This window comes from Papaver somniferum, chromosome 7, assembly GCF_003573695.1.
Source record: "Papaver somniferum cultivar HN1 chromosome 7, ASM357369v1, whole genome shotgun sequence".
Taxonomy (NCBI): Eukaryota; Viridiplantae; Streptophyta; class Magnoliopsida; order Ranunculales; family Papaveraceae; genus Papaver; species Papaver somniferum.
In genome coordinates this window covers 93716028-93788116 of record NC_039364.1, presented here as the reverse complement: position 1 = coordinate 93788116, position 72089 = coordinate 93716028, and the positions used below count along the sequence as shown (strand labels likewise).

At 37.0% G+C, this 72089-nt stretch overlaps 2 protein-coding genes and 1 pseudogene across 2 annotated transcripts; 1 reads left to right on the top strand and 2 right to left on the bottom strand.

Moving 5' to 3' along the window:
• The first annotated feature begins 9858 nt into the window (after positions 1 to 9858).
• Positions 9859 to 12703, top strand: LOC113294923 (annotated as a pseudogene).
• Positions 12704 to 17579: 4876 nt separating this feature from the next.
• LOC113297887 lies at positions 17580 to 19667 on the bottom strand. The gene is made up of 2 exons (XM_026546458.1): positions 19018 to 19667; positions 17580 to 18695 (listed from the first exon to the last, which is right to left on the bottom strand). Exons 1-2 carry the CDS (start codon positions 19209 to 19211, stop codon positions 18344 to 18346), a joined length of 546 nt encoding a protein of 181 aa, XP_026402243.1. The 5' UTR covers positions 19212 to 19667; the 3' UTR covers positions 17580 to 18343.
• A 29526-nt stretch (positions 19668 to 49193) lies between these two features.
• On the bottom strand, positions 49194 to 62425 carry LOC113294922. Its single transcript, XM_026543294.1, has 9 exons — positions 62147 to 62425; positions 61410 to 62081; positions 60353 to 61265; positions 59078 to 60074; positions 58897 to 59012; positions 58778 to 58790; positions 58121 to 58628; positions 49505 to 49723; positions 49194 to 49352 (listed from the first exon to the last, which is right to left on the bottom strand). Exons 1-9 carry the CDS (start codon positions 62423 to 62425, stop codon positions 49194 to 49196), a joined length of 3876 nt encoding a protein of 1291 aa, XP_026399079.1.
• Positions 62426 to 72089: the final 9664 nt, after the last annotated feature.

Here is a 72089-nt window from a genome sequence, read left to right as displayed (position 1 = left end):
TTAGGGTTTGTGTAGGAATAGAAGGTGGATATAACCACTCGAGTGAAGTGGATAAGGGGCCAACCACGGATGTATTTTCCTTGCTTCTCTAGACTAAGCTGCAATGGTTCGCTTGCCTTGGCTCCGTTCCCATAGCAGTTGCATATGATAATGGCGCTTTTGCGCTCCAAATGGACGATTTCTCCTTCTTTTGCTCCCAACGACTCCATTTCACCTAATAACTCAAAATTAAACATAAGAGATGTAATTCACAAGGATAATAGCAAAGAAAGCATAAATACTAGATATAAAATTAGGTGTTTTACAACACCTATCAAATTCCCCCACACTTAGACTTTGCTAGTCCTCGAGCAAATCAAACAAAACTTATTCTAAAGTATACATACAACTCCGTCTCGTGAGGGTTTACTAGAGATATACCCACAAAACTTACTTTTCCAACTTACTACTTCTCCGAAATGATAACATCCAACGTGCTAAGAAGACATAGAGATTCTGTACACTAGTCATAAGAAGTTAGACACATAAATGAACACAATCTCATCTTTAAAAGTTGAGAGAGAAATAACCATCCCTTATCGAAAGAAATTCGGGTTCGGAGTGATCGAAAGTCTCGACTCTGCTTCACAAGAAAGGGTTTTATGAAGTTGCTCTCAATAATAAACAACTTTTTATGGGTCACACATGTGTCCAGGTAGGAGTGGAGAGAGAATCCTGCGACACGTTGAATGATAGGAAGGAAAAAACCCTCCGAATTGTTTTGAAAACCCACATCTTTTATTCATTTTGAAAACCCTTTTTCTGACGATCTCTAAGAAAGGAAATCAACCACTTAACAAAGGTGGGAATATGCTTACTTACCTCGTTATCCGTTCGACGTGCAGTTAGCACCACTCTCACAGCATCCATAGAAACGTCTTTGGTCTTCAATCCTTGTCTTCATCTTCGTCTTCGGTCTTCAACTCTTGATGATGAAGTCTTGAACTCGTAGAATCTTGACAATGTGATTCTTTCCTCTAATTCCTTGTTGCTTGAAACTTCATTATGGATATTTCTTTTTCCATTGGCTTTATTGAATGAATACAAAACCAAAAGCGAACTAAACAAACCCAAATATGATGCAATATTTTTTTTTCATAAGATGCAAAATAAATAAAGTAAATACAAAATGAAAACAAACAAAATATTAAAACTAATGATGGACCTATTAAAATTGTCTCTTGTCTCTCCTCTTTTTTTTTGACAAGGGATCTAGCATAATGATGACCATATCCCAAGATTTTTTTTTATGACAAGAGAAAATAAAATACAAGCAAAAAAAAAAAAAAATGCAAGTGCAAAGATCATGGTGTAGGTACCTTACCGCTTGATTCTTCACAACTTGTATGTTTTAATATCATAAACTTCTTAAACTCTCATCTTGATAATCTTCACTCTTGTACATAAGTCTTCAACTTGTAAAAATTCTGCTCCTCGTCTTGTTGCTTTACTTGAATCTGAAATCTGCTCATTTATGTATTGTTGATTGTAAACCTTTAACGTCTTCAACTTTCCTTCAATTTGTGATGCTCCTCTTGTTGATGATGATAGTGTTTCTATGGACCTGTTGGTGTAGAGAGAGATAAAGTGGATGGTGCTAACTGCGAAGAAGATTACAAGTGGTATGTAAGTTAGCAATTCGATGTCACCATCATGATTGATAAAATAGCACTCAAGAGATCAAAATAGTGATTCTATTGGTGGGAGGTTGGGTAGCTCACCATTCTACCCGGAGCTAACGTACGGTGACACACACTCTAAAAGCACATATTTAGACAGGTACAAAGAAGTGAAGGTCGGTGCCTCTCATGATGTAACATGAGTAGTCTCCACTATAGGAGATCACTATTCTAATACCGAATTCAGTCTGCACCTCATTTTCCACTGGGATGGTTAAATCCAACTTTAACTCTCATAAAATTAACAAACCCGATCACGTTCTCTGTCATCTCTAAGTTCAGTCACTCTTATGAGAATCTCGATGTAATCTTAGCGACATGTATACTATGTAACTCTAAACTAACTACAAGTTGGAGTTATCCATGTACTAATTTACAAAAAAGTTGAAAAATTTACAATGCAAGCTTAACCACTCCCCACACTTAAACTTTACATTGTCCTCAATGTAAATTGAGTCATCCAAAGTAAGTCAATGTGGGAAATTCTAACATGACAAGTGACAAGAAATCAAAAAAAAAATAAAAACAAAACAAGACAAGACAAGAAATAAATAAAGTAAGACAAGAAATACTCATCCGATGGGTTTCCTCCCATTTAGCGCTTGGTTTAAAGTCGTCAGCCCGACTATCTCCTTGCTTTCTGCGCCTTAGCCAGCTTCCAACACATTATGGAAACCTGATTGAATGGTACATGGGTGTTTTATCACCCCAAAGATGTTGAAGTGTATGACTTCTTCATCAAACTCCATAGTCAAGGTGTCATTGTGGACATCAATCTTCGTTCTAGCGGTACTCAAAAATGATCTACCCAACAGTAAAGGTGTAGACGAGGATGAATTCACATCACTCATGTCTAAAACGTAGAAATCCACTGGAAATATTAGTCATTTTACTTGCACCAAAACATCCTCAACAATCCCTTTCGGGTAAATATTAGATCTATCGGCAAGTTGAATAACTATGCCGGTTTTCTTAAGAGGACCAAGGTTTAAAGCGTCATAAATAGAAGTAGGCATAACATTAACAGAAGCTCCTAAATCTAACATAGCTTTTGTAAACCTTGTTTTACCAATAGTGCATGGAATAGTGAAACTACCGGGATCTTTCAATTTAGGTGGGAGTTTCTTTTTAAGATACGCCGAAGCGTTTTCCCTCACACTCATTACCTCATTACCGGTTAGCTTGTGCTTGTGCTTGTTAGTGCACAATTCCTTTATGCACTTTGCATAGAGAGGAGATTTCCGAATTACTTCAATGAGTAGAATATTGACTTGGACCTTCTTAAAAACATCCCAAAAATCTCTATCTTGTTCCACCTTCTTATTAGCTTTAGCAAACCTGTCAGGAAAAGGTAGAGGGGGAACATAAGTAGAAACAAGAGGTTTAGGCTTATATTTATGTACCTCGGAAGTTTGGGGGAAATCAACATCCTTTTCCTCCATAACTGATTCCTTTGGGGTTTCTTCTTCACCTTAATCAGTAATTTCAGGTTGCACAAATTGTGTACCACTTCTCAACGTAATAGCATTGGCACCCTCTATTAGGTTATGAGGTTGGGAAGGGAGTTTCTCACCATTTTGTGCATGCAACTGATTAATCTCCTCGGCCATTGAGACAACTTTTGTTTGCAAGTCCTTGACCGCACTCTCCATTCTTTGCATAAAAGATTTCAGCAACTCTTCCATATTGGACCCTTGATTTTGAGGTTGTTGTTTTTTCTGTGGTTGACCAACTTGTGCTTGCAACTCTCTAATTACGTTATCCGTTTTCTGTTGATTTAAGTTCGCTAGTTGTTGATTTTGCTGTACCACGGACATTAGAGCCTCCACCAAAGTAACCATCTTTTCCAATTCTGGATTATGCCCTTGTTGTGGTTGTTGCACTTGTTGTTCGAACTCACTCGGATGGTTGTAAACATAACTTGTACTTGAAACTTTCTCGTGAGTGTTGGAGTAAATACCATATGGCTGAGTTGAAAATATAGCATTGACATGCTCTACGTTCTCATAAGCTGGGCGTGATGGTTTTACAACCACTTCTGCAATTTGTTGCATAATTGCCATCATATTGCTCATTTGTTGACGTAATTCAATAATCTCGTCAACTTGATTAACTCCCTTGGTAGGTGGTTCTGATCCACGACTTGAAAATTGTTGAGAATTTGCTGCCATACTCTCAATCAACTCTCTAGCTTGGATCACCGTCTTGTTCATAAGTGCACCACCACTTGCAGCGTCAATAAGATTCCTATCACTTGCTTGGAGACCTTCATAGAAGTATTGGATAATCATTGCGTCACTAAATTGGTGGTGAGGGCAGCTTGCTACCAATCTCTTGTACCGTTCCCAACATTCATACAACGATTCCCCCATACTTTGTTTCATCCCACAAATCTCCTTGCGAATTTGAGTCGCTTTCGACGCAGGAAAATATCTCTCCAAGAAAAGTCTCTTCAACCCGTTCCATGTTGTAATACTACCAGGCGGTAAGTAATATAACCAATCTTTAGCTGCATCGAGTAAAGAGAAAGGAAAAGCACGCAACATTCCTTCATCTGCATTAGCTCCATTAGGTATCATGTTTGTCATCAACCACTGAAACTCCATAAGATGCTTGTTCGGATCTTCCCATACACATCCATGGAACTTTGGTACTTGACTGATCAAACCTGACTTGATATCAAAAGTGGAAGTTGCTTCAATACACCATTGTTGTTGATCCAACTTCTGAGAAGTTAGCTCCTTGAGTGTGCGATTTGCATCACCCATTGTTTCTCCCAATTTGTATTTCAGTAAGGTACCTGAAACACAATTCTCAAAAAAAAAAAGTGAGAAACAAGACAAGAAACAAAAAGCAAATATGAAAGCAGATATGATGATAAGAAACTAAAAACTTAATAACAAGCCGTATGCCTCCCCGGCAGCGGCGCAAAAATTTAATCGATGTCGTATGCCTCAAATATAATTTCACTTTCTCACTGAACTAAATTTAAATGAAGTATGTGGTAAGAAAGAGTTCGTTCCCACAGAGAGGCTTTTGTTGTTATAAAAATTTCAGTTTCTTAATAACCAATGGGGGGAGATTTTTGTTTTACCAAAACAATAAAAATAATTGAAAGCAATAAAATATGAAAATAATCAATAAGAGGAAGATATTGGTTACGGGATAGTATCATTCACGAACATGTATTTTCATCAATGACTAGAATTGGTATTTTAATCTCTCAATTACTAAAAGTACTAAGTTCAATGGAATAAGACTAATCAAGGCAATCAAATGTGTAAAAGCACTAATTCGATTTAACCAAGGTTATGATTCATTTGTGACTAGTGGGATATATCACTACAAGCACTACCCACAATTATGCTACTAAGAATCAGGGATAAACAACTTTTTCGTATTAAAAACCCTAATATAGCTTTAGAAATGAATGCAAATTGGATTGATTCCGGACTCAACCAAACAAACAATCAAATCATAAGACAATATAAACCATGAATCATACACAATAAAGTTGAGACAAAACTAATTCATTGAATCAAATATCATTTGTGAAATCCATTTTATCCCATAACCAATAATATGAGTTTAGTTACTCATAGCTTTTGAGTTCATCATAATCATAATCAATAATGAAATGAAAAAGACGAAAAATAAATGAAAGCAAACCCTAGTCGCCGCTCTCCACCAAAACTCCAAGTGAAAAAATACGAGATATCTTTAAGTTGTAGAAAACTTTCTCCTTTATAGCTCCTCTTGTTCCAAAATGAGGTCCAAGTCTTCAAAGTCCATTAGATAAAAATCCACCAAGCCCATATGTGAGAAAAATCCATGTAGAAATTATCCCAAAAATATGTTTCCGAAAAACTGGGCCCACCGCCGGAATTTGGCCGGAAAAGTATCTCAGGTGACCGGCAAAGTCCACCCGGTCACCGGTCAAACGGGTCAGGTCGTCGAATCAACTTAGTCAAAGTGACTGAATCAATTCACTAACTCAGTCATATCGTGAGTTAGACCCGAGTCAGCTATTCAAGTGAGCTAACTGGGCTGACTTGGTTTAGCCATGGCATAAGCCATGACTACTACTGCGCCATCGTTGTGTCTTGGCTGGCATAATTTGCAGCCATTCCTGTAGCTTCACAACTACAAACTCAGTTCAAATTATCTCATTGTCTGCAACATCAACAACCACAATCAATTGGTGCTCATCTCTTCCATCTTAGCCAGACAAACACACGAAAGAATCAACATCAGGGCAGCAAAAAACTCAGCCACTAACCCAGCAAACTGTACCATCATCTTAGACATAAAGGGACCAATGCAGAACCTGAGTACATCCTTGACATTGGCCACCAGACTGCAGCTGCAACTACAATTTCAATCCATTCTCTGTAATGCAGACTCATCACCTCCACAATCTGTACCCATTTGAATTCCACATTCAACTTCTCCACTGGCAACAACAACCAACATCAGTTCTCGATCAGTCAGCAGCATAAACCCTCTTCATAATCATCTCGGCAATTCTGTAACTAACCCATCTCTCCAATTTCGTGTTTGAATCTGATTTTCAATTCACAGCAGCAGCTCTATCTCTTAATCCTTCCCCATGAATCGATCCCATTAATTCAATCTCAGAACCGAAAGCAAAACCCCCAATTTCTTCTCTGCTTCCTCATCTCAACAGTTCCATTACAAACCCCATCAAAGAATCATTTAATCTCCCATATACGATACCAACCACAGATTCGACTTTTCTCATCTCCGTGACATCAACATTATCTCCAGTTCCTTCACTGTTTCTCGATCTAACCCTTCAAGCACATACCACACCCTCAAATCTCTGAGACTTAAGTCATCTCCATCATCAATTTCAGCTAACCCTTGATCGTCACCTCTCTCAGACAGCAGCCATCTCTGAATTTCAGGGAGATTGTAATGATTACAACCACCAATTCTCGATCTTAGGGTTTGTGTAGGAATAGAAGGTGGATATAACCACTCAAGTGAAGTGGATAAGGGGACAACCACGGATGTCTTTTCCTTGCATCTCTAGACTAAGCTGCAATGGTTGGCTGGGCTTGGCTCGGCTCCGCTCCCATAGAAGTTGCATATGAGAATGGCGTTTTTGCACTGCAAATGGACGATTTCTCCTTTTTTTGCTCCCAACGACTCCATTGTAATTGTACCTAATAACTCAAAAGTAAACATAAGATATGCAATTCACAAGGATAATAGCAAAGAAAGCATAAATACTAGATATAAAATTAGGTATTTTACAAAATCTATCAATAGGCAAATTGTGATTCGCTCCGATTCGTCTAGTGTTATTAGAGCTTTGGAGGAGGATTCAGTACCTTGGTTTGCGCTACAAAGATGGACTGATGTGAAGAGTTTGTATGATTCTATTAGATTTGTGCACACTTTTCGTGAAGCAAATTTTGCAGCGGATAGCATGGCGAAGCGTGGTTGTTTATTAGACAATGGAGTGGGGATGCACTATGTTGGACGCTCTATTTTCTTGAATTTAATTGAATCTCCAAATGTAATTTATTATCGTTTTAAATATTTTTGTGAGTTTTTGGGGTTGTTGTGACCTCTTTTCTCACATACTATCTTGTATATATTTTTTTTGTTCAATACAATTTTTTGACTTATCAAAAAAAAAATTGGTTCAAACTTTTCCAAACAATTTGGAATTTCAAAAAACGATCGTCAGTCGGTCCCATGACCAACCAGGGCCGATTTCATGACCCCCATGGACGGTCCTTCATCTCTTCATAATTTATTAGGTTTTATCACCTAAGGTTCAGACGGACATTTTTTTTTTTTTGAATGATTAAACCAACATTTAATCATCTTTTCACCAACTAGTCTTCAAGAGACTTTGGTATTTTCCTCACTTGAGCATCTGGGCGTTACATGGTAGACTCATCATCCCATGTAGCCGGTCGCTCCTTTACTCCGTGGTTGATTTTCAATAAATCATCAATTGATCAAAATTAGGGTTTCAAATCCAAAGCTCTGCAAAACATAATTCAGAGCAGATTCAAACACTAATAATTTTACGTTGATCCCATGATCAACATTCTAGTTAATTATACCCGGTTCAGTTACCAGTATTTTAAATTAATATTTTTATTTTGGTCCTGCTACCAATAATTCATCAAAGGAGCAACATTTGCTCAGGTGAGCAATATTTGCTCAGACTAAGGAATATTGGTTCAACTATCAATATTCAACAATCCATCGAATGAGCAATATTTGCTCACCTTAACTATCAACATTTACTCGAGAATTATACGACAGACACGTGCAATTCATGAGTCTTAGAAAATTTGCAAATCACGTTCGACTCAGCAATACAAGGACTCATCGTCCCATAAAGTCATCAACTGACTAACTAAATATATGTCTGCCTTGCAGACTCCACAATTACGAGACATCAATCATGTTACGTGGGGGATATTAACTAGGGTTTTGGTCCGGCGATCTATAGCACGTGTGTTCATACACACGATGAGAATGTGAGCAAGTCGTGCAATCAGTTGGAGGAGTTAGCAAAGTAGTGTATGGAAAATCAACCAGGTCTCCGCACGATGAGCAACTGGTTTTAACACGATTTCCACTTCCCCACTCTTTGACTCCAGCAACTGTCACACTTCATGGGATCAAGGTGTTTTTACAATTCTAGCAATATAAATAAGTCTCTGAAGCATGATTGAAAAATAAGACAATCTTTCGTCAAACAGACAACAAGAGATTAAGAACTCAACGTTTGAGCAATTACTCTCAACAGAGAAAATTCAATCAATCAGAACTTATCTTATTTCTTCACGCAGAATACACAACACACCTACAATCTTCGATCACCATTGATCTCATACATTTCTCAGCTTCCCTCCTACAGATCGACCCATCCTCTCTTGTGACCGAATTGACTCTGGAACAACCATTGTCTTGGTTTAGGCCAGAGTCCTACATATTGATCTCTCGAACTTAAAGAACTCCATTCTTGCAGTGCATCTGTGTGAGGTTAAACATTTCGCTCGGTTCAAGGAGTCTCATCCGCACGGTCGTCTCCTCAATTCCGTAAAAACCAGCAAATCGTTTTTCCCCATCTACAAAGGTTAAATCAGGTGAGAAGCTGTTTGGAAAACAAATTTTGAAGCATACAAACCTTCCCGATTATTTGAATTCTGATGTACCGAGTCTGAAACAATTCAATTTTGGAAGAGTAATAGCATCACATAGTTCATATTTCTTTCACTATATTGCTCAGTTTAGCAAACATGGCCAGTACTGTTTAGTACTTTATTCTCTAACGGTTGTGTTCATGAGCTGTTACACTATTTGCTTGCATGGAAGTCAGATCGAGAGTAATGATTCACCTTGCATCGTGGATAATGATAAGCAACAAAACTTGTTGTTGTCCATCAAGGTCCTTACACAAGAACATTTTAAAAGTCTGAGGCTTGCTAGTAAAAATGATGTGATGAAATGTGAGAAAAGGTTCTAGAATTTGTGAACCCGGAGGACGTGTACACATTTTTGCACCTAACTGCACTACTTGGAGTTGGTAAATTTTTAAATGCGCTGGTCGAGAAAAAATCCAGGTTGACACGAATACTGAGGTCTGGTGATGTTAAGCAATATGTGCCACTCGTCCAACTATAACAGTAAACAAGAAAACAATGAAGAATCGGTTTGATGTTCAGTTAAATCATCATATTACTGAAAGCAAATGTTTATTCAACCAAATTCAAAGTGAAGTTAAGAAATTTATGGTCGCTACTGACGGGGTTAACACTACTACCACCACTATTGAGAATGACCTTGCACAATTGCGAGCAAATGGCATTGATGCACAAATTGCATCTGGTGGGGGTCGTGTGTATGTCACAATGGACCGTTACGAGAATGACTGGGATGTTGTGAAAATAGGATGGGATGCTCAAGTTCTTGGTGAAGCACCATACAAATTTGAGAGTGCTTTGGAAGCAGTTAAGACTCTGGGGGTAGAATCAAAGGCCAATGACCAGTACTTGCCTCCATTTTTATAGTTGATGCTAGTGCCAAGGCTGTTGGCCCAGTTTTGGAAGGTGATGCTGTTGTGACTTTCAATTTTCGCGCAGATCGTATGACTATGCTTGTTAAGGCCCTTGAATATGATGACTTCAAGGATTTTGACCGCGTTAGATTCCCAAAGATCCGTTATGCCGGTATGCCCCAGTATGATGCAGTTCCCAAGTTTACTACTAGAGATTTAGGCACTATTGTCAGCTGGTTCCATGATACCATTCATGTTACAAACCCAAGTAATTCAGAGATGTCATTTCAATTGAATCTGGCTGCGTCTGTTGGGAACCGTAAAGGAACTGCGGAAGAGATTTCTGCATTATTAAGGGCGTTCATAGTTGCCTACTACAAATTTCCAGGTAAGAATTATTATTACGCTTGTCTCGGTTACACCCGTAGGATATTTGATCTTGGAACAGGATCCAAACTAATTCAGGAGTTTTCCTATTATGTTGGTTATTATGAATTATGTTTTTACACAACGACTTGTTCGCTGGTACTCTATGCATCTTCGGTTTTAATGTCCGAGTACAAGAATTCTGTGCGTAAGCCAGTTCTTACACATGGGTATGGATTAAAGCTGTTGCTTATGAATTTAAGTGTGATTGTGTTGGCTAAACATGGTGATGTATTTATTAGGAATATAGTCAGTTCAAGTCTGTGTTGACTGGACTAAGTTTGTGTGTCACATGTTATGGGTATAAATACCCTTGTCCTGTATTTGTGTAAGGTATCTGAGACATATTATTATTCATTAATAGTTTTACCATTCATACTTTCACATGGTATCACTCGGGAAAAACAATATCAAGAATTATTTTTCGATCCTACTTTTTCATTAATTTTTCATCTCCATCTTCATAACCTCTAAAATCTCATCTTGATGAAGAATCAATTTTCAGTTTTCGCTGCATCATCATCAATAGGTTATAAGAAGAAGAAAAAAAGAAGAAGAAGAAGAAGAAATCAACTTCTGATATTGAAGAAGCTTCTACTTCCGCTGTTCTGATCAGAAATTTGGGGTTTCATGGCTACAATGATGATGAATTCCTATTTGACAGAGGTAATTTTTCGTTACAATTACAAATATTCTCAGTTCTTGATTTTAAATTAGGGTTTTCAACTTTGGGTTCTTGAAATTGTTGTTTTTTCATCTTTTGAACCCTAACCTTCTCTGAAGTTTTTTTATTCTTCTAATCCTTCAAAACCCACCACTAGATCACCGATCATCACTACCAACCTAATTTTCGACTCATAAATTCATTACCATCAACTCCATTTCTTTTCAAACCCTTAAGATTAAATATTACACATGAACAAAATCATCATTAGAATCAAATCTCAGAAAACCACAAGTAAAGTTTCCTCTTAGACATAGATCAGTAGAAGAAACCCATATAAGGATTCTGTTATTCATTCCACAATTAGATACCTTTCCAGAATCCAAACTCTACATACACGAATTTCTGAAAAGAAGAATCAGAATAGAATTCAAGATTAGAAAAGAAAGAGCAACACCATCACCACCACCACCAAATTCAACAGCAGCAGAAGCACCAAATTATCAACAACCAACTGCAACTCTTGAATCAGGAGTAAGTTTGGGTTCAGGTGAATATTTCATGGATGTTTATATATGAACTCCACCAAAACACTATTCATTGATTCTTGATACTGGTAGTGATCTCAATTGGATTCAATGCACACCTTGTCATGATTGTTTCGAACAGAATGGTCCTCATTATAATCCATAGGAATTAGAGTCTTACAGAAATATCAGTTGTCATGATCCAAGATGTCAACTCGTTTCATCACCAGATCCTCCACAAATTTGTGATTCCGGCAGCAGCAACCAGACATGTCCTTATTACTACTGGTATGACGACAATTCCAATACCACAGGAGATTTCTCGCTGGAAACCTTCACAGTGAATGTGACAACACCAACTGGAACTTAAGAATTCAAAGCAGCTGAGAATGTTACGTTTGGTTGTGGGCATTGGAATAGAAATTTATTCCATGGAGCTTCTGTATTATTAGGACTAGGCCGATGAACTTTATCCTTCTCTTCGCAGCTTTAATCGGTCTATGGACACACACTTTCTTATTGTCTTGTTGATAGAAACAGTTATTTGAGTGTTAGTAGTAAACTCATTTTTTGGTGAAGATCCAAGTCTTTTGAGCCATCCAAATTTGAATTATACTACATTGGTAGCAGCAGCAGGAAATGACAAAGAAACTTCTTATGTCGATACATTTTACTATGTCGAAATCAAATGCATCAGGGTTGGAGATGAAGTGCTTGAAATTCCAGCAGGAACATGGGAATTGTTAGAACAAGGCGCCGGGGGAACGATAATCGATTCGGGCACTACTCTTAGTTACTTTGCTGATCCTGCATATGAGATGATAAGGAATGCATTTGTTAAGCAGATTAAGGAGTATCCATCGGCTCCTTGTTAAAATGTTTCTGGTGTGGACAGGATTGAATTGCCTGAATTTTCTATTCGTTTGAAATATGGAGTAGTATGGGATTTCCCTGTGGAAAATTACTTCATTCGACTTGATCATGAGGAGATTGTTTGTCTTGCCATCTTGGGTACTCCTAGATCGTCGAAATATTGGGTAACTATCACCAACAAAACTTTCATATTTTGTATGACGCCAAGAAATCTAGGTTAGTCTTTGCACAAATGAAATGTGATGATGAAAGAGAATCCATAAATGGATTATTGATGCTTGTTAATGGGAATTGCAATAACCAGACAACAATGCGTAATACTAATTCAGGGTTTTCGCACTGTTATCAAACTTTGGAGTGTCATGGATCAAATCATATGGGTAAACAACAATCAACAACAACTTATTATCAGCAACATCAACTTCTTATCAACAGGATCAACTAATTAACAACAGCAGCAACAACTTCGACATCAATCCAACAACAGTAGCAGCTTCCGGGTAATATCAACATTCATATGGGTAATAAATTTTTTAATAACAATTTTCCCATTTGTTCATTATTACTTCTTTTTGTGCGATTTTAGCATATGAAGTAATAATTTTCAATATATACCTAACTGGTCCTAAAATTTTCTTTCAATAACTAGTTATATGACTTGTTACTTCAAAATAAGTCGTATCAATACCTTTACAGATCTGGTCTTACAAATACCAGTTTCTAAATAACAATTTGAGTCTCTTAACCAACAGAGAACACAAAAAACAATTTGAGTCTCTTAACCAACAGAGAACAATAAAAAAAATACTATAAGCTACGATTTCTGTTGTGAATCAACTTGTGTTGCTGTTGGTTCTAGTGTTTGATAAGAAGGTTCACAACTATTGAAGATGTTTGTACTACAACAAGGCTTGATTCATGCTCCTACTGATACTTCTGCAGCTTAGTTGTGTGATATGTTTTCAGTAACTACTTCAATTACTATTTTTCAAGGTTTGACAAGACCGCTTCCTTCAGTTGTTTGATGTTTACATGCTTCTATTACTACTTTTCAAGGGCTTGCTGGGTTAGCAATTGGATTAGCTAGGGTGCAATATTGGTTTCTCAGTTCAAGTCTGTGCTTAGCAAGTGTTCTTATGCAATTTCATTTTGAGGTGTAATATGTTTCAGTTAAAGTCTGTGTTGACTTTTGTTTCTCTCTTCAAACTGTTCCAGACTTTTCCAGTGTCTGTCGGTAACGTTTGAGGGGGTGTACTAGGAATATAGTCAGTTCAAGCTGTGTTGACTTGACTAAGTTTGTGTGTCACATGTTATGGGTATAAATACCCTTGTCCTGTATTTGTGTAAGGTATCCGAGACATATTATTATTCATCAATAGTTTTACCATTCATACTTTCACAATATTTATGGTTATATGTGGAGATACTTTTGTCTTAAAGACATCAGTAAAAAAATCCTGCAGTTTCTATGATACTTGCAAAACTGACTATGGACTATTGTTTGCCTGGTGTTGTCGTTAACATTTTTTATGGATCCAACGGCACTGTTAACAATAATTGTAATGGTGACATCAAGATCTTTTATATTGAATTGAGCACTCATGGAAGACAACTAGCTAGTGAATCCAGTGATAAGTCTATGCAACTATTTGATTCTACACATGCTGGTAAGCATTTTGTTAGTGGTAATGAGGGATGTTCTTATGCTTACCTTGGTTATGCTCGAACACGCTGGTTATTTGATCGTGGAAAGGATAGGCTTTCACATGCTGGGTGTACAGGGACAGAAACTTGTTCTTTAGCTCTACATAGTAAGTGTCCGATTAAAAAGCATGATTTTTTGGCCATGAAGGAAGAAATTGAAGATATGATTTTTCGTCCGATTTATGTTGGCAAATGTCATATTTTACTGGCTAATGAACTTCCTAAAACAAGCTTCAATGAGCCGAATCAAGACACCACTCAAGCATCCACAACCCATACAAAAGAAAGCAGTATTGGTATTGTACACGTGAAAGACAAGGAAATGGATAAATTATTACGTGGTGGGATTGTTAATAAAGCTTATTGTGAACTTAGTGTACAACGAAGGGGGCAGACCATTACAAACTTGGACTCATCCGTATATGGCAAACCACTATTGGATACTCTTGTTGCCTTTGGTACCGTTCTGTCTTGGAAGTTGGTGACTAATATTAAGAATATTATTCAGAATATTAATATTCAGAATGTTAATGTTGGTCAGTTAAAAGGGTACGAATATGTACCAGTATCAAGTTCGGACCTCGAGTACAAAGTCCTTTTTAAGGGGGGCGGAATACTAAGACAACGACAAGAAGAAGTGCAGAACGATTACTCGTGGATGGATCTGGTCTTGAATTTTTTTATTGGTTATGCTAATGTTAGCTACAAGAATCATCAACATGTTGTGAATGCAACGGAGATGTTTACGCCAATGAACGAGTCAATCCTAAGAAGACTATGGAAGCCACCTTGGCTAGGCGGACATGATGATGTTCTTGAGGCCGTGATGAATTATAATGATCCACCTTGAGGACAAGTTGTGTCTTAAAGGATTGGGAATGTTGGGACACTAACACCAATTAGGAGAGTCTAGTTATTTTAGGAATCATCATATGTTTCCTTATTTAGTATTTACTTAGTATTCAGGTTATGTTCATTATATATTCATAGTTTGTTATAGGGTTTAATCAATCAATTAATATAAAACCCAGTTCTTTATTTGTTCTTTTATTTGTTCTTCTATTTTAGGGTTCTTGTACCGTTGTTTTGGTATAGAACCCTAACAAATCATTTCATGAACATTATAGCCACGGTTTGTAAAAGATTGCATTCCTTATTATATAAATGTATTAGTTCATGAAAAAACCGAACATAACCTACTTAAGTATGCAAACGGGTATGCATACCTAAGTAGCCCGACTGAGTTTGGTTACGCCCGTACGCGTACGGGTACGCATACCATACTACACTTCCAAACTCCGACAGAAATTCACTGAACTTGAACTTCCGCCAGTATGCATACGGGTACGCATACTTAGTTCCCGTACTTCCAACAACCAACCAGTACACATACGGGTACGGATACCATGGTTCCCGGTTTTGGACTTTACACAAATGTGAATACACACTATGTTTATATCCAATCATGGTTACATGTTCTAAACCCTCATTTCAATCATTGGAACATTCTTGGAAGACGACAATAGCTGTCTCACACAAACTATTAGCTTCAAAGCAATTTTCAAGTGATCGAATGATCAATATGAAACATTCCGAGTCTACATCAAATGACTGTCTCATAGAAATCATGTAATATGTTACAAGGCGATTTCACATGTTCATCTTTTGACTTTCATCAAGAATAAAATATGAAATTGGTTAAAGCGAAAGCTTACCAACACATATTTCGATAAATAGATAAGCGAGATAATCTCGTCTCGAAATATCAAATGTGTATAATTGAAGTTTATATAGCAATACGACTTTTGTCTCAAATAGGAGATAGAGTATATAGACTTTTGAGTGATACATGAGTTCAAGTTTCCACATACCTTTTGTTGATGAAGTTCCACAAGTTCCCTTGAGTAGTTTTTCGTCTTCATTATGAACGCCGTGAAGTCTAAAGTTCAACTACATTTACTATCCTAATCCGAGACTTAGCTATAATTAGACTAAAAATCAAGACTTATAGTTTTGGCAAATAAACTTGACAAACAAGCTTGAGATAGCAACGCTTGCGAGTCTGACCGAGCAGTGCTCTAACAGTTGGAACCATATGTTCGGTCATGAACCTGGTGCACGAATAGTTCCTGGTCATGAAAAATCAGAACAAAGGAAACAATGGATCCTATATTGAAAACTTGTTTTGATAGATCATCAAAACAAGTTTTTAACTTTTGACAGAATATCTTAGCTTAAATCAATTTAGAGCATAATATGTTTTAATTTTTTTTTTATTTTTTTTAATTTTTTTTTGTTGAAAAACAACAAATCAACTGTCTTAAAGAAAAGACCAAAAAGAAGCTTCTCAGAGCAAGCAACAAGGAGTATTACTTCAAGAGTTATTGATCATTTGCTTTATCAAGTGTAATAATTAACCAGAGCAAAGCTCAACAGTAAGATTATCATTATTTTTAAAAGAAAACAAATACAACAAAGACCACTTTGTCAAGAAGAAGGTATCTTCTTGAGAATCGTGTTCATCCTCACCCGGTCTCAAAGAGGACGCAAAACTGTAAGCAGTCAAATTGTAATATGATGAGCATTTTTCTCATCAAGGGTGTTGACACTCTCTCCTTTTCTTTCATGAAAAACATCAGAGAAGTCAATAGAGTTAGTCTCAACAGAATCAATAAAAGGAGGACAAGAGATACCTGATGCTGCTGCCTTCCTTGCCTTCTTAATGCTACGCTTGAGTCTATTTATACTGGTCTTGAGTTCCGAAACACGATTATTGATAATGTATTCAGGAACGGTTTACACTTTTGATCCAAAACTTTCTTCAGCTATGGAGGCAGAGTTTAAAGTATTTTTTTCGTAGAAATACCTTTCTACCCATTGGACCATCAAAAAAGTCATTTGTCCTTATAACGTTATTTCTTTTACAATTGGAAATAGGTTTCGTTTTATCCTTACAAGCAAGAATTGTCTCATCACATCACTTTCCTTGTCTAAAACTTGGACTTTTAAAACCAGTAATATGAGAAACAGGTTTGATTACTTCCTTATACATCCAGATAAGAATGTTATGAAGTTTTTCATTCCGCAAACGAAAACGATATCTCCTTTTAAGGTGACCCTTGTTTCCGCAATTTGTCACAACTGAATGGAATGCTATTAACTGTTCTCATATGAGTTGTCTTTGGAGGTTGACTACCCTTGTTCTTTGAAACATCTGTTGCTGAAGGTAATTTTTCACTTTTGCCATCAGTGAGATTTTTCTGCTGGAGATTGCTATTAGAACCAACAATACCAATCATACTACTACTTGAAGCGTTTATTCCTTCATAACCCAAACCTCGTGTATCACGATGTTTTTTGCAAGCTCCCAGCATAGTGGACAATTTTTTTGAGCTAAAGTTAAACTTTTTCATGTTTTTTTCCATCAATTTGACCTTATTGTGAGCAGCAGTTAGGTCATCCTCCAATTGTTTTTCTCGAGAGAGAAAAACAGTTTCTCTTTCATTAAAACAACTTTGTTGAGAGCTACATCTTTCTTCATATTTTGCAAGTTCTACTTTCAACACAAAAAGATTTTGACGAAGATTTTCACATTCAGAATTCTTTGATATTTTTTTTGCTAAGTCCAAATGGTTTATTGCAGCAAAAAAAAAACGTAACTACAAGAACTACAAATGGGGGCACGCCCCCCACCCCCATAAACCAAAGGGGTGAAAAATGAAAACTCAAAAACACATAAGAGTTGAAGAACCCTTAAATCACAACAAAATAATAAATAAAAAAAAAGACAAAATTGTTTATTTTCGTTTTTTTCTTCTTAGGAGTGATCTTCATAACTGTATCTTGAGAATAGGACTCCACCTCTTGAGAATAGAAGACCTATAATTGGTCTTAGGTGATCTCTGTTGGGCCTTGGTACCCAAATTTTTCAGCGCATGAGAGGTCTCCAAATCCCGGCAATTTTCTTGTTGATTCTTACGCCCCAGCCAAAACCTGTTTAGCTTCATGTGCTCTCATTCTGGCCTGGATATCTTCACCTATATCCTGATTTATATCTGACTCCACGTTATAAAATTCTGAATCATCAGAATATTCACCTTGTTCCAAATCTGTTTTGTCTTCCTCAGGCATACTGTCGGCTAGGGCTTTCTTATTTTTTTTCCAATTCATCCAAGGCCAAATTATATTTTGCTTCAGCTTCAGCCAGTTCCAACGCCAACTGTTTATCAACCCCTACAGAGTGAACTATACCTGTATCTCTACTATCAGTTTTAGCATCCAAAATGGAACCCCAATCTTTTGAATTTTTGACTTCAGTTGCCATAGAAACAACCTCTAATTCAGGGTTGCCAACATACTGAACATCAGATTCCTCATCAGTTTACACATTAATATTAACTTTCCCATCCTCCTCTCTAATACCAAGTTCAGCAGTAAGCACTTGAAAAAAATTTGTAAAGCAAATTGGTTCAGACCTGAACAAATCATTCACCAAAGGTGTTGAAACATCACCCACCACACCTGCAACATGCTTTTCCTTGTTAAACTGATCCATAGAAGCTACACTTGCAGCGGCATTCACTGAATTAACAGCACCCTGCCCATTTTTCTTTCTACCTCGCACTTCTTTCCAATCATATTTAGCATGCTTATTTTCACTCCTAAGTGCATCAACAGTACTACGCTCATTTATTTGGGTAGCTTGAACATTCCCAGTCTCCTCAGAATAGTCCCTGCCAATTTACTACCCAAAATCTTACGAGCTGCAAGACAATTTTCAAATTTGTGTCCCATATGCTTGGAGTGGCTACAAAATTTAATGGTTTCCAAATCTTGTATTTTAACATACTGCCAGAATTCTTTTCCATTAGCTTTGATCCTAATTCGTTTTGGAATCAATTTGGAAAAATCAATATCAATAAGAACAGTTGCATAATTACCTACATCATGATCTAAAGTTTTCTGATCAATGGAAATTGGCATACCAAGAACTCTTACAATAGATAATAGAATTTTTTTAGTCCACAGTTCAATGTATAAGCCGGGAAAACTCACCCAAACAGAAGCATGAGATGTACTTTGACGTTCTGGATCAAAACTGTGGAAAAATTGAGAACCCTAAGAGTTTGTTTCTGAACTACCCATGAATCTCCATGCCATACTCTTTCCTTATCTTCAGCATTAGCTAGCTTGATGATGAAAAACCCCTTGTCATTGGAACCAACTTGCACCCATTTCCAAGTTTCCATTGCTCCTCTAAAATTCTCTGAACTTCATTAAGTTATAATCCTCTGAAATTTAGTCTCCCAATAAGACTAAATTGAAACATATCCCGCCCCTCTTGTGTTAAATCAAGAGGTAAATCCAATGTCAGTTCATCACAAAAAATAGTAGCATCAGGAAGAGATGTGAAATCCGAATCTGTTAACATATATGGTTTTTTGCCCTTAACCAAATCAACAAAAGACCCTGCTTTAGCCTCATTAGTTGTAGCATTTGAATCTTAATTCTTCCCATTAGCACTAACAAGAAATAAAGGTTGATTTTTCTGCATCGTGAAAAAAATTGAAAAACCCTAAAAAAATCGCATAGAAATCGCCTAGAGAGAGAGTCGTTCTTTCTCTTTCCTCATGTTTTTCTTTTTCCATTCAGAATTCTTTGAGCGCACATCTTCTCCTCGATCTTTAAGAAGGGATTGTAGGAGATTATATCCAAAATCGTAACCCTTAAAGAGTTTTCTCATTTTCTTGTTTTCTTGACAGAGAGGAGTCGGAAACTCAGTCAAACAAGATGTTGACTTCTTTTTCTTTATGAGATGGTCAAAAAGCTTGATGTATTGCGAGACTTCCTCATCAACATTTTTTCCATCATCTGAAACATCATTTAACTGTTCTTCTAGGAGTGTTTTCTAGTGATAGACAGTTTCAGTCAATGGAGAAGAAGTGAGAGATTCCTCAGGAGAAACACGTCTTTGAACCAAGTCAGAACGTTTCTGAACTGGTGATCCGTTGTTTGAGATAAGACTTCTGCCTATAGAGTCAGATTGCTACAAACACAGACTTACGAGGTCTTAGCGTGTTTGACTGCTCTGATACCAATTGAAAAAGCGAGGGTATAACAACCACACCCACTAATTCGTTCAACAATTTATATGGACTAAATCCAATATAATTCCGAGAGCACTAACTTAAAAGCCATCTAAATCAAGAGATATATCAAAGAGCTTAATCTCAATTTCTCAATACAATCTGCAATCGAACAGATAGAAATCTTTGAGCCCGATCAAAATGAGAAATAGCTTGGACGGTACCAAAGACCAAAGCTCAAGTGTCGATCAATTCGTATCCAACAATCAAGGTCGGATTTACCAATTGATTGAACTATGAACAACCTGTGATATCTCAATTATATAAACAAATATAATGCGGAAAAGAAATAACACAGACACTAGATATTTTGTTAACGAGGAAACCGCAAATGCAGAAAAACCACGGGACCTGTCCAGATTTGAACACCACACTGTATTAATCCGCTACAAACACTAGCCTACTACAAGTTAACTTCAGACTCGAATGTAGTTTATCCCTAACCAAGTCTCACACTGATTAAGGTACAGTCGAGTTCCTTACGCCTATAGAACCATGTCGGATTCTGCGCACTTGATTCCCTTAGCTTATTTCACCCACAACTAAGAGTTGCTACGACCCAAAGTCGAAGACTTATAAACAAATCTGTCTCCCACAGATAAGTCTATTCTAATAGATAAATCTGTCTCCCACAGAAGTACCTACAAAGTTTTTGTTTCGTCTTTTGATAAATCAAGGTGAACAGGAACCAATTGATGATCCTGTCTTATACTCCGGAAGAGAAGCCTAGAATATTAACCACCTCACAACAAATTAACTATATGGTAGTAGAAGAAGTTATTGCAGAATCACAAAGAATGAGAAGAAGAGATGTGTGATTACTTTTTATATCTTACCTATCAGAGATAAATCTCGAGAAAATCTAATAGAAGATAGTACTCAATACGATAGATCAAGATCAAAATACGCAACTACAGAGAAAAATAGTTGGATCTGGCTTCACGAATCCCAAATGAAGTCTTCAAGTCGTTAACCTATAATGGTTATGGAAAAACCTAGGTTAAAGGAGAATCACTCTAGTCGCAACTAGGACACATGAAAGTGTCGGGATTAGGTTTTCTAGTTGCTAGAGTTCTCCCTTATATAGTCTTTCAAATCAAGGTTTGCTTTAATTCCTCTCCATGAAAAGCAATGGAGCCGCCACACTTTCTCTCAATTTCAGGCAAAGAAGGAAATGATGAAAAAAATTACATCTTCTCTGAATTTTAGGTTTGTGTAGGAATTGGAATTGGTATTGGTACCCTGTACATTAGGATAAGGGCCACCGAAGTGATATTTGGCCTATCAGTTCCAGACAACTGACATCCTATTCTTTCTTGCTTAACTATCAGTTTTAGGAAACTAACAGTTCTTTCATCACCTCTTTCTTGCGCAACCTAGCCGACTCCAAGTATAGATCACCTGTGAATTGACCTTTTTGGCCTTTACGCTCCAAATGGACGTTTTCTCATTCTTTTACTCATAATGACTCCATTGCACCTAATATACTCAAAAGAAAAAATAAGATACATAATTTACAAGAAAAGTAGAAAAGAAAGCATAAACAATAGATAAATATCAAGGTGTTTACAACACCTATCATAAAGCTCTTTGATATATTTCTTGATTGAACCTCACTTAGAAGTTGGTGCTCTTTGAATTATATTGGAGGTTAGTGCATGATTGTCGAATGAAATATTGGGTGTGGTTGTTATACCCCCGCGTTTTCAGTGTGCTCTCTAGAAAATTCTCTAGAAAGCACAAATCCTCACGTATCTCAGCATATCTTAAAAACGGGTTCAAGTACCTTTAAAAATAAATCCAGTACACAAAGGAAAAGTAAATATGATCCCTTAGATCTCAGAAAAAATATTTCTAATGTGAACATGAAGGATATGAAACCATGCATGAATAAATCTAAAAGAAAACCGTCTAGTAAGGAACCTTGTTTTCATGAAAAAAGTTTCTCAAAAGATTGTTATCAGTAATCGAGGGAGATAGGATTTTCGTTTTACAAAAGTCCATGCACCAAATTATTAATTGTGTTGCAACTCTCAATTTGTGTGGGAAAAAGAAAGATAACTTCAATTCGAAGAAAGCTTTCTCAGATACTCATAACTACACAGTTACGAACCTTCAGGTAATAATTGATCATAAGATTTCTGATCTCAGAACGCAGATTAACCGAATGAGACGAGACATTAGAAGGACAAGAAAAAGGTTGTATACAGTTAAAAATTCTACTTTTATATCCTTCAGTAATTCATTTGAGAAAAACTGCATTAAAGATACAACATGTACTAATAAGAGATTATACAAAAAAATATTGTTGTTCATGATGCAAATTTGTTGGATGCTTATCATAACATACTTGATTAAGGCATATAGTGTTTCCTTCTGTAACAATCCAAAGGAGGATGCACAACTTGTTCAATAAAGAAAATCGTTTTCATCTTGACACTTAATGTATCTTGTTTCGTGTAAATTTAATCTTGTGCAAAAACATGGTTCTCAATAGTATCATAGAGTTTGTCCTTGATGTAATCACATCAAAAGTCTACCTCTTGTGCTCTAAATCCCCATTTATTGAGCTAAGAGTCTACACGGCTTGTCTTGAAAATAAATTGGGTCGCAAACTCCATGAACTCACGAACCTGTAACTGTGTGGGTCCCATGATCGATCTAAACCCGTGTAAGTAATGAGTTAATCTACTTTGGAAGATTATAGAAAATGATCTCTCTTCCTCCAGTTTTTGTGACCCGAAAACTGTGTAAGATATATATACTTGAGGTACGCCTACCTCTGATTATATACATATGATGGTATAAATCGTGAATTATCATAAGTTATGAATACTTCTGGGATGTCAAACAACACAAAGGAGGATAACAAGAAAATGGAAGAGGGCGCCACCAAAGGAATTATTGAGTTTTACAATAATCCTGTTACTTTTCTCAAGAACATGCAGGGAAAAAATTGGTTCAGATGTCCAGCGATTTGGCTGGAAATCTTATGAGAGACTTTGGAGTTGTTTTCGATCAAATTATCTACATCTAAAAAGGATCTCGAGCTTCTTAAAACAGAGTTGGAAAAGCGACTGATGATCTTGGCTCTCTCAAATCTCATGTCGTTGAGTACATGTGAGTTTTGATTTTTTTTTTTGATTTTTTTTTTGATTTTTTTTTGTCTATGTACTAGGAAACTTCTTGTGAGAATTTATTCTTGTGTTCGAGAAGGATAACTAGGGTTTGGTATAACATATATTGTGAGTACACATGGTATTTCCAATGATTTTCATCATACATGTTGTAGATGGGAAAACGATTTGTTGGATATTAGGGAATGGAGAGACAACCGTGTGGACGGAGGCTCCTCCACCGAGCAAACTGCATATCCTCAAACATATGCACTTCATGGGAGTGCTTTGAGTTAGAGAGATCAATATGTAGGACTCCGGCCTAAACCAAGACAATGGTCGTTCCAGAGTTAATTCGGTCACAAAGAGGGAAGAGGGTTGATCTATAGGAGGGAAGCTGAAAAGTGTGTGAGATCAATGATGATCAAGGATTGTGAATGTGTTTAAGGTTTCTGCAAGTTTTCTGTGAAATATTGAGTTCGAATAAGTTCTGGTTGATTGATTGAATTCTTGAGAGTGATTGCTCGGGTCATAATTCTTCTATTGTTCAAACGTGGATTCAGAGACTTATTTGTATTGCCAGAATAGTAGACACATTGATCTCCAGTAAGTGTAATAGTTGCTCGAGTGAAAAAGTGGGAAAGTGGGAAATCATGGTTTAACCAGTTCCAGGTCGTGCGGAAACTTGGTTGATTGTCCACCCACTACTTTGATAACTCCCTCAACTGCTTGCACAACTTACTCACATTTCTCATTGTGGATGAACACACATGTCGTATGCCGCCAGACCAAAACCCTAATTAATATACCCCATGTGATGTGATTGATGTCTCACGAACGTGGAGTCTGCAAAGCAGACGTGTATTTGATCAGTCAGTCGTTGACTTGATTAGACGATGAGTCTAAGTATTTTTTAGTCGACATTATTGCTAAATGCTCTAGGATTCATGAATTGAACATGTATGATAGGATGTATAGTTCTCGAATGAATTATGTTGATAGTTGAATCAACATAATGAATATTGATATTCTGGGTAAATATTGCTCGTATGATGAATTGTTGAATATTGATAGTTGGATCAATATTCGAGCATCGGAGCAAGTATTGCTCATTCGATAAATTAGTGAATATTGATAGTTGAATCAATATTCGAGCATCTGAGCATGTATTGCTCATTCGATAAATTACTAATATTGATAGTTCAATCAATATTCGAGTATGAGCAAATATCGCTCGTTCGGTGAATTACTGAATATTGATAGTTGAATCAATATTCGAGCATCTGAGAAAGTATTTGCTCATTTGGTGAATTCTTGGTAACATGACCAAATAAAATATTAATTAAAATATTGGTAGCTGGATTGAATATTGTATAATTAATATAGATATTGATTGCTGCATCAACATAAAATTATTAGTGTTTGAACTTGCTCAGAATTATGATTTGAAGAATATTTGTTCGAAACCCAAATTTTGATCAATTGCTGATCAATTAATGATTTACTGAAAGTAAGTCACTGAGTGAAGGAGGGACCGGCTACACGGGATGATAGTCGACCATGTAGCGCCCAAATGCTCGAGTGAGCATGCACCAAAGTCCTTTGTTGACCAGTTGGTGAAAGGATGATCAAATGTTGATCTAATCATTTATTAAAATAGTGCTCGTGTGAGCGTTAGGTGGTAAAACCTAGTTATGGAGAGATGAGGGACCGTCCAAGGGGTCATGGGACCGGCCTTCGCAGGTCGTGGGACCAATTAACGGTCGATTGAAGGAGTACCAAGTTGGTTTGGGAGAGTTTGGAACCAATATGAACAGTTGAGAGATAATTAGGTCAAAATTATGAAAGAGTGTGGGACCGGCTCCTTGCAAGCCTAAGGGCCGACCTTAGTCGGTCAAAGTGGCATGACCGTGTCACCATACTTCCCGTGTTTCACTCCTGAGAGTTTTGGTAATTTTCGGTGCACGTTTGAGCAATATTTTGGATTTTCAGAAGAGTTTGATCTTGACTGAAACTCTCAATTTTGATCGAATGAGCAAGTAAAACTTTGCTCATGCGACCGATATTTTAAGAATATTAAAATAATAATATTTTAATTTTTGACGTGAGAAGCCTAGACGGTCATGTGACCATGTGACTTTTTGGTTTTTTCATGGTTTGAGCAATAGTTGAGAAAATATTGAAAAACTAGGGTTTTCGCTCAAACGATGGAGTTCCATGAGATGAAGGAAATAATAATATGAGAAAATAAGGGATTGTAAGGTGTGGGACCGGCCACGGATAGGGAATGGCCGTCCGGCTAGGTGGCTCGGTCCCGTGAAACCTTTCCTTATTTTTGTTTGATGAAAGTATGGAGAAACTAAGAGTTTCGCTCAAACGAGGGAGTTTGCTCAAATGAAGGAGTCTTCATAAGATGAGGGAAATAATAAATTAAAATAAAATAACGGAAGAGGGAGACCGTGCACGGCGGCACGACCGGCTGGCCGGTGGGCCCGGTCCCACGCCTCTTGTTTATTTTATTTAATATTATTTTCCTTCATAAGTTCCTCGTTCGTCCGTATTTTTTGAATGCACGTTCGTGCGTTCGGGTGCTCGTTCGTGCATTATTTTCTCGGGGTTTACTCGGTGATAGCTCAGACGCCCGATTGTTGAATATTTATTACTAATCCAAGAAATTCAGCTGAGAATCAGTCATAAAATGGAGTAATAAAACTTACTTGGATATTTTTATTAATAATTCATGAAATTCAGCTGAGAATGATTCATGAAACGGAGTAGTAAAATGAGTTAAGTATCTATTACTAATCCACGGGAACCAACTGAGGATCAGCTATGGAACGGAGTAATGAGATATAATAGATTATGTTCTAGGAATTCAGTTGATGAATGACACGCTAGAATTAATCTATTTGCAGAATCGAGATATGAGATAATTGAAGCATCATATTCGTTATGCGGGGTGTATAGTCAGGGAACAACGAGCAGCCTGACGTCCTGAAGGCGTTAAGCTCTCTAACAAACATTATGTCTAGGAACCACCCAATCATTAAGAGATTATATACACGGTCTCTCTACGTAGTCAGGGAACAACGAGCGGCGTGACGTCCTGAAGGCGTTAAGCTCTCTAACTAACATTATGTCTAGGAGCCTCCCAATCATTTTGATTCTATGTAGAGGTGATGATGAAATGTGTGAAGCATCGAACGCTCAGCTGGGAGATCTTTCGAGAAACATATTTGGTAGGCTTGGAAAAATGCCTACAACTATAACTGCAAGTGCACAGTGTCACAATGTAACACAGGGCAAGCACAGGTCGATCCTCAGGGACAAGGTGGGTGTAAGTTGATGCTTCTAATGGTCTTTACTAACTGATTCTATGTGACAAAGTGACAGATAATGATTTTTGTGTTGTGTTGAAACACAACTGAGCTGTTTTGGTATGTGACTGAAATAGTGACAGAAAGTAAAGGTAACAGTGGCAGGGTACTAAGGCTTCAAATCCACCATTTTACCTATGCTAAGGCAATCTCAGTTCAATACTGCTCTTGTCCCTTGTTAGTTATCAGTCAGCTTCTAGGCTTTCTGACTAACTAGATAGCAGTGGAGGTTCTATGCCTGCTGCTCATCAAAGGGTTGGGTTATAAAGGAGGCTAAAGGCACTAAGATAATTCTAAACCTTGTGATAGTTGGGGCTCTCACACTGCAACTACCCGCAGAGAAGCCACTTAGGTGTTTTAACAACCTAAAGGATGTTCTTTGATTAAGACTATCCTAAACATTTCAGCACAACAAGCACAATATCTAGCTTGGATTGAATTAGCAGAAGCATCATGATTTCATCTCCCCCTTAGCAATTAAACTAGAACATGATGAATTGAACAACTGAAATTTAAAATGAACTGATATTGAAAACAAAATTAACAGTTGAGGTCCTGGCTATTCTAGGCCTCTTGGTGGTGCTCTGGCTAGTCCAGGCATAACTTCTACAACAACCCAAGGTCTCAATTTATAGTTGCACACGTCTAACCCTAGAATCCCCAAAATATCAGAATTAGGGTTTCAAAGAAATCAAAATTAAGTCATACCTACTTTCTGAAAACACTCAATAACGTCGACCCATTCTTCTATTGCGTCTTTTGTGTCTTCCCATGCCTTCAATTTGTCCATTGATGCCTACCAACTATTCTCTCCAATTTCACACACAAACGGCTAAGGTTTGGGGCGAGTGAAATTGAAAAGGCTAGTTGAGAGACATAGAGGTGATGATGGACTTAGGGTTGGTGGTAAGTGGAGTTAGTGGTGGTTGTGGTAGTGGCAGAGAGTTGGTGGCGGAGCAGGTGGTGGAAATGGGTTCTGCATCGGGGGTGAGGGAGAAGAGATGGAGAAGAAGGAAACTCGATGGGAATTAGGTTGGGGTGCGTTTGGTTCTATTTTGGGTAGGGTTAGGTATTGTGGTGTTGAGCGGGTGCAGAAAATTTTGATGAACAACGAAGATGAGCGTTGGATTGTCACTTCTGAAATGGATCTAACGACAAGATGGAAGCAGGTCTTGAGCGACCGTTGGATGCCTTATACAACGAAACTGTCGGCTCAAGATGGAGTTAGGTGCTGTAGTGTGAGTCTGACGTATCGAAATCTGATGCACATCGATGAAGCGACCGTTGGATGCATCTGTGAATCCAATCTGACGCTACAGGAGAATGGGCTTTGGGTTTGAGATTTTGCTTGGGAGATAAGTTGGGCTTGGGACAATTCTGAGCCCATTTCTTCTTTAAGAACAATTTCTTCCTTGTTAAGCCCATTGCTAGCCTTTTGGTATTGCGCACAACATTCTTCGCGGCTTCCTTGCGTGATTCCTCTCGGCTTCCACCACTTTTCTGCTCTTTTCGCTCCGCAATTCATCCAAACTTTATTTATTACCTAAAATTGCAAAATTAATTAATAAAAATATTTATTCTTGAAAACAATGAAAATACAGAATATGGGATAAAATGTAGAATTAATGCACAAAAGATGAGTTAAATGCCAAGAAAAATATATAAAAATATGCACTTTTTAGCACTCATCAAATACCCCCAAACCTGAATTTTACTTGTCCTCAAGTAAAACAAAACTAAGGAAATCCTACCTATACCACTGTCGCGGGTCTCTCGAATGCATTTAGCGTATGCACTAAGCCTTTTAAACCACTAAGTGTCCCTAGTGGACGAGTGAAGTCTCGTGAAGGTTTTCTTAGAACGTACCTACAAAGTTCTAGGACAAAATATAAGCTCAGATTCCATCAAATGTGACATGTGCAAGACAGTAGAAGCTCACAGCAAAATGGAGATGTCAATCTAGCTATCTAAGGCACAATCCTAGCACTGATAACAACTAAAGACACGTGACAAGAGTGTAAAGTGTATCTACACATGTTTCTAGAATGACCTGAAGTTATGACTACTAATCACCAAGAGATAGTTTTTAGGCTAAGAACCGAATTCTAAGCCAAGCTAGCTGTCCGGCTTTACGAGAATTGTGAATGTTCACCCAATGAGTTGGTGATATTTCAGTTTACCCGCGTTATACATCGATGGCTGCACCCTCCTTGCTTATTACAAGACTATTTACAACAAAAAGATAACTCTTTACATGACTCTTATTTACATTGATTACTCTCTTTTATTTTTGGAACAAGAGAGAATATTGTCTTTAACATGAAAAAACATGGAATAAATAAATACTAGATTGATTTTTTTATTTATTTATTTTTATTTTTATTTTTATTTTTTTTGATTTTTCTGAATTTTTCTGATTTTTCTGATTTTTTTTATTTTTTTTTTTGAAGAAATAACTTTGATCTTTACAACATAGTGACACTTTTGATACATGAACAAAAAAGAAAAACATAATTACATGACTCTTAGCAAGAGGTGACCCTTATCGAATGCATCCGGTCAAATTCTATGGTTGCTTTTCTTAACGTATCCTCCACTTCTATCCCAGCCAACCAAAGAACAAGCTAGTCAAGTCTCATTCAGTATTCTAAAGTGATTGGCAATCTAACTTCCAATCAAACACCTTGAAGATCGAGGCTATACATGTATTGGTAGATTGTGCGTGTGCAAGTTTCTTATCACATGTGAATTGTGCTAGAATCAGGGTGCCTAAATATCTAGACTAAGAATCCTTATGTTTACATACATGCACAAGAGTCAACATTTCAAGGTAAATGAGCTCCATTTTTATGTTTTTTTTTCAATTTTTCAATTTTTTATTTTGATTTTTTCATTTTTTTTTTTCCAAAAAGAATGAGTTCTATTTTTCGATTATAGCATGTTATCAAAGTATCTACTTTTCACCCCCAAACCTAAACTAAACATTGTCCTCAATGTTTCAAAAGATAAACATGATTATAACACATACCATGAGAACGATGCTAAGTGTAGAAAAAGGAAAGAGATTACCGGATATTGGCGAAAGCAAGTTTTGAACTCCATTATTCAAGGCAAAACCCAACAGTAACTCAACTGAATTCACATTGGGTTAACACAATATATACAAGAAACATATGATTCCACTAAACATTACCTACCGGATTATATACAAACAATTCACTATATACATACAGTCTAAAGAGTTGAGGATCAACCCAAAAGACGAAATGTAGACATTTCAACAGCTTCACACAATAATAATATCATAGGCATGCGAGTGAAGCTGTGAAACAAAATGAGCTACCCCCAAACCTGGATGTTTCAACAGATAAAATTTTGGATACAAAATCTCGCAGTTTTGGGGGTTCATCATGCACAAGGTCTAGCTCGAAATGAACTTTGCTAGGGACGGGCAAACATGCATATCCTAACTGTGGCTCCTCGAAAGTATCGTATTTAGATGCAAAATAGTCCAAGAGGACTTGAGAGGCACACAGTTCCAGGCCTAGATTAGGTATTCTCATGAAAATTGGTTTGAAAATATTGTTACAAACCAAATCTAGGTAGGATGCAAGGCTATCAGATTGTGACTTATGTAGGACGATAGACACATCATTATTAATCACATCAACATCTCCTAAGTCTTCTACAAGTGTCACAACATGCTCACCATGCTCACACAAATCATAATCATCAACATCATCAGAAGAATTATTCTCATGCATCGGCAAATCAGTGGAAACATCACAACGTGACCCAGGTAGAGAATCAGACACAACAATTATATTTTCATGCATATTAGTGTCAACAGAAGATTCTATATTACCTAAGTCATCTTCATAGGACAGATGCACATGCTCAAAATCAGTATCAACATCACATGTATATGGAATACTAGAAGAAACATCATTCATGAAGGTCGAGGCAGAGAAGCCTAATGTATTTGAACCCAAAGGTTCCATAACATTTTCAGTATAGACATGTTCTTCTAACATAACATCATAATCATCATCATCATCATGATAGGGATTTTGCAATCTAGGATAATTTTCAATCCTAAGGTCGGAGCTATCACAAGAATAAGACTCTAACTCATGGGGGTGACTCATACCATGTGGCGTTGTCCCTGTTTCCCTAACAGATTCCCATTGATGGGTTTTCTCTGCAATTTCAGCTAAAAATTTCCATGCATCATCCACAGATTTATCAATAAATTTACCATTACACATAGACTCAACCATGGTTCGAGATTTAAAGTCTAGTCCCTCATAGAGGATGACGACAAGTCTCCACTTCTCAAATCCATGGTGCGGACATTCGCTCAACAAATCATTAAAACGTTCAAAATAGTGAAAAACAGTTTCCTCATCCAATTGGACAAAACAATTGATACTTTGACGAATAGCGATGGTCCTATGATGTGGAAAGAATTTTTTGAAAAATAGATCTGTGAGTTGGTCCCAAGTGTTGATTGATTGTGGTCTCAAACCGTAAAACCATGTTTTGGCCCTTTCCTTTAGAGAAAATGTAAACAAACGCAATTTCAGAGAGTCTTCGGACATATGATCAGGTTGCATAGTCCGACAAATTTGTTCAAACTCTCTTACATGAGTATAGGGATTCTCAGAATCGAACCCTCGAAATATAGGAAGTATTTGTATCATGCTTGCATTTATTTTAAAAGGGTTATTGGTTTGAGGTAAGACAATACATGATAATGGAATTTTTATTGTGGGATACATGTATTCATGGAGAGCACGAGGTTGGCCCATATTGAAAAGACACAAAGCCCACTATTTGGTTTTTTATGGGAAAATTTTGGTTTTAAAGAGGTAGAAAAATTTGGTTTTTAATTGGGAGCAAAAATTTTGGTTTTAGTGGGAGCAAGCCCACATTGGTGGGGAAATTGCTTTGCCAAGGGAAGGTGAACTAAGCCCACAATGTGTATGCAAACTGAAGCCCAATGTAGCTTTTGAAATAGCCCAACTGTTGCTTGTTTGGTCTGAGGCCCAGTTGGGCTTTCAAAAGTTCAGTTTTTCTAATTTAAAACTACAGGCCCAAATCAATCTAACACCACAAGCCCACAAGAAATTAAACAAACAAGCCCACAAGAAATTAATTACAAACCCAACAGAAAAATGGAAAAAATTATTACAAGCCCACAAATTAAAAATGGAAGCCCACAGGTTGGGTTCTCTTAATGGGTTTAGGCTTACTTGCTTAAGCACAGCCCAGCTGCTCAGTTTGGTTGCAAAAGCCCAGTTGGGCTTTGGATCATCCTAAGCTTTTGTCTTTGTTCAGGCCCAGTTGGGCTTGGCTCAACTTGTTAAGCTTGGCAGCAACTTCAGCAGGCCCAGTTGGGCTTGTGATTTTCTCCTCAGCAGCACAGTAGCACCAGCAACAGCAGGGCTACACAGCACTCAGCAGCAGCAACATGCAGCAGCACAGCAGCAGTCTTGGCAGCAGCAGAGGCTGGCAGCAGCAACAGGAGCACAGCAGCAATAGCAGCAGCAACACAGGTACCTGGTGACTCAAAGAAGAGAATGAGTTCTCAAAAATTTGGAATTGAGACAGTTTCAAACAATATTGATACCAGTAAGCAACTAAGAGTAATTTACTGCATGGCAATGAGTTATTTGGACTGACAAAGGGGTTGACACAATATGCAGTTATGGATAAAGTGCAAAAGAGAAGTGACCTAGCAAAACAAGACACACAACAAAATACTTACAACTACTAGAACAGAAAAAGGGAAATGATGGATATGAACTTCAGTTACACTACAATTAAAAAAACAGGACAAGATGTATGAATTGATGCAGCTTAAAAAGTATGTCTAAGATGCAGCTACTATAAGATACAACTACAGGATGGCAGTCAAGACAGTAAGAGAACAATGGCTTCACAACTTTTAACACTACTAAGAAAACAATGTGTTATAGGACATTGGCTTCACTAAAATCTACAGCATGAGATGCAAGATGAAAGAAAACACAAGAAAAATTAACAGATATGCTAAAGATACTCACAGGACTTATGATGCAGGTGACTTAAACTAAATGTGAGATAAAACAATGATGCAATTGACTGAAGAGCTAAAACTACAACTAAAAGTACAGCTAACACATATATACAAGTATTATGCAAATGATGCAGAACTACACAGTTGCAATAGTATGCTACAAAATAAATTAAACTATGAAAACTATGTGATATGGCAGGTGATACTAATATGCAAATGGCAGAAGTTACACTAAGTCACAAAGTGCAGAAACTAAAAATCAAAAATTACAGCTAAAGATACAAAAGTAAGTTACACTAAGTTACACTAGCAATGACTGAAAAGAAAAAACTAAACAAAATATGTACAGGGTAAAGTAAAGAAAAAGAAAACAATAATGGCACCGCTACCGAGTCCCTGGCAACGGCGCCAAAAACTTGGTAGGCTTGGAAAGATGCCTACAACTATAACTGCAAGTGCACAGTGTCACAATGTAACACAGGGCAAGCACAGGTCGATCCTCAGGGACAAGGTGGGTGTAAGTTGATGCTTCTAATGGTCTTTACTAACTGATTCTATGTGACAAAGTGACAGATAATGATTTTTGTGTTGTGTTGAAACACAACTGAGCTGTTTTGGTATGTGACTGAAATAGTGACAGAAAGTAAAGGTAACAGTGGCAGGGTACTAAGGCTTAAAATCCACCATTTTACCTATGCTAAGGCAATCTCAGTTCAATACTGCTCTTGTCCCTTGTTATTTATCAGTCAGCTTCTAGGCTTTCTGACTAACTAGATGGCAGTGGAGGTTCTATGCCTGCTGCTCATCAAAGGGTTGGGTTAGAAAGGAGGCTAAAGGCACTAAGATAATTCTAAACCTTGTGATAGTTGGGGCTCTCTCACTGCAACTACCCGCAGAGAAGCCACTTAGGTGTTTTAACAACCTAAAGGATGTTCTTTGATTAAGACTATCCTAAACATTTCAGCACAACAAGCACAATATCTAGCTTGGATTGAATTAGTAGAAGCATCATGATTTCATCTCCCCCTTAGAAATTAAACTAGAACATGATGAATTGAACAACTGAAATTTAAAATGAACTGATATTGAAAACAAAATTAACAGTTGAGGTCCTGGCTATTCTAGGCCTCTTGGTGGTGCTCTGGCTAGTCCAGGCATAACTTCTACAACAACCCAAGGTCTCAATTTATAGTTGCACACGTCTAACCCTAGAATCCCCAAAATATCAGAATTAGGGTTTCAAAGAAATCAAAATTAAGTCATACCTACTTTCTGAAAACACTCAATAACGTCGACCCATTCTTCTATTGCGTCTTTTGTGTCTTCCCATGCCTTCAATTTGTCCATTGATGCCTACCAACTATTCTCTCCAATTTCACACACAAACGGCTAGGGTTTGGGGCGAGTGAAATTGAAAAGGCTAGTTGAGAGACATAGAGGTGATGATGGACTTAGGGTTGGTGGTAAGTGGAGTTAGTGGTGGTTGTGGTAGTGGCAGAGAGTTGGTGGCGGAGCAGGTGGTGGAAATGGGTTCTGCATCGGGGGTGAGGGAGAAGAGATGGAGAAGAAGGAAACTCGATGGGAATTAGTTTGGGGTGCGTTTGGTTCTGTTTTGGGTAGGGTTAGGTATTGTGGTGTTGAGCGGGTGCAGAAAATTTTGATGAACAACGAAGATGAGCGTTGGATTGTCACTTCTGAAATGGATCTAACGACAAGATGGAAGCAGGTCTTGAGCGACCGTTGGATGCCTGATACAACGAAACTGTCGTCTCAAGATGGAGTTAGGTGCTGTAGTGTGAGTCTGACGTATCGAAATCTGATGCACATCGATGAAGCGACCGTTGGATGCATCTGTGAATCCAATCTGACGGCTACAGGAGAATGGGCTTTGGGTTTGAGATTTTGCTTGGGAGATAAGTTGGGCTTGGGATAATTCTGAGCCCATTTCTTCTTTAAGAACAATTTCTTCCTTGTTAAGCTTATTGCTAGCCTTTTGGTATTGCGCACAACATTCTTCGCGGCTTCCTTGCGTGATTCCTCTCGGCTTCCACCACTTTTCTGCTCTTTTCGCTCCGCAATTCATCCAAACTTTATTTATTACCTAAAAGTGCAAAATTAATTAATAAAAATATTTATTCTTGAAAACAATGAAAATACAGAATATGGGATAAAATGTAGAATTAATGCACAAAAGATGAGTTAAATGCCAAGAAAAATATATAAAAATATGCACTTTTTAGCACTCATCAATATTCATCATATCTCTGAGAGGAATGTTCGCTCAGTCAGAGATCGTGAAATGGTTCACGGATCACAAAATATGAACCGCACATACATTCCTGAAGTCGGGTCAGAAACATGCAGTATCATGATTTTACGATCTTATCCCTTGCCAAAAATCAACCATCAACATTAAGTCCCCTGCTTAGTGAGGGACAGTCATGTTCCGCAGTAAGCACTAAATGGTGATTTTCCAGTAGACGAGATAAGTAGCTGAACTTAGTCGTACAAAGGCATTTCCAGAATCCCCGATTTGCTCCAATGATGTCATGTACGAGCAAATGCCCAGGTAAGGACTCTGGCAGTATGATAGAGTGTCATCCCGTGAGCACGGAGAGATGAAGCACTGCTGATTTGGATGATCAGGCAATTTTGGTCGGTTTAGCGTTTATGGGCCGGGGCCAAAAAAGGAAATCCTTGTTTTAGGAACAGACGCTCGTTCGTCCGTTAGTTTAAGAAACAAACAATGATCCCTAGCATAAGAGAGTTTTTTTTTTTAAGTAGACCTGTGTTTGATGATAAAAATTTATCTATGAGCTTTCACGAAAACCAAAAATTTATCTTTTTAAATATGTGAGATTTCACAAAATGGAATAAATTCTCGTTTCAAAGGTGGATGCTCGTACGAGAGAAAAGTTTTTTTTTTTTGAATAGACGTGCGTCTGTTAGTAATAAAATTTTTGTCTATGAACTTTCATGAAATTTTTTATTTTCGATATATGAGCTTTCACAAATTTTTGAAAATATACTCTTATTTCAAAGACGTATGCTCGCGCGAGGGAGCAAATATATATATATATATATATATATACATATTTTTTTCAAATTTACGTGAGTTTCACGTTAAAATATATTTTTTGTAGAATCAATGTTTTGATATTGAACAACTGTTGAAAGTAGACAATTACACAGTAAAAATTTACGTGGGTTGTTCACGGTTTTATGAAAATCAATTTATGATTTTTGAATAATGGACTTTGCCCGTCTTTGCAGGTTTGAAGAAACGGGCAAGTTCTTAAAACTTTTGTGTCTAAGTTCACTACTGTTAGTGAAATTGTAAACAGGTAAAAGTTGGAGTGTTACCATTTTTGTTGCGTGTTTGTTATTAGTATATCCATGACTCCATGTATTTCTCCTCAGATAATGGTGACTTCCAGTTACAACCACCCTTCTGGCTCTTCCGGGGAACGCTCCAGAAATATCAAGTCAACAATGAAGACTTTTGCAGATGTTCATGCCAAAGTGAATAAACCTTTCACGGATGCTGGAAAGCTGATACATGGTATGTGTCTTGATCATCTGAGAGTGATTCGTGCTAAGATACATGTTTTCTTGGTCTTAGCAGATGCGGAAGAAAAGCAGAGACGTGATGAAATATCATGGAAGAAAAGAGTTGAAGATGAAAAGCTCATATCTCATCAGCAGAAGCACCGCCGACTTGCAAGTGATATTATCGGCTGAAGATGAAGTTCAGCCTTGCATTGATGGTGTAGCTCCTGATTCAGATGTGGATGAATGAAGAATTTCGTCATAATTCGTCATCAGAAAATTCAGAAGTTAGATATTCATTGAAAATGCTGTAAAATCTTCATACGATGTTCGTTTTTGATGATCTACCCCAACTTTTTGATGCCAAGGTAATTTCCTGGATTTAACACAGAAGGTTTTTGAGTTTTGAGCATGTTTAGTGGTCGAAATTAATGAAAATGTAAACTTCTAGGAAGTCTTCAGGAACTTCAGCTATCATGTAGTTTGATGTTTCGACCACATCTTTTTGCTCGTTCATCCAATTTGTGTGAATTTTGGATATGTTGTAGAGGACATCCATGCGAAGAGAATGGTATATGATCCATACCTAGATTATTCACTAATTGCTCCCAGATTGATTATTTGTGAAGGACAGTGTAAAATCGTCCCAGATGAGCTTGTTGTAAAACGCCCATGTTGTGTCTTTAGACCATTTGCTTGTATCTTGAACGCTTGATGAAGGATTTCAATGTTATTGATTATTTTGAAATCTGAACCCCTTGGTTGATACACGAGCCTGGTACTTGTAGTACCATTTTTTGCTTCTGTCAGTCGTAGAAACATCACTTCTGAAATCCTGGTCACGGGACCATAACCGAGGTTGCTCTCAAGAGGGGATGATGTAATGACCATGGTCGCATGTCTCGGTGGTATCATTCCTTTTATGATGAATGATTAGCACAGACGAATTTTTGACGAATTTTTTCTATTAATACAAATTTTTGACTTACCAAAAAAAAATAGCACAGACGAGTCCGGTTCCACGGGTCTTGGACTGTGAAACTGATCGCCATGATCAATGGACCGTCAGTCCCCAGTATTTTATTAAATCTCTCCTTTTCGTTTTCCCTTGTTCTGGCAAGATCTAGATAGAGGACCCAGGTAGAAAAATTGATGTAAAGACCTAGGTGGTCAAAGTTGGAGGTACCTTGATGAAGGACTTAGTGGAGACACCTGGTGGACACCGATCAACTTTGGAGTTTATGAATCTCGTCTAAGACTTGTTGCTTGCATGTTGTATGCTTTCGAAGCTGTAGGAACTTCATACGACGTTGGAATTCGGTGCTTGACCCCAAATTTTGAAGTTAAGAGACTGAGGAATCATATGCAAAAAGAATCCTTCAATTTTAAAGATGTCTAGGGCAGTCAATGACGCACGCACATTCATAACTCGTAATCCCGTGCAAATTTTCAGATTCCATAAACATGAGTGTGGAAGCCATATATTTTTGCTCGCAAGTCCAATTGATGTTACCTTTTGGTATGTTGTAGAAGAGACATATAGGAAAATCTTTCATTGAGGAAGCATCATCCCATTCCTTATGCATTGGTACGTTTTTGTAAACCCATGCCCCGAAGTGTGTTGTATCTCATTTGTAAAGGTGATGAGAATATCTTGTAGAAGACTTTGGCTTGTGCCCACCCGTCGTGCAAGCTTTGGTAAGACTTTCATTTGAACATGTTTTCATGTCTACACAAATTTATATGAATCATTAGTGTTTTGAAAAGTCCTCTTTATGTGTAACACTTCAGAGAATGGTTAGTTGATGAAGCTCTGTCATGACGATTTTTCTCCTGAGACGTTGTTGATGTTGAGACCATGGACGGAGTTCCTCCATATATCATTGTTGATGCCGATACTATGGTCGGAGTTGCTCCAGATACCGAAAAGTCTAGAACCATGATTATCGACATATCCTTTGCTCCTCCATCTAGTGAGCCTTTACATGCACGAACTAGTTGGTGGGTTGAGCATCCCTAAGATGAAGATGCACTGGGAGTTCAACCCAAATTATCCTGAACAGTATGACTTTACAGTGAACCGACTTCGTTACTGAGTCGACGTTGTTGCGGAAAATAGTAGTAGCGGTCTTCATTCTGGATGTGATTGGTGAATAGAGGAAGTTCCTCAGTCATGCAGGAGCTTATGATATAGAGAGGTCCCGTTGATGAAGTTTCATGGAATCACATCATGTTTCAATAACTTTTCATGTGGATAACATTTATTGAAATATATTTGAATCAATCTCTCCATCAAGTCCCCGGTGCATGTTTAATGAGTTTGTGCCATCCATGGATGAATGATGTTGCATCTGCTTGAGAAGTCTTATCATGGAATAGTGAAGACTTATCGATTATAGTTCAGTTACACTTTGATCGTGCTGGTGTTGAATCAGTGTGTCATCGTCGATATATTTGTATTGAAGCTGGAGGCGTCATTATCGAAGGTGTACTCTTTGATTGGGAGTACAGTTTGAAGGATTCCGAAGAATGTAGCACTCAGAGATGAGAGGTTTTTGACTTTCAGTTGGCCTTGGAGAAGTAGATGATTGACAGTTGTAGGGATTTTCTTAGCTACTTGAGCGTTGAAGCCTCACACTCCTTCAGCGTCGAATGTCTTAGGCTTGACCGTCTCGATCTCGAGTATCTTTTGTTGATTCAGCATTCCTTTCGTTGCGGTAATGAAATTCAACACTTGTGCAGACTTTATGATTTTGTAGCACACATGGACACTCCTGCAAGGTTATGGAGAAACGCCCAAAGTGTTCTTTGCCAGGCTTAGACATCATCTCAGTAATGAATGTCTCAGTGAGATGCTCGATTCAGAGAGGTGTCAGATTCAACCACTTGATAAAATATTAATGTGGTGAAGCTACCATTCATAACGTCTTGCAATAGCAGAGTTGCTAGAAGAATTGAGTCCTCGTGCTAAGATAGCATGTGAGGAAATAAATGACATAAACATGGGAGGAATGATACTTGCCTGAGTGGGGAACCTCTTGATGAATGTCTATGCTTCTTTTGCAGGTTCTTGTTTCAACCTCGTCGAAGTTCGAAATTCTTCCAAGTCCTCTGATGAGGGAACGTCCGCCAAATCTTCTGGATCAGAAATTTCTTCGTTGGAGAGATGTGCAACCAAAGACGCTTTGTCAGTAGTCATTTTTTCAGCGTGGATCCACGCTCATTCGAGGATCGTGTCATATCTTGGATCTTCCTGATTATGTGAAACTTGGTTTCTGTCCAGGTTGAACCTATTTTCACTTTGAGAATGATATAGCCATAGGCATCTATGAGCGTTCCTTCGTGGTCTCTGATTGAGATGGGAGCATGAGTAGCTTCTTGTCGAGTGATGCATGTGGATCTGATGGTTTTCAGTGGAATGTTGTTGGTGGCGGTGTCAGCATCGATCAACATTCTTCCAAATTCGTTTCTTCTGAGATTGACTGTGGTAAGCAGTCCCCAGTCATACATCTCTTTGTCTGTGACTGAAGGCTCAGGAAGTATTTCCTGAATGGACTTGTTGACACGGTGTGATTCAGTGTTGTGAACATGTCTCTCCTTTGTGCCTTCAATAGATAGAGTAATTCATATATATGTTCGACCAAGGATTGAACTGCCTTTTTGATAGTTTGTTCAGAGAGAGTGAAGGTCTTCATTTGGAGAGGGTTCGGTGTACTCCTTAAGTCCCCAGTTGTAGCTATTATGGCTCAACCTTCTCTTTGAAGATGCCTTCAAAATATTGCAGTCACTTGTTGGATGATTGATGAACCTATGAAGGCGACGGTACTTGGGATTCTCCATATCTTCTTCAGTTGGCTCTCTCCTGATGAACGACAATTTAATTGCACCATCTTGAACCCAGACTTCCAGTAACTCGATCACTCCTTCATGAGAACATGGAAGTTTGAGTTTGTCTGATTATTTTCCCGTTCGTTGATGTCGGGTCGAGGTTTGTGCATTTCAGGATTGGTTATCTTTTCTTTGCGCCTTCGGAGCCTAGGATGTTGGAGAAGGGTTTCGATGATGTGTCTCGGATTTTCTTTCATTCCTTTCAGCAACAACATTTGTTGAAGGTTGGAGATCATATTGATTGTTGACCAGGAATCGTCTGCTATGAGGTTCCTCGACCTTTGCAGACTTTGCTCTTTCCGGTAAAGCAGGTGCAGTAGTTGTTGATCGTTTGGTTGCTTCATGAAGTTCTGAGAAAGCCTGGAATCAGAGATTTTCTAGTAAAACTCTATAGACCGGGATCATTCCATTGATGCACAAGTCTACGAGTTGTGGTTCAATGACATTTGGATCATGACAAAGCTTGGACTCTGAACCTTTTCACGTAATCATTGGGATGTTCATTGTTCCTATGAAACATTCTTCCCAGGTTTGAGTGGGTGACCTGTTCTGAAACGAAAAAGTACTTTATTCATAAAGCATTAATCAATTCTCCTCAACTAGTGATGCTTCTTGGTGCGATGTTGTTGTACCATGTGTATGCTTTGCCAGTTAAGGATTTTTAAAACTCCTTCAAGCGGACAACATGGTTGTACTCATGCTCGCCTAATGATTCCAAGAACCTAGAGACATGTTCTCAATTATTGCATGTTCCATCAATAAGTGTGAACGTTGGATAAGTATAACCTTTCGGTAGAGGAACTCTCTGTATAGTAGAAGGATATGGAGGTTGGTGACGGTGGCCTGATGATGTCTTGTCTTTTCCTCGAGCCTCCAGAAAGCGTTTCAGGTCTTCACGAGTGATAAAACCTGTAGATTCCTTTGCTGGTGGGTCATCTGCAACTTTGCGGACTTCATCATCATCTACCACGTGGATTGGAGAGATTTCGGGATTAGCAACCGGAGATGTTTCTTTGGCTTTTCCTTTCTCCTGTTTTCTCTGACATCTTGTTTGTGAGAGTTTTGAGATAAGTGCATAACTCCTTCTGAGTGGTAGCTATGTCAATATGATTTTTGGAGAGAGTCTCTTGGACCTTCGCGAGATCATCTATGGTAGTAGGATTTTCTCTGATTTCTTCAGGAGACCGTCCGAAGAGCGGATTGCTTCCGATGTTGGTTTGAGGAGGTGTATTACCACCAGCACCGTCGTTGGAAGCATGAGTAATTTCTGGAGTACCACCACTATTGCTAGTCCTATCATTTGTAGATGGTGGATTTTCAACAAAGGACAAAATCGTAAAATCATGATACTGCATGTTTCGGACACGGCTTTCAGGCATGTGATGATTCATATTTTACGATCCATGGTGATTTTGTTTCCGAAAGGCCTCCACTAGCTGAGCATTTGATACCTCGCATTTCATCATGCCCTCTATGTAGAATAACATAATTGGGCGGTTCTCCGTAAGATTGAGAGCATTAACGCCTTCAGGACGTCGGTGATACTCACTGTTCCCTGACTACATGAGAGAGACCCCCCTCTACATAGAAGAACGATTGGGTGGTTCTCCGTAAGATTGAGAGCAATAACACCTTCAGGACGTCGGTGACACTCACTGACTATGTAGAGAGATCGTGTATAGATCCAGACGGTTCTCCGTAATATTGAGAGCAATAACGCCTTCAGGACTTCGGCAACACTCGCTGTCTCCTGACTATGCACCTTTCAGAACGGGTATGACGCTTTAAATGGCTAATATCCCTTCTGTAATAGATTAATTCTACTGTGACATTCACCACTGAATTCCTAGAAGATAATCTATTTTATCTCATTGCTCCGATTTCATGATCAAATCCACGGCTGAACTCATGAAAACTCCTCCATCTCAGCAACTTTCCTTGTTTGAGAAAAACTCACGGTTTCTCCATATTTTCACGGATTCATGAAAAATAATAACAACATAAAATATGGAAAGGTGTACGGGACCGGGAAACCTAGCCGGTCGGCTATGCCCAAGCCGTGGCCGGTCCCACACCTTACAATCCCTAGCCTTTTATAATTATTATTTCCCAATTTCATGAAAATCCTCCATTTCAACAAAACTCAATGTCACGGTTTCTTAAAAAATAATAATATAAAATAAGGAAAATGTTGTGGGACCGGGAAACATAGCCGGCCGGCCATGCTCTAGCCGTGGCCGGCCCCACACCTTGCAATCCCTAGTCTTTTATAATTATTATTTTCCTCAATTTATGAAACTCCTTGGTTTGAGCAAAAATCATGATTTCGTCGTAATTTCTCAAATTTTGCTCGAATCATGAAAAACCAAAAGCTAACATGGTCACACGACCGGCTAGCCTCTCACGGCGATTTTAAATTTAAAATACTCTTATTTTAATATTTACAAAATATTGATCAATTGAGCATACATGCTCATTCCATCAAAAATCAAGAATTTCAGTCAAGATGAAACTCTTCTGAAAATTCACAATGTTGCTCGAACGCACATCAGAAAACACTGAAACTCTCAGTACGGAAAAATGGACACCATGGTAACACGTGAATGCCTTCTTGACCGACAAGGGTCATCCCTAGGGCTTGCACAAAGCCGGTCCCACACGTTTTCATAATTCTGACTTAATTTGCTCAATTTCTCATATTGGGCCCAAATTCTCTACAACTAACCTGGGGATTGCTCAAACGACCAAAAGTTGGTCCCATGACCACCAAGAGCCAGTCTCATGCTCTCTTGGTCGGTCCCTCATTTTTCATACTCGGGATTTATCACTTAATGCTGAATCGAGCACTATTTCAATAAATGATGAAACCGGCATTTAATCGTCATTCCTTCACCAATCGGTCAACTCAGGACCCTAGTGTACACTCACTTGAGCAATTGGGCATCACATGGACGTCCGTAGTCCAATGTGATTGGTCCCTCCTTGGCTCACGACATATTTTCAGCAATTCGTCAATTAATGAGCAATTGATCAAAAATTAGGGCTTCGAACAAACGCTTAACAAATCATCATTCTGAGCAAGTTCAAACACTAAATAAATTTATGTTGATCCAGCAAACAACAGACGGATTAATTACATAATATTCGGTAATCTACCAATATTTTAATTAATATTTTATTGGGTCACGCCACTAACAAATAAGTAATTCATCGAATTGAGTAATATTTGCTCAATTGCTCGAATATTGATCCAACTATCAATATTCAGTAATTCATCAGTAATTCGTCGAATTGAGCAATACTTGCTCAATTGCTCGAATATTGATCCAACTATCAATATTCAGTAATTTTTCGAATTGAGCAATACTTGCTCAATCGCCCAACCATCAATACTCAGTAATTCACAATACTTGCTCAATTGCTTGAATATTAATCCAACCATCGATATCCATTAATTCGTCGAGCAATACTTGCTCAGTTACTCGAATGTTCTACTGAGCAATTCGTCATTCATGCTCAATTCAACAAAATTTAGACTCATTGTCTAATCATTCAACGTGACTAATCAAATACACGTCTGTCATGCAGACTCCACGATTCGTGAGACATCAATCACGTCACATGGGGGATATTAATTAGGGTTTTGGTCTGGCGGCCTACGACATGTGGATTTATCTACGATGAGAATGTGAGTAAGTCGTGCAACGGTTGAAGGAGTTAGAAAAGTAGTGGGTGGACGGTTAACCAAGTCTCCGCACGACCTGGAACTGGTTTCACCACGATCTTCCACTTTCCCACTCTTTCACTCAAGAAACCGTCACACTTATAGGGATCAGGGTGTTCATCATTCTTGCAATATAAATGAGTCCAAATCGAGGACAACCGATAATCATCATCATTCGTCAACAACTCGATTAGAACTTATTCACAGAACTCAACTTCAGATGTTCATCAATTTACATAAACCTTCAACACATCCACAATCCTTGATCATCATTGATTCCACACAATTCTCAGCTTCCCTCCTACAGATCAACCCATCTCCCTCTTTGTGACCGAATTGACTCCGGAACGGCCATTAGCTTGGTTTAGGCAGGAGTCCTACAGATTGATCTCTCGAATCCAAGCACTCCCTTTGCAGTGCATCTGTGTGAGGTTCAGCAGTTTGCTTGGTCGAGGAGTCTCGACAACACGTCTGTCTCTTCAATTCCCTAAAAAACCAGCAAACCGTTTTTCCCCATCCACAACATTGTTTGGGTTAGGATTTGTAACTGAACCAGACCTAAGATCAACCATTTTGTGAAAGTTTGAGATTACAACCACGAGATTAATCGTCCACTGTGGTCGCCAATCTGTAGATGGGGAAAAACGATTTGCTGGATTTTAGGGAATGAAGAGACGACCGTGTGGACGGAGGAGGCTTCTCAACCGAGCAAACTGCCTATCCTCAAACAGATGCACTGCACGGGAGTGCTTTGAGTTCGAGAGATCAATATGTAGGATCCGTCCTAAACCAATACAATAGCCGTTCCAGAGTCAATTCGGTCACAAAGAGGAAAGAGGGTTGATCTGTAGGAGGGAAGCTGAGAAGTGTACGAGATCAATGATGATCAAGAATTGTGAATGTGTTTAAGGTTTCTGCAAGTTTTCTGTAAATTGTTGAGTTCGAATAAGTGCTGGTTGATTCATTGAATTCTTGAGAGTGATTGCTCGGATCAGAATTCTTCTGTTGTTCAGTCGTGGATTGAGAGAGTTATTTATATTTCCAGAATAGTAGACACATTGATCTCCAGTAAGTGTGACGGTTGCTCGAGTGAAAAAGTGGGAAAGTGGGAAATCGTGGTTTAACCAGTTCCAGGTCGTGCAGAGACTTGGTTGATTGTCCACCCACTACTTTGATAACTCCCTCAACTGCTTGCGCGACTTACTCACATTTCTCATTGTGGATAAACACACGTGCCGTAAGCCGCCATACCAAAACCCTCATTAATATCCCCCATGTGATGTGATTGATTTCTCACAAACGTGGAGTCTGCAAAGCAGACATGTATTTGATCAGTCAGCCGTTAACTTCATTAGACGATGAGTCTAAGTATTGTTTAGTCGAGCATGATTGCTGAATACTCTAGGATTCATGAATTGAACATGTCTACTAGGACGTATAGTTCTCGAATTAATTATGTTGATATTTAAATACTGCTCGTATGATTGCTGAATACTCTGAGCAAATATTGCTCGTATGATGAATTGTTGAATATTGATAGTTGGATCAATATTCGAGCATCTGAGCAAGTATTGCTCATTCGATAAATTACTGAATATTGATAGTTGAATTAATATTCGAGCATCTGAGCAAGTATTGCTCATTCGATAAATTAATAATATTGATAGTTGAATCAATATTCGAGTATCTGAGCAAATATCGTTCGTTCGGTGAATTACTGAATACTGGTAGTTGAACCAATATTCGATCATCTGAGCAAGTATTGCTCATTTGGTGAATATTGGTAGCATGACCAAATAAAATATTAATTAAAATATTGGTAGCTGGACCGAATATTGAATAATTAATCCATATGTTGATTACTGGATCAACATAAAATTATTAGTTATTGAACTTGCTCAGAATTATGATTTGCAGAACATTTGTTTGAAACCCTAATTTTGATCAGTTGTTGATCAATTGATGATTTGCTGAAAGTAAGTCACTGAGTGAAGGAGGGACCGGCTACAATTGGATGATAGTCGACCATGTAGCGCCCAAGTGCTCGAGTGAGCATGCACCAAATTCCATTGTTGACTAGTTGGTGAAAGAATGATCAAATGCTGGTCTAATCACTTATTAAAATAGTGCTCGTGTGAGTGTTAGGTGGTAAAACCTAGTTATGGAGAGATGAGGGACCGACCAAAGAGTTATGGGACCGGCCTTTTCTGGTCGTGGGACCAGCTAACGGTCGATTGAGCGAGTCCCAAGTTGGTTTGGGAGAGTTTGGACCCAAGATGAACAGTTGAGAGACAATTAGGTCAAAATTATGAAAGAGTGTGGGACCGGATCCTTGCAAGCCTAAGGGCCGACCTTGGTCGGTCAAGGTGGCATGCCCGTGTCACCATACTTCCCCTGTCTCATCCCTGAGAGCTTTGGTATTTTTATGGTGCGCGTTTGAGCAATATTTTGGATTTTCAGAAGAGTTTGATCTTGACTGAAACTCTCAATTTTGCTCGAATGAGCAAGTAGAACTTTGCTCATGCGACCGATATTTTAAGAATATTAAAATAATAATATTTTGATTTTTGACCTGAAAAGCCTAGTCGGTCATGTGACCATTTGACTTTTTGGCTTTTTCATGGTTTAAGCAATATTTGAGAAAATATTGAAAAAACTAGAGTTTTTGCTCAAACGATGGAGTTCCATGAGATGAATGAAATAATAAGAAAATAAGGGATTGCAAGGTGTGGGACCGGCCATGGCTAAGGCATGGTCGGCCGCCTAGGTGGCGCAGTCCCGTGATACCTTGCTCTATTTTTGTTTGATGAAAGTATGGAGAAACTAAGAGTTTCGCTCAAATGAAGGATTTTTCTCAACTGAAGGAGTCATCATAAGATGAGGGAAATAATAAATTAAAATAAAATAAAATAACGGAAGAGGGGGACCGGCCACGGCGGCATGACTGGCCAGGCGGTGGGCTTGGTCCCACGCCTCTTATTTATTTTATTTAATATTTTTTTCCTTCATAAGTTCCTCGTTCGTCCATATTTTTTGAATGCTCGTTCGTGCATTCGGGTGCTCGTTCGTGCATTATTTTCAAGTACACTTGCACCATTTTTCTCGGGGTTTACTCGGTGATTACTCAGACGCCCGATTGTTAAATATTTATTACTAATCCATGAAATTCAGCTGAGAATATATCATGAAACAGAGTAATAAAAATTACTTGGGTATTTATTACTAATTCATGAAATTCAGCTGAGAACGATTCATGAAACGGAGTAATAAAATGAGATGAGTATCTATTACTAATCCATGGAATCCAGCTGAGGATCATCCATGGAACGGAGTAATATATTATTTTCTAGGAATTCAGTTGATGAATAACACACTAGAATTAATCTATTTGCAGAATCGAGATATGAGATAATTGAAGCATCATATTCGTTCTGAGGGGTGTATAGTTAGGGAACAACGAGCAGCTTAACGTCCTGAAGGCGTTAAGCTCTCTAACAAACATTATGTCTAGGAACCGCCCAATCATTAAGAGATTTTATACACGGTCTCTCTACGTAGTCAGGGAACAACGAGCAGCGTGACATTCTGAAGGAGTTAAGCTCTCTAACAAACATTATGTCTAGGAGCCGCCCAATCATTTTGATTCTATGTAGAGGTGATGATGAAATGTGTGAAACATCGAACGCTCAGCTGGGAGGCCTTTTGAGAAACATATTCATTGTAGCTCTGAGAGGAATGTTTCTTCAGTCAGAGATAGTGAAATGGTTCACGGATCATAAAATATGAATCGTCACATACATTCCTGAGACCGGGTCAGAAACATGCAGTATCATGATTTTACGACTTTAGCCCTTGATGAAAATCCCCCATCAACACATGTTTTTAGGTTTATTTATTTAAATTCTAGAGTTTTTGGAAGATGAACTTGCAGTATTTAATCATTATTGGTTATATGTATTGCAAAGTCTTATGAGATATATGTGGCCTTTACTTTTTGTGAATTGAACTGATATCTCATATATGCTCCAAGGTCAAATCTATTAAGTTTTATGAACTAAAAATAGAATAAACTTTGTGAGAATTTTTTGCAGTATTGATGTACTCTTGGTCACACTTTTGTGTAATTACTGCATTATCAAACTCCGTAAGATTTTCTTATGTTGAGTCATATCGATTAAATTATCTCCTTGTTCGTAATTGGCATTGAGATTAATTTATGTCGATGGTTAGGATACAAATCCATGTGATTTGTGAATGTCTGAAAAAGTCCAGTTCTTCATTAAAGTAAGGTCACTCATGTTGTTTTCCTGGGATTGACATCAAATGGGGGAAAGTTCTTTTTGAACTTGTGCTTAATTGCTATATCTTTGCGGGGAAAGTGGATGTGGAATATATAGGGGATGCTTGTATCTTAAATCTCCTAGATGAGAAATAAATATTTTATACTCTGTGATATCATCTAAATCAAAGTTCATATGTGTTTCTTTAGTCATGGAGTATCTTTTGATAGAATTCATTACGATCTTATTGTTTTCGTACCTTTTCCAATTTTTATTGACAAAAAGGGAGAGAATTAATTAGTAGTTTCGCACTACATACATATGGTTTACAGATCATTATCTAAGGGGGAGCGAATCAACATCTATAAGTTTCACCTATTATGCAAAATAGGTAAGTATTGACTAGGGGGAGAAACATATCACCGTAGTATTACTTCGAAGTTGTGATACAATTGAACTTTGGAGAAGATAATAATGTTATGTTTCTGTAAAACAATGATTAAGAATGTCTATCTTCAAAGTTTTTATTGCTACGGATCTTCAACAACAACGATGCTGAGTTGAACACGTTCAGAATCATTAGCAACTTGAAGTAACGAAGAATTCAAGGAGTTTGAGAACCAAGGAAATCAAGCATGATGGATTCAGGAGTTCTGAAGCTTTCTTTTTTAATCCATACGTATTAATAGTTTTGTTACTAAAATTGACAAAGGGGGAGATTGTTAGAACATTGCTCGGTCGAACTCACAAGTGTTGCTATCTCAAGCTTGTTGTCAAATTTAGTTGATCAAAACTATATCTTGATTTCTAGTCTACATTTAGTCAAGTATCAGATTAGGATAAAAGTGTGTAGTTGTAAGTGTATACTTGATTTCGAACAGCAGTGACACCTGATTTCTTAGGCACCACTTGTGCCTGACTAACCCATTTGCAGTCAGAAATTGGGTAAATCACCCCCCGCACATATCTTTCTTCACGACCTCCATCATTGGGGGGTTATGCCTACGTTGAGCATCACGTACCGGCTTGCTATCATATTCCATAGGATTTTATGCATGCACATTGATGGGCTAATGATGTCAGCAATTGTCTAACCAATGGTCGTTTTGTGCTCCTTCAAAGCCCGAAATAGACGCTCTTCTTGTACGACAGTGAGATTCTTTGAAACGATCAAGGGAAGCTCTTCTTTATCACCCAAGTATGAGTACTTTAAGTGATATGGAAGAGGCTTCAATTCTAGCTTAGGTGCCTGCAGAATACAAGGTAAAGGAACCTCATTAGTTACGGTAAAGAAATATAAGAGATATTACCCGTTCGAGCATCTTGTAATGCTATTAAAGAACCACACATCTCCACTAGCTTTTTGGATAAGTTGACGTCCAAATTCGGTTGTCCATAAACGTCCAAATACATGTTATTACGTAACACAACTCCAAGTTCATATTCGTTACTCAAATCAAACATTTCTCGTGCCAACGAACCAGTAACATCGATAGAGAAAGCGGAGTGAACATCATTAGGATAGCGCATGACTTCAAATATGTTAAAGCGAATAATCTCCTTATCAAAATCCATAGTGAGTGTACCATTTCCAACATCAATCTTCGTCTTTGCAGTTTTCTAAATGGTTTCCCAAGTAGTAACTAAGTAGATGAACAATTATCTTCATTTTGCATATCCACAATGTAGAAATCAACCGGAAAGATTAACTCATTCACTTGAACTAACACGTCCTCCAAGAGTCCCTTAGGATATATATTGGACTTGTTTGCTAATTGAATAGTAATCTTTGTCTCCTTTAAAGGTCCAAGATTCAAATAATCATAAATATCGGATGACATAACACTTATGGATGCTCCCAAATCAAGCAAAGCACGCTTAAATCGTCGGTTACCAATGGTAATTGGCACTGTGAAGCCCCGGGATCTTCACACTTTGCAGATGCACTTATCACCATTGATAGAGTCTATAAGCCTCAATTCCTATGGAAATTAAGGCCTCCGGCATGAATTATATATTTTTTATACGGGACCAAAGACAAATTTTCCTTGTGGCATAAACCCACCATCAACCAATTCATATTGAGTCATCCCAGCAAGATCTCAAAGATGTATTATTAATATTTGGAAAAACCTACTTGTCCTTTTTATTCCAACAAAACGCTTTTGGAAACGCCATTTGGATTTTCCTAAAGCATTGCTATTTATTGTCACAATATAAGATTGAATATGTAAAAATTGATGAGTTAGGTGTAAGGATTGAGTGTTAGTTATAAGATAATATATACTACCGCCATTTCTAGGAAGAAATGGAGTAGAACTTTGTAGTCGGGGATGCTTTGATTTGAAGAGAAAAAAGGTAGGCAGGAAAAAATATTACATGTGTGAAGAAAATTCTCTGGGTAGTTTTCTCCAAAAGTGTTAAAGAAATTGGTTTACATATGTTTCATGGTACAACAGTTAGTCATTAGATTTCTACTCCCTCGTTCCACTTTATTTAGGCGGGATTAGATAGACATATTTTAATTTCCAAAACAGTGAATTGTCTCTCTCCTTGTTCATGATGGTGCATGAATATCAAAATGTATATATAAACTTGTCAAAGATATTACTTCCGTCCCTAAATAGATGACCTATTTATTTTTAAAATTTATCCCACTAATAGATGACATGTAGCATTAAACAAAGATATATTTCTATAACCACTCTTTTAATCGATTATTGAAATATGCATAACTTGATAGTCATGTTTATATTCGTTATGTAGGTGTTTTAAAATGCTTTTCAATGACATAAAGTTTACGCATACCCGTGATAAGTTTGAGAGATGACTCACTTCTAAAATTTTGCTAATTATTATCCATAAGGATATAACTGTAAAAGAAATACTTAAAATCACTCCCCTCTCCTCCTTGCCTTTAGAAAAACTCAGCCCTTCCTATATAATATATGTGCAGAGTCTTTCGGTTATCTACATTCCAGGCCTTCACCCGCTTTTCCCCATTGCTTGACACTCATATAAACTCATTTGAAAAACGGTGGGTTCCATGTTGAATGCCACGCATCAAAGAGAGCATTGACACGTACGGGGAAAAGTGGCGAGCATTTTGTATTTTGCATTTCGGGTACCGGGTAGTACTGTATATAGTTTACTTATGTGAAAATTATACTAGAGGGATTTACTGTTTAGTCCAGAAAACCCGACCCGGGTTACTGGCTAGTCCAGCGCCAAAAAATATTTACTCCCTAGTCCAAAAAAGTTTTGAAAAGAATAAAATTACTCTACTAACCCTAGTATATAACATTACGTATAATAATACATATGTTACTACATATTACATACTAGTATATAGTATGTAATATACTAGTTACTACTAGTAGTAATTAGTAGTAACTATTATGTAGTATGTAGTAATAACATATGTAGTAACTAGTATACTAGTAGTAATATGTTATGTATTGATACTACATATTGACATGTAGTATGTTATATATTGATATGTAGTATAATAATACATATGTTACTACATATTACATATGTAGTATATTAGTTACTACTAGTATACTAGTATATACTAGTAGTAACTAGTTACTACATATTACATAACATATATATACTAGTAGTAACTAGTATACTAGCAGTATACTAGTAGTAATTAGTAGTAACTAGTATGTAGTATGTAGTAATAACATATGTAGTATGTAATATACTAGTAGCAACTAGTATGTAGTATGTAGTAATAACATATGTAGTATGTAGTATACTAGTAGTAACTAGTATACTAGTAGTAATATGTTATGTATTGATACTACATATTGATATGTAGTATGTTACGTATTGATACTATATATTGACATGTAGTATGTTATATATTGATATGTAGTATGTTTGATATGTAATATGTTATATATTGATACTATATATTGATATGTAGTATGTTATATATTGATATGTAGTATGTTATATATTGATATGTAGTATGTTATATATTGATACTACATATTTGATATGTAGTATGTTATATATTGATATGTAGTATCTTATGTATTGATACTACATATCAAAAAAAATTGTTATGTATTGATACCACATATTTTACTACTAGTACTAGTTACTACTAGTTTACTAATAAACTAGTATACTAGTTTACTGGTATACTATACTATAATAGTATACTAGTTTAGTATAGTAAAGTAGTTACATAAATTACTAGTAATAATAAGATATTTTTGTTACTACTAGAACAGTACATATTGATATGTAGTATCATATTGATATGTAGTATCATCGTATTGATACTACTAGTATGTAGTAACATACTACTAGTAACATTTATATGTGTTGATACTAATTAGACCTGGAAGGGTGTTTTAGGAATTTATAAAATACACTTTATAGTCTCCACGAAGTTTTTGGACTAGAGAGTAAATAATCTAGTCCAAAAACATGTTTTTGGACTAGAGAGTAAATATTTTCCACGGGTGGACTAGCCATTAACTGAGTCTGCTAGAACTGGACTAGCCAGTAATTCCTACATTATACTAAGGCCACATCAATGAGTTACCATAATATCAAGCCCTTAATTAACATATGCTTAAATCTAGACCCCAAATTATTAAAAGATGTTGATACCCTTATGTATATTGTCAAGTCCCTAATTAAATAAAATTTAAATTATTAAAATATAGTAAAATGTTGTCCCACCACCGCTTCCGACCACCATCTACCGCCCACCACCGCCACCCACCACCACCACCACTGACCTCCACCACCACCGCACACCACAACCAACCACCACCGCCGACCACTGCCATCTTCCACCACCAACCACCACCAGCACCGCCCACAACCACTGCCCACCACCAGCTACCTTTCACCACCGCCACCCACCAGCACTAGCACTGCCAACAACCACCAACCACCACCAACAACACCGCCCACCACCACCACCTTCCACCACCGACACCTCCCACCACCAAAATATGGATGTGCTCTAAGAAGTTACACATCCATATGGCATGTGTAAGGAGAAGTTACATATCCATATCACATCTGTACTTAGAATTTACACATACTTTTGGCATGTGTAACCAAAAATTATACATCCATATGGCATGTGTATCTAAAAATTATACATCCATATCGCATGTGTATCCAGAAGTAACAAAAATTATACATGTGTTTTGCATGTGTATCGCATATCGCATGTGTATCCAAAAATTATACATGCATGTGTAATATAAAATAAACATATATTCAGTTGTTATTGAACTCGATAATTTCATTTACTATGATTTCTACGTTGGCTAATTATAGTAATCAGTTGCTATTGAACACAATTAAAACACCAGATGTAAAACGAAATCGATAAGCCACGATATCATATAATAGAAATGTTTCTTTCATTTTTTTGTCTTTATCGATTCCTAAATACTTTCATATCTGCAAGCAAAATAAACATCCATGGGATTAGATCGGATGAACAAAAATAAAACAAACAATATAACAAAGATCACAGAAAAGACACTTGATAATTTATCTTAGCATGTGTAGTTAAGAGTTACACATGCATCTATGTAACTGGGAGTTACACATGCATCTATTTAGTGCAATAAGGACTCACACATGCATATGACTTAGATACCTGACATGTACACTTTGTTAACTATATAATATTTCAATTACTAATCAAAAAAGTTAACCACCTACTCCAACAACATTGCCACTACCAGAATCTTTTGATACACATACAAAATGCATGTGTAATCTGCTGGTACACATACAAAATACATAATCACTTTCACATGCATTTTATTAGGGTAATTAGGAGTTACACACGGATCTGACTAGTTCATTAGGAGTTACACATGCATCTGACTAGTGTAACTGATAGTTTATACACTCACCTGGTCAAAAATTGCAAAGAGGTCATGAATTTAACAAGTGGCCACACACACAATATCTGATTAAAACAAGTCGGTAGAAGGATGAACTTTGAGACCCGCATCTATGAATTCCTTTGCGCTACACAAAACAACACGAAAACCAGTTTAGTCAGCCACCAAGTACAAGATTCAACGAACTACAAAAATAAACGAAAACAATACGAAAACCGGTTTAGATGTATTACCGACCAAGTACATATCAAAAATAAATGTAAACAAATAGAAACTAAAAAAATGTTACACTGAATAATATTCCAACAACCATAAAGAAAGAATTTTGTTCCCAAATGCTGAATCAGATTTGACCAACCATAAAAAAATGTGGCTGAATCAGATTTGGCCAGCTGCTGGATGAGAATCTGCATAAAGAATACAACCAATTATATTAACATTTCATTAAGATAAAATTGGCAAAACTATTCAAGAAACAGTAGTAAGGCAACCTTCTGTAAATACTTATCATAAACAAATATACGATCACTTATCAACTCCCAATCACACGCTAAAAGCAATACAAAATTAATGACAGACGCACAAACCCAATAGACTTCACAATGTAAACTACATAGTGAATATAACCACCACGGCCTGCATGAGTGTAGATTCCACTAATAGTTGCATTCTGGTCAATATACAAATCTTCGTAACTAGAAAATTAGTTTAGAAGTTGGACAAGGGAAAATATTACCAGCGAATTCTTATACCAAGACTTAATATATATATATATATAAAGAAGTGTTGTTTTTCTTAGGTAATAGACGACCATTGATTTCAGCCATCTGGCGGCTAGGATCAATAGTTGGCGAGGTTTCTATCCGTTAGTTCGTTCTTGACATATAATTTTGGGAGATACTTACGTCCGTCTGTCTGTGAGATGATCTTTTTCTGACTATTTGTTTTATACTGCAAAGATTGTGCCGTGGCCCAATCCAAACTTAACCCTAACTTACCGTTAATCCTAAACACGACTCTAACCTTGACTCATGCCCGACAATAACTGGCCACATATACAATCACAGCACAGTTGACGTGCCAAGGGACCAATTGTTTTCTGATTGTTTCCTAATCTAACTAGGTTTCTTAAACTAACCTAACCTAATAGCATCTAACTACCATAAGACTTAGAACCACGAACCCTTCTTGGTGGTTGACGAAACTTTGGTATATAGATTTATTTTTATTATAATTCGTCTAGCAATCTATATTTTTATTTTTACCGACATATAATTACGGAGATTGCTTGGGGACTTCGAAAATAGGAGGAACAAGAAAGAAAACTTAATAAACAAAATATGATCCATTACTTGCGAGTTTTGAGGTTTTGTGTTTTCATACTCCATTTTTTCCTTTTCTCTCTCTGCAATACAAATTTCACCCCAACGGTATGGCTCAAGGGTCTGTATAGATTTCCTCTTCTTTTTGGATTGAGGAATCAATTCTAATTACATGGTAAAAGTCTGACCAAATTGCATGGACTATTGTATGGAAACGGATCCTGGTATGACCTATCATCATAATTATTTGCTTTGGATTGTGTTCCTTTTCTCTACTCATTGAATAAGTCGGTTAGGTTCAAGGCTTAATATTTTCGGCACATGTCCATTAGGTACCACAATTACTTTTTTTAGCGCTCCATGTACTATCAATTTTATAAATATGAAAAATATTAATTTCCAAAAGAATTTAAGAAGCTATGGCCGAGAATATGAGTACCAGCTAATTTAACCCCACAAACAAAATATTGGAACCATAGGATCTGCACGGTCCGGGGCTGTAGGCCCCGACTAATTTGACCCGACTAACAAAACACCATGAACTTCTTATGCATCAACGACTAATTTGACCCGACTAACAAAACACAGGATATTTCTTAAGTGGCCACGGCCAGGCTGTATGTCCTGGCTAATTTGACCCGACTAACAAAACACTAGAAAGTGCTTAAGTGGCCACGGCCGGGGCTGTAGGCCCCGACTAATTTGTCCCGACGAACAAAACACCGGGAACTGCTTAAGTGGTAACGACCGGGATGTAGGCCCCATTTGACCTGACTAACAAAACACCATGAACTTCTAATATAGCAACGGCTAATTTGACCCGATTAACAAAACACAGGGAATTTCTTAGGTGGCCACGGCCGGGCTGCTATTTTGACCCGCCTAACAAAACACTGGGAACTACTTAAGTGCTTACATCCCTATCTAATTTGACCTGACTAACAAAATATTGGGAACTGCTTAAGTGGTCATTGCTGGGGCTTTAGGCCCCGACTAATTTGACCGGGCTAATGAAACACTGGAAATCGCTTAAGTGGTCACGTCCAGAGCTGTATGCCCCATCTAACCCGACTAACAATACACCGGGGCCGCATGCCCCGACTAATCTATATCCCAACTTTTGTTAAAGTAAATTGATTCAACTTTTTGTTATTAATATACCAGTCGTTTTAAATAATATTTACTAAACGACCTTTAATATTAAAAAATAGTTAAAACAAACCCAGTAACAAAAACCGATCAGAGAGGTTGAGCCCTGGCCTACGGCTAGGGTGATACCTAGTGTGTATATATATATATATGATGAAAACGAAACTAGTGCACAAACTTTTCACATAGATACAATTGAATTAAAAAAAAAAAGCACATGCAAGTTATTATTTCAAGGGAATAAGAAAAATACGAATTAGGATGAATAAAAAAAATCTTACACTTAAGTAATGGTTTTCATTTGGACTGGCATAGTTAGTATCTATTCATATGTCGGTATACATATATTATATAAAAGAAACAAAACATTTTTAGTTAACATTATCCTATATTTCTTTTGAAGATTCTTAAAAACATGATCGACTGGTGTTCATCGATCATTTTTCTGTCTTATCAAAACTAATCAAGCACCAAACCTCGAGAGTACGCCACTAATGATAACTTTCAACAACTTAATCAATTGTCGTAAATCTTGTCAAATTAGTTCAACTCGTGTTAAAGAAATATAAGTTCTTGTCATGATAAAGGTTATGTTTGTTACCACTACCACAAGGTATTGAGCAGGAAATATAAAGCATAAAAACGATTGTAATTATATGCCACCGGTTATCCACAAATTGAGACGCCTCATGTACTTTGATTCATAATTGTGCCTTTGATGTTTTGTAGGGAAGCTTTGTTGCGGAGGCTATAACACCTTGCCAATCGCTTGTGGGCTTAGTTGAATAGCTGGCACCTACGTATATGAAGAAAAATATCATAACATCCGATCAACAAACAAATCAACAAACAGAATTAGAGAAATCTTATGTACTACTCATGAATCGAACAATTTACACTGAAATGATGGAGATCTTTATTTTTCTTCTTTGATTTTTATATTTATTTTTCTAGACTCAACAGATTCCATTTTTTTAACCCAATCTCGATCAAATTGGAGAATCCCCAAGATCAAAGATAAGAATAACATCCAGATATAAACTCAAATCACAAAAGAAAACCAGAAAAAAAAATCTAAAATCCTAAAAATCCACTATAAGATCCAGTAAAAAAATCATAAAAATATTATAATTATTAAGATGAGATCATTATAGATTCGAGCTTTAATCATGAATCAAAATGGGAAATCAAATTGAAATCGAGATTTATAGGTTTTCAAAACCGTTTTTTTTTTGGAAATTTCATTTCAGGATCAAAAGATTAACAATCACAATCGAATAAGAAATGATAGCAGAAGGTTAAACATATCTCTCTGATCGTATTGGTCGAATCTTCATATTCAACTATTGACGTTAATTTTATCGACTGCTCCTTGTCGATTCTTAACAACTCCTCAAACATTGATGATAGTTACATCCATCGAATCAAACTTATTCAAATCCATAAAAAATCAATTGAGTCGTAAAAGATAAAATACATAGTTACATCTAACTGAAAGACCATACATTGGTTTGCTTATAAAGAATACTTAACCAGATTTCCTTTCTATATCTCTCCCAACATCTAAAATCAACATGCACATCTGCATGTATATTAATGAATTTTGATAAATTATCCGCCAGACTATTACACGATCTCCGAATATATACGAAAGAAGAACTAGCAAGAAATTTCTTGAGATCTAAAGCTTGTAGCAGAAACGCCTTTGAACTCCAGTTAACAACAAAATTGTTCTTCTTTAGGATACTTATCACATTTTGATTATCATTGAGGAAGATTAGTCTTTCCCTTCTGCTGCCTTGTCCCCATCTTATAGCTTCTCGACAGGCTCTGGATTCTGCCTCCTCAGCACTTGAACACCAACCTGTCCCTCTTGCGAAGTCAACAATTAAACCTTCATTATTTACTTCCATAATACCATAAGCGAATTTTTTAGATTTGCTTTGAAAAGCATCATCGAAATATATATAAGCGACATCCTGCAGGTTGTTGCAATTATCATGAACACAGCCTAGATGAGATATATCACACACAGAGGGAGACTTCAAATTTACAGCACTACCCAAATTTTTCCGCAGATATTGGGGACTGTCTTTCTTAATAAAATCTATCATATCATTAGGATTAGGCGTAACCTTATCAGAAACAACTCTACACCTATATTTCCATATATACCAAAGAACATAAGCAAAGAAATTTCTGTTAGTGCAATCCTTTAACCACATAAGACACCTATTTTTGTAGGATATTTTTTTTGGTAAGTCCAAATTTGTATTGATGAATATCAAATATTTACAAAAGTTTACAAGAAAAGAGGTCCTAGGACCCCAAAAACTTACAAACTAATTAAATCTGAAATAAGAGACATTAGGGAATTCTAAAGCATTTAGAAAATAAGGTCTCTCTTCATAATTCAGGCCTTCACCATTCCTTAGCAAACATCCTCTTTTGGCCATTGCATCAGCAGCAAAATTAGCTTCACGATATGTACGAACAAAACGAATAGAATCGTAGCTGTTTTGAATATTTCTCCACATTTTCCTGGAAAACCAAGGAACATTAGAATTAGTAAAAGCCATTACAGCCCCCACTGAATCTGTACGCACCACACTTTTCTAACAGTCCACTTAAGAGCCCACTCCAAGCCAACAATGATAGCATAAATTTCAGCAAGGAAGTTATTTGTTCTACCAAGTCCAGTGCTCATAGCCCCAATAAAGTTACAATCTACATCTCTAAATACTACTCCAGCTCCTGCAGTACCCGGGTTACCCTTGGCAGCACCGTCACAACATAATAACAATTCATCTCTATTTGGGGGAGACCAAAAGCATTCAACAGGTTGCGTACACTTTACCTGCCTATGTCCCACTCTAAAAAAGTTCAAAATATTCAGGTCCGAAGGAGAGTTGTGCATAAAACTCTTAACACGGACTGAATAGTCATGGATAAGATGAAAAACCCGTTGTTTGAAGAAGTGTAGATTGTCTGACATGTTTTGAAAGTAAGCTTGATTTCTGGCATGCCGTATTTCATCATGAGTAACCATATTTTCCAACAGCCATAAGTCATTTACAATGCGACTCCTCCCCTTGGATGTTTTATAAGAAGTAAGCAGATCATAATGAGCGCGCAAAGAAAAAATACCTGAAATCCACTCCCAAACTTGTTTAGCAAAAGAACAGATCCACAAAATATGTTCAAAGGATTCCTCATCAGCTTTGCAAAGGTAGCACTTATTAGCAAGATTAATTTTAAATATGCTCTTGATTTTGTCAGAATTCGCACACGCTTCCCTTGTTAACTTCCAGTTTTGAGCTGCTAAATTTGGATGTATAACCTTCCTCCACAATAGTCCATACACTTCCAGAATTGCGTACTTTTTCCTAATGAGTTGCTTTGTTGAACTAATAGTGAAGTTACCTCTCATATTCGGCATCCATACCCTAATATCATCCCCTCCTTGTGGCATTGGCAAGTTGTTCAAGTCCACTCCAGTGCGAAGTAAATTCTGAGCATGAATTCCCTGCAACTTCCAAGCATTATTATTAAGAAACGCACTAACCATGACATTACTGTCCGGGTCATTCTCTCCAAGGATCTCTGCAATACTTTCATCACCATACCAATATCAAAAAAAAGAGACGTATTCCTTCCATCTCTAATCAGAACTTTGGTATTTCTGTCCACAATATCATGAACCAACCTTACACCCGGCAAAATAGAAGAGTTCACTCCATAATGCTTAATTCTACCAATTCTTGTAGTATATTTCCCCCATAAGAAACGCGCCCATTTCTTTTTAGAAGAACGAATACTCCACTATAATTTCATGAGAAGCGCTTTGTTTGTGACAGCCATACATGTAATACCCAACCCACCTTTCTGCACAACGCTACAAACTTTGCCATAACCCACCACAGACTTTCTCGCAACCTCAGAGTCTCCATACCAAAGAAAATTGTGAATGGCTCTTTCCTCTTGTTGAATGAACTTCATAGGCCATTTATAAACAACCGTGTTGTGAATGTCATAACTAGCAATCACAGAATTAATAAGAACAACACGATCTTGAAAAGAAAGCATTTTTCCTTTCCAAACAGAAAGTTGTTTTTTAATCTTATCAACCACATTGCTAACGTGATGATATTTCACAGCACCACGCATAATTTGAACATCCAAATACTTTTCAGGAAAAGTAGAGACCTCCATGCCAAGTAAATCTTTGATAGTTCTACAACGACTCAAGGTTCCACCACCGTAATAAACCTTACTCTTTTGATGACAAACTGTTTGACCCGAGGCCGTTTGATATTTACCAAGCAATGCAAGAAGATTATGCAAACTCTTCATGTTACCTTTGCAAAATATCATTATGTCATCAGCAAAAAAGAGATGTGTAGGAGAAATACCTTTTTCCGAAAGCATTGGAGTCGTTTTCTTTTCAATAAAGAGTTTGGTAAGATTTCTACTGAGAACATCTTCAATCAACACGAAAATAAGAGGAGACAAAGGATCACCTTGCCGCAAGCCTCTATTAATCTTGAAGAAACCTTCTGGACTACCATTGAGAAGAATAGAAATACGAGCCGAGCTAAGCACCGAATAAATCCAAGAACACCAGTGTTGTGAAAAACCATACCTTCTAAACACATCTAAGACAAAAGACCAGCTAACCGTGTCAAAAGCTTGAGTAATATCCATCTTTAGACCCACATTGCCATCTTTACACTTAGTTTTCAGATCATTCACCATCTCTGATGCCACACTGATGTTCTCATGGATATTTCTTCCCTTTATAAAAGCAACTTGTTCTTATGAAACCATCTTATCAAGCACACTTCCAAGTCTTGTAGCTAGGATCTTAATACAAAATTTAAAGAAAAAATTACTAAGACCAATAGGCCGAAAATTACGAAGAGTATTAGCACCTCTTACCTTGGCCAATAAAATCAGAAGACTAGAATTTACCCCATTTGGAATCATTTTATGTTGCCAGCAATAAGTAATAGCACTGTGTAGGTCTTGTTGTATCACATCCCAACAATGCCTATAAAAGCAACCAGAGAAACCATCCGGTCCTGGAGCACTATCAACACCGAGATCATAAACAACGGCCTTTATTTCATCACAAGTAGGAATCACATCCATTCTATGACTTTCCTCAGTATAAATAATGTCATTCTCATAATGAAATAATTGTTCATCAATTGGCAGCTCTTCCCCAATAAACTTAGACTCAAAATAAGACACCGTGTAGTCCCTAATTTGGTCACAATCAGAGAGAGCATTCCCATCATCATCTACCAATTCCGAAATCATATTGCTGCTCCTGCGAGTTCGAATATTGGCATGAAAAAAAGAAGTATTACTTGCACCCTCCGTAAGCCATTTATTTCTTGATTTTTTCTTCAACATAATGGATTGACGCATACAAATTTCCTGAAGAGTAACCGAGGCATCCTTGGCAAAATTCAGCTTAGTTATGTCTTTCGGATCTTCATCAGAAATACGAAGAGCAACTTCCATAGTTAATTTAGCATGTTTGAGTCTAGCATTAATATTACCAAAGACACGTAAATTCCACTCCTTCATGTCAGCCTTTAATCTCTTGAGTATGTAGGGGAAAATATAAGCAGGAGAACCAGGAACAGGAGTGTTCCAACTCTGAATACCATGCGCATGAAATCAGAAACTTCACGAGGAAGATCTTTACACCGCCAATTCTCAAACTTCGTAAGCCAAGCCTCATTAATTATAGATAGATACAGCTTGCAAAGAATTCTATGAACACCTGATTGACCATTAGCCCAAGTGTATTTAGAACCCAAAGAATCAGCTTCAAAAAGGTTGTTGTCATCTAACAAATCACTGAATTCATTTATAGCTGAAGTCCTTGGTTCACAACCCCCTTTCTTTTTATCATTCCGTAACACACAATTAAAATCTCCCATGACCAACCAGGGAGTATTATTATCAACTGAAGAAAGTTGCTTCCATATGAAAAGGCGAGGGTACCCAAATATACCTCAAGCTAAAATTTTTCCTACCTATAAGTCCTTTCTCCGAAAGTGATTGTCTATGGACTGAGTCGAGATAATACAACTAATCGGTTCACACTTCGTGTGATCATCTATGGATACAAGATCGAGACAATACAACAATGAAGTATGTTACTCGATAAAAAGGTTCGGACTTAACCAAACACAATATGATTCACTTATCAAGTAAATAGGAATTAACGTTTGGGTAATTTACTTTAATTATAATAAAACAATTATAATGCGGAAATATAAAGTAAATGACACCGCAAGATTTTGTTAACAAGGAAACCGTAAATGAAGAAAAACCCCGCGACCTTGTCCAGAATTGAGTACTCTCAGGATTAATCCGGTACACAAAATTACACCTAACTTCGTATAGTTGAGACCAAGCAACTAAACCTATAGTTCACCTAGTTCCGTCTGTATTCCCACGCCTCCGACCTTAGTCACGTACTTGGAACAATTCCTTTGGTTCGTATTCCAAACAGTAAGGTAACAACAAATCTGTTTGGTGTCAACTCTAATCAACCAAGTGATATGAGTCGGACAAAGGCTCTTCCGTTTATCTTAACATAAACTCCTTCGTCAGGTTCTTAGATCTATCTTATGTTCAATTACCGAAGTAATCGTTTAAGATTAAGCCAACAACACTATTAATCCAAAGAATTGTGTTGATGCCGATCTACTCAATTAATTAATCCAATCTATCACAAAGATAAACTGATTATTAATTGGATCCTCTTTTACCAAAACAAGTATTGTGCACACCAAAGATTATGAACCCACAAATCAGAAATCTTCAATATTTTCTTCGTCTTCAAATCTTCTTAGATCTTCAATAAACATCTGCACACAATCACTTGAATCTCTTGTGATCAATCACGCACAGCACGGAGTTTGTTAACAATGGATTATCACAAGATCGTCTTTAGAACTAACAACAGTCTAAAGATCCTTGTCGAAACTCTGAACTAGTTTGAGTGAATCTTATATCATAAGAGAAGATTCTCCAGCATAAACAAACTAGGTGCAATCAAAGTTCAACCACCTTAGTCAATCAAATCAAAGAAAACAAAAGATAAACCGCAATTATCTATTTTCCCGCCAACAGTACTCGCTAGTGATTCTCAATCCCAAAGAAGACTTTAAACTGAGCGGTCATAAGAGATTTCGCCTAATTAGGTTACTCTCCTCTACGAATAGGCGGCTACACCAATAACAACAACAAATAGGAAGTCTGTTGTTACGAAGGATTAGTTTGCAAGAAAGGAAAACTTCAAGTATTTATAGACAAGGAAGTTTGGACACCAAGGAATTTCCAAAACCGAAAATATTTTCAAAATATTCATTAAAGCACAAATTCGGTTTCCATAATTCCTGGAAATGCTCTGTCCAAAAATAATGATCGAAATCTCTCGGAAAATCTCTAATTAGTAAATGCACATTATTAATTCTTATTTCCCTACAAAATGAAGTTAAATACCTTAATTAAAAGATTCTTAACTTATTTATGTTTCGATCCTGTGATTCTCTTCCCTTAGCTAGTAAGGAATAACTTTGAACAATTAAATAAATAAACATTCATAGCATGTGTTCAAAGTATGTCGACATCTTAACTTTGTAAGTTCTCTTTCACACTTAAAACCTTGAAACCGATTGGCCACACTTCCAAACAAGTTTAGAATTAATTCATCTGACTTTCAAGAACTATGCGATTGATCAAATAACATTTAATCACAATCATGGGTTTAACGGTTCTACCAAAACAAGTTTCGGTTCTACCTTCCATGTGAGTACTGTGCATAGTCACACTAGCTTTCCAAAATTTGGTTAACTAGGTACTAGGATCGGTTCCCCACATATATATGGTATCTAACTTATATGGGTTGCATATGTCCATAGGATCGGTTCCCGTTTGTCTAAAAACGTGTTGCAAATGTCCATAGGATCGGTTCCTCTCTCTGCTATAAACCTTGTTGCACCTCATACAAGGATCGGTTCCCCTTTGTGATGTACTGCACCTCTTACTAGGATCGGTTCCCCTTTCCCATATTTGGTCAGACAAAAATCACAAACCCGATCATACCATCTCAGGTGATTACTTAAGATCGGGTTCACTAATAAAAGTCATACCAATACGTAAGTCAGGCCTTTGTGAATAGTTCTACCAAGAACACAACAAGTCGTGAATGGTTATACTCAATCACACATATTGGTTTTTCATAAGATATGCAATGAATAACAAAACCAATAATGCCTGGCGATTTCCTTTTCGATTCACAAACAAGTTTATGAACTTACTTCCTTAAAACACATGTAAAACATTGTTTCCTAGGATGAAATCCTCACCTCATACCCATACATAATCACAATAGCATTCAAATGATTATGTTGATGTCTTATATACAAAGTTTAATGGTTAAGCAATAAACCTCGTATTGTATTCCTTAATACTATGTCTATCTAGAGTTCAAATATGCTTCGCAGTTTTGTTTTCAATATGCACGACTTGAAAGATACGTTAGGGAATGAAACAGTTCAAGTCAAATATCACTAACCTCAAGTGGAAGGATGATTGTTGTCATTGTAGCTCATTGCTTCTTCACATCTTCAAGTCTTCGCAATACTTGTAAAGTCTCAAATCCTAATACTTTCAAGCTAACTTATACGAAGTTGACTCTAGTACATAATCAAGCGACTCTTAACATGAGTTTTGATTCACTAAAGTATGACAACCAAACTTGACATACCAACGCTTGGTGGGTTCAACCGAGCTATGCTCTAACAATCTCCCCCTTTGTCAATTTTAGTGACAAAGCTCTTACATCATATGGATAAACAAATTACAATAATTCATTACACATACGCTTGATTCCCGAATTCAACAGCACAGTAAACCGCTTACATTCAATCCTTGAAAATGTCGTTGTTGACATTATAATAACAAAGCTAATACTCCCCCTAAGGAAAATAGTTAGATATTCAATCCACACGTCTTTGTTATACCACTTCATATGACATGTTACTCCCCCTTAGTCTGTGCTTTCACTCTTTCGTTAAGATAAAACGTTTAAGCACCAATGTTCTTTTCCTTAGCGATACCAATCAATATAAAATCAATGCCAATATCACTTGTTTACTCCAAGTATTTCTCCCCCTTTTTGTCACAAAATGACAAAGAAACGAAAAAATAAAGGACAACACGAAAAGAATCTTACAAATCTCAAAAGACTTGCAACCTGTAGAGTTAGGCACGAGGGTTCCACACATCATGTTCTAACCAATATCAAAACCAAAACTACAAGTAGTTTTATTTTGATATGTTACCAAGGAAACAATTGTATGAAACAATTTTTCCATTTTGGTTTAGCAAACCAAAAACAACTAAGCACCTTAGTCCCTTTGCTAAACCGATTTTACAAAAACAATCGCTTAATTCGAAAAGACCAAAATAAAGATAACTCTATTTTTCTCATCAGGTTCTAATTATCCATAAACTTAGACCTTTCAATTTTAAACAAGACAAGTACTAGGTTAGTTAACTAGCATTTCTGGTTAAGGCATTCGATTAGACTTGAATAACCGAAACCTCACTTCGATAAGTCTAACTAAGATCAGAATTAACTTAGTTTCTCTTATCCGGAATCGAATTGGACTAAACAACTCATCCCGTACACCTTTTATTTCATTAAGCCATAAATAATTCATACAAACCAACATAAATAAACTTGCATAATTATTCACCTCAATCGGAAGCAATTGAAACGACATAGACATTAAAAGCACCGCAATTGCACCGAAATTTTGTAAGCCTAAACAATTGATACCACACAATAAAGCAAGATAACAATAGTTTTTCTTAACCGGAACCAATTGATTCACACACATCCACACACACATAATGGAATAAACATCAATTGTACCGAATTTTTTTTAAGCAAAAGCAATAAATATATATGAAATAAACTCAGGCTTTTCTTAAACAGGAAAATAATTAACTAACAATATTGTTACCTCAAATTTCGCATCCACTTCTCCAATATGATAGCATCTTCTTCCAGGGGGAATTGGTATCGAAATATCATCATGTTGTCATCCTTATGCAAAAACAAAATAATAACAACAACCAACCTTTACCAAAGAAAGGTTGAAAATCGGTTTTAACAATTGCAAGCAAAAGTTGAAAACCGTCGAAACACATATGCTTTTATGCTAAACCAAAACCGATTCAACATATCGTGACTTTTTCACATATTATTTCTACCAGAACCCCTCATGATTCTTTGACAAAGCCTACCAACATGGGCTAGAACTTAATCCTGCTAAATCAAAAAGTCACCCAAACCACAAGGGTTCATAATATATGGGATCGAATATTAAGGTAGTAAAACCGAAATAAAACATCCCATAAACATACATAGCAATAAGATAAAATCATTCAAGCACAAGCTATGTAAACCGAAAACTATCACAAGAAAAATTATAAATCAAATAATTTTATTCATAATAATTTTTTTCATAATAGACCAATACAATCATTGAAAGAAATCAAAAATTGATGTCTATATTTCTAGATTACGTAATACAGCAAATAACTTAATCTATAGGGGTGCTCTTGTTGTTCACTGGGATCTCTTCAGTGTTCAAACTCTTAAAGCATGTCTCAAGACACTTGTCCGCAACCACTTCTTGTTTCTCAAGTTTTTCGACTTGAATCTTCATGTCAGCAATATCAGCTTTTGTCTCCTCAATCTTATCTTTGAGCCAATCTTGATTTCAAACCGTTATAATGAGATTGGTTCTTAGTTCCTCAAAACCTTAGATATAGTCTATCATACTGTCAGAACGAATCCACTTGGTTTTGGTTGGATCTTGTAGGTTGTAATCGAACAGACATGACTCATCTTGTGATCCAATTGAACTATCAGAATCATAGTCAGACATGATATTTGATATGCTCTTCTTCTTCCTCTCTTTATTGATTCCTTGACAATCCTTAACCTTTTGAGCTTCCTCCTTATTAGCCTTTGAGACATTGCCAGTTATTGGAGGCATGCTCGGTTATGCATAGATAAATATAAAAGGATTGATCAGGGTTTTCGAATACAGGTAAGAGAAAGTTTCTCCTTTTAAAAGAGACAACTTTCGGACCAAAAGACCCCTGGAGAATCCGAAAATATAAAAGAATATATTTCGTTTTCTTAGTCCGAATTTCTTAAGTAAGAAGGTTTATTAAAATTCGAAAATTCTAAATAAAACCTCTTTTTGGAAGATCATGTTAAACATGAACATTTTCTGACAACCATGGATTCGCAGCTACCCATATACTGTCACAGATTTTTTCTGATAAACAACTACACAAAACAAATGTGCTCCTGTTTTATTGTGCCTTTCCCATCCAAGTTTATGAGCACGAAAAAGATGAGAATGCACAATTAGGATACAACTAAGTTGTATCGGAGTAAGCTTTTTCCAGCTTACAGTGAATATCAGAAACATAGTTCATGTTTCTCTTCGGGAATTTCTGCCCAAAATATTTTCTCCCAAGACGATGATCTTTTCTAACTAGAGAGATATGACCATGTGTAGAAAATGTACTAACGTGAGAATTCTCAGATATAGATAAATCTCTCTTAATTCTTTCAGTGAGATTTTCATAAGATTTTCTCATTCTAAGGACTTCCTTATGATCCACATTAGTATGATCATCTGAAACAACTATAGGAAATTCCTGATTGTTTCTTTTGGCAGAGATTCTCTCTTTCCCTTCCTTCTGAAATCGTTCCTTATCAAAACCAGAACTGTTTAGATATGGGTGCTGAGGAACCTTTTTCCAGAAGCGATTATTAACTCTTTCCTCTGACTCTTTTGAGTTGATTTTATCAGGATGTGGTATAATCTGTCTTTCTATTGAGGAATAATCTTTCAGTTTTTTAAGACAAGAAACTTCCTTCAAAAATTTTACCACCGTATGTTGAAGAAGTATAAGTTTCCTGTCAAGTGACTGAAAATTGTATTCCTTAAAATCACCACGGAATCGGTTCAAAGTTTCCTTTGGACAAGATTTCGTTTGATCATCAGTAGATCTAGAAGCTGGTTTCTCATCCTCTTCCAACTTGACGTAGTTAGGCAAACTACCATCATCTTGATCTGTTTCAGATGTGATTAAACCGGTTTTGTCACAATCTGTAAAAGTCGAGCAAGGACTTTTAGTTTCATCATCAGAAGAAATCACAACAACATCATTAGTAAGAATCATAGGACGTGTCTCTTTAGATGTAAGAGATTTACCAAGAGCCTCTAGTTTGACAGTGAAATCCATTTTCTCTTTGGATAGACAATTCAGTTGAATGTCTTTTTCTCTGTTCTCCTGTTTAAGAAGATTTGACTTTGTCTTTAAAATAAGTAATTTAGAGGACAGAGATTGTATAGGCTTTAGGAGTTTTACCAACTCTTTATCAACATCTTCTCTTTCATTAGAGATAGACATAGTCACTCCTGGATCATGAGTCAACGAAGTAGTAACATCTTCAACTTTTGAGTATTCATACTCTTGCAAAACGTTAACTAAATCATACATTAGATTCAATTCTTATAGGTTGGAACGCACCAAACACAAATTGTTAGATCTTTTCGTGTTTGCCTGCTCTGATACCAATTGAAAAGGCGAGGGTACCCAAATATACCTCAAGCTAAAACGTTTCCTAACTATAAGTCCTTTCTCCGAAAGTGATTGTCTATGGACTGAGTCGAGACAATAAAACTAATCGGTTCACACTTCGTGTGATCGTCTATCGGTACGAGATCGAGACAATACAACAACGAAGTATGTTACTTGATAAAAAGGTTCGGACTTAACCAAACACAATAGGATTCACTTATCAAGTAAATAGGAATTAACGTTTGTGTAATTTAATTTAATTATAATAAAACAATTATAATGCGGAAATATAAAGTAAATGACATAACAAGATTTTGTTAACGAGGAAACCGCAAATGCAGAAAACCCTCGTTACCTTGTCCAGAATTGAATACTCTCAGGATTAAGCCGCTACACAAAATTACACATAACTTCGTATAGTTGAGACCAAGCAACTAAACATATAGTTCACCTAGTTCCGTCTGTATTCCCACGCCTCCGACCTTAGTCACGTACTTGGAACAATTCCTTTGGTTCGTATTCCAAACATTAAAGGAACAACAAATCTGTTTGGTATCAACTCTAATCAACCAAGTGATATGAGTCGGACAAAGACTCTTCCGTTTATCTTAACATAAGCTCCTTCGTCAGGTTCTTAGATCTATCTTATGTTCAATTACCGAAGTAATAGTTTAAGATTAATCCAACAACACTATTAATCCAAAGAATTGTTTTGATGCCGATATACTCAATTAATCAATCCAATCTATCACAAAGATAAATTGATTATTAATTGGATCCTCTTTTACCAAAACAAGTATTGTGCACACCAAAGATTATGAACCCACAAATCAGAAATATTCAATATCTTCTTCGTCTTCAAATCTTCTTAGATGTTAAATAAACACCTGCACACAATCACTTGAATCTCTTGTGATCAATCACGCACAAAACGGAGTCTGTTAATAATGGATTATCACAAGATCGTCTTTAGAACTAAGAATAGTCTAAAGATCCCTGTCGAAACTCTAAACTAGTTTGAGTGAATCTTATATCAGAAGAGAAGTTTCTCAAGCATAAACAAACTAGGTGCAATCAAAGTTCAACCACCGTTAGTCAATCAAATCAAAGAAAACAAAAGATAAACCGCAATTATCTAGTTTCCCACCAACGGTACTCGCTAGAGCTTCTCAATCCCAAAGAAGACTTTAAACTGATCGGTCGTAAGAGATTTCGCCTAATTAGGTTACTCTCCTCTCCGAATAGGCGGCTACACCAGTAACAACAACAAAGAGGAAGTCTGTTGTTACGAAGGATTAGTTTGCAAGAAAGGGGCAAACTTCAAGTATTTATAGACAAGGAAGTTTGGATACCAAGGAATTTCCAAAACCGAAAATATGCTCAAGATATTCATTAAATCACAAATTCGGTTTTCATAATTCCTGGAAATTCTCTGTCCAAAAATAATGGTCGAAATCTCTCGGAAAATCTCTAATTAGTAAATGCACATTACTAATTCTTATTTCCCTACAAAATGAAGTTAAATACCTTAATTAAAAGATTCTCAACTTATTTATGTTTCGATCCTGGGATTCTCTTCCCTTAGCTATTAAGGAATAACTTTGAACAATTAAAGAAATAAACATTCATAGCACGTGTTCAAAGTATGTCGACATCTTAACTTTGTAAGTTCTCTTTCACACTTACATCCTTGGAACCGATTTTCCACACTTCCAAACAATTTTAGAATTGATTCATATGAATTTCAAGAACTATGTGATTGATCAAATAACATTCAATCACAATCATGGGTTTAACGGTTCTACCAAAACAAGCTTCGGTTTTACCTTCCATGTGAGTATTGTGCATAGTCACACTAGCTTTCGAAAATTTGGTTAACTAGGTACTAGGATCGGTTCCCCACATATATATGGTATCTAACTTATATGTGTTGCACATGTCCATAGGATCGGTTCCCCTTTTCCTAAAACGTGTTGCACATATCCATAGGATCGGTTCCCCTTTCTGCTATAAACCTTGCTGCACCTCATACAAGTATCGGTTCCCCTTTGTGATGTACTGCACCTCTTACTAGGATCGGTTCCCCTTTCCCATATTTGGTCAGACAAAACATTGTTCCCTAGGATGAAATCCTCACCTCATACCCATACATAATCACAATAGCATTCAAACGATTATGGCGATGTCTTATCTACAAAGTTTAATGGCTAAGCAATAAACCTCGTATTGTATTCCTTAATACTATGTCTATTTAGAGTTCAAATATGCTTCGCAGTTTTGTTTTCAATATGCACGACTTGAAAGATACGTTAGGTAATAAAACAGTTCAAGTCAAATATCACTAACCTCAAGCGGAAGGATGATTGTTGTCGTTGTAGCTCCTTGCTTCTTCACATCTTCAAGTCTTTGCATTACTTTTAAAGTCTCAAATCCTAATACTTTCAAGCTAACCTATACAAAGTTGACTCTAGTACATAATCGAGCGACTCTTAACATGAGTTTTGATTCACCATAACCTTCTCCGAGTAACTTGGAAACAACTAGCATGAACAAAGGATATAAGAACACCCTCCGTCTCAATAGTATTAACTTGTCTACTAGAATTAACAACCACCGGAGTATCCATATCAATGGACAAAAAATCCAAATATTTCCTTTAGACGAACCAACTGAATTATGAGTAACTTATGTTTTATAACCATCCACATATAAACCTTGCAAGAAATTAAAAGTACAATGTACCTTAGGTTCAGCAAGACAAAAAACATCAGGCTTGAACTCCTTAAGTAACTCTTTCACACTGTGACTCCTCACGAGCAAAACCATTGATGTTCCAAAAAATAACACGCATTATAAACTTGATTTGGATGAGTTATTAACCAGCTGTGAAGAAGCACCAGCATTCAAACCTGG

Coding starts and splice junctions, on each gene's coding strand:
- LOC113297887 (XM_026546458.1), bottom strand. CDS start 19,211: ATGGAAACTTGGAAATGGGTGCAAGTTGGTTCCAATGACAAGGGGTTT. Junction 18,696..19,017: donor CATCTCATGCTTCTGTTTGG/GTGAGTTTTCCC, acceptor GTAAATTGGCAG/GGACTATTCTGAGGAGACTG.
- LOC113294922 (XM_026543294.1), bottom strand. CDS start 62,425: ATGGGAGATTTTAATTGTGTGTTACGGAATGATAAAAAGAAAGGGGGT. Junction 60,075..60,352: donor TTGTAGCGTTGTGCAGAAAG/GTGGGTTGGGTA, acceptor AAAGTATTGCAG/AGATCCTTGGAGAGAATGAC. Junction 59,013..59,077: donor TGGACTGTTAGAAAAGTGTG/GTGCGTACAGAT, acceptor TTGGTTTTCCAG/GAAAATGTGGAGAAATATTC.